The 72,089-nt window shown below is 40.2% G+C and overlaps 1 non-coding gene across 1 annotated transcript; it reads right to left on the bottom strand.

Moving 5' to 3' along the window:
- Positions 1–62,438: 62,438 nt before the first annotated feature.
- On the bottom strand, positions 62,439–62,545 carry LOC114235010 (U6 spliceosomal RNA). Its single transcript, XR_003621193.2, has one exon. It is a non-coding gene; the product is annotated as a U6 spliceosomal RNA (small nuclear RNA).
- Between the last annotated feature and the right edge of the window lie 9,544 nt (positions 62,546–72,089).

Genomic DNA, 72,089 nt, shown 5'->3' with positions numbered 1-72,089 from the left:
TGGTTGTCTCTGGACCAAAACTTATTTGCAGGCAAGAGAACACTGCTGAAAATTTTATGACATTCAGATTTTCAAAGCAATGGTAGTGGCTCAATAGGTTTGCTTACCTTGGATTAAAACCTATTAACGTTCCAGCACTTTCCTCTCCGTGAGATTCATTTCTGACTCGCGTGTGGTGACTTGCAGAGTGCTTCATTACAGCTCAGGGGCACAACTGATGCCACACAAGCCATTAAAAATGAGTTTGTGAAAGTGAAAAAAAGAAACCTTTGTAGATGAGGGCCAATTTGTTTTGAAGGCGATGACTGTAAGAGCATTCACAAAGCAGCAAGCATTAGCTCAGATTCGAGCTATGTCGTTTTCTCTCCTATTTTTAAATACCAACTAGAGAACTGGGAGAGTCCTTTCTTTGTGACAGCAGCTTTGGCTCCTGCCCTTACTTTCTGCCATGATAGCTCCAGTTAATCTGTATGAACAGCCCTGTGTTTTTTGCCTTGGATAAAAATCCATAAATCTATGTTTGGCTGGGATCCTAAGGAGAGTCATCTTATTTTCTATGTCTCAGTTTTTTTTTATATTCAAAATAGCTCCCATACAAAACTCACAGGATTTTGGGGACAAGTGGGGGGAGCTAATGAATATAATTTTCATAAGTAAAAATCAGCAGGCAGGTAGAGCACAAAGAATTAATTTTGTTGTTATGAAGGCAGCACATTTACTATTTGCCATCTCAAGATGCTCCCAACTGTTTTTCCTAATTGATTGCAATTTAATTTGGTTTTTATTAATCCTGTTATTATCTACATATTCACGATAGTTGTAAGCTCTAAGATGAATACTTCTGATCAGGGTTTTCAATCTCAGTAATTTTTTACATATTGACCGAATAATTTTTTTTTGGGGGGGGGGGCGGGGGAGTTGGGGGGACTGTCCTGTGCATTATAGAATGTTTTACAGAATACTTGACCTCCATCCATTAGATGCCAGTATACCACCCCATACCCAATTGTAACAACCAAAAATGTCTCCAAATAATGCCAAATGCCCCCTGGTAGACACAAGCTCCCAGTAGAGAACCACTACTTTGGAGTTAATCAAGCTGGTATTGTCACTGGTTGCATATATTGTAAGTGGAGAAGTGCGAGAACAATGTAGCTAGTGAAAGCCATAGAAACAAGTGGGCACACTCCAAGAACCTATCACAATTTGTACAGTGCAGATATTAACTAAGCCTGAAAGCTAATAGCAGCCACTAACATAAAGAAGGAGGTTGAAGCTGTCAACAGACATTTTACAGCAGGATTTGGGGCAGAGAGGAAGGTAAATACAATTAAAACACAAATGATAAAGAGAAAAGAAAGCACAAAAAGCAAACAAACATCAATTCACACAGTAAACAGCAAGAGGGAAGAAAGAAACTACAAAACAAGCAAAAACAAACAAACAAAGGGGGATCTGTAATACTTTCAACAATAAAGAAAAAAGGGAGAGAAAGCCATAAACAAAATAGTGATACTAAAATCCTTACCTAGAAATAATTATTCTAAATGTAAATGGTTAAATTCTTCAATGAAAGACTAGAGTACTAAATGAATAAAAGAAGAAAGAGAAGGAGGAGAAGGAGGAAGAGGAAGAAGAAAAGGAGGAGACTCAACTATATGTTGTTTGCAAGAGATTCATTTAAACTTTAGCTTACAAGTGATTCATTTAAGCTTTAATGACACTCATAGGCTATAAGTCAATGGATGGAAAAAGATACTCCATGCAAATGAAACCAAGAGAGCAGGGGTAGCTTCGCTTATATCTGAAAAAAACAGACTCTAAGTCAAAAGCTGTAATAAGAGACAAAGTCATTATGTAATAAGATAGGAGTCATTTTATTAAGAGGTTATAACAATTTAAAATATAAACACACACAATAGTGGAGCACCTAAATATATTAAATAATTACTAACAGATCTGAAGGCAGGAATAAACAGTAATGCAATAATAGTAAGAGGACTTCAGAACCCCACTCTCAACAATGGATAGCTAGTTCACCCATACAGAAAATCAATAAAGAAATAATGGACTATGGCTCAGCTGGTGCGGCTCAGTGGTTGAGCATCAACCTATGAACCAGGAGGTCACGGTTCAATTCCCAGTCAGGCCATATGCCCAGGTTGTGGGCTCAATCCCCAGTATGGGGCATGCAGGAAGCAGCCAATCAAAGATTCTCGCATCGTTGATGTTTCTATCTCTCTCTCCCTCTTCCTTCCTCTCTGAAATCAATAAAAATATATTTTTAAAGAGAAATAATGGACTAGAACTACAATTTAGATCAAATGGATCAAACAGACATCTACACAACATTTCATCCAACAACAGAAAAATGCACATTATTCTCAAGCACACATGGAACATTCTCCAGGATAAGATCATATGTTTGGTCATAAAACATGTCTTTATAAATTTAAGAAGATTGAAATTATATTAAATATTTTTTTACCACAATGGTATGGAACTAGAAATCAATAACAGAAGGAATTTTTTAAAATTCATAAATATGTGGAAATTAAACAACACACTTCTCAACAACCAGTAGGTAAAATAAAAAAATAAAAGAATATCTTCAGACAAAAGAAAATGAAAACACAACATACCAAAACTTGTGAGATGCTGCAAAGCAGTTCTAAGAGGGAAGTTACTGGAAGAAAAAAAACACTCTCAAATAAACAACCTAATCTTGTACCTCAATGAACTAGAAAAGAACAAACTAAGCCCAACGTTAGCAGGAGGAAGAAAATAAAGATTAGAGCAAAAATAAATAAAATTAGAAAGATAATAGAAAAGATTAATGAAACTTAGAGTTGGTTTTTTAAAGAGATAAACAAAATTGACAAACCTTTGGTTAGACTAAAAAAAGAGTTTAACTCAAATTAATAAAATTATAAACAAAAGAGGAGATACTACAACTGATACCACAGAAATACAAAGGATCATAAGAAACTACCATAAAAAAATTACCCAACAGCAAATTAAACAACTTAGAAGAAATAGATAAATTCCTAGAAACATACAACTTATCAAGACTGAATCATAAAGTAATAGAAAATCTGAACAAACCAATAATGAGCAAGGAAATTGAATCAGTAATGAAAATTTTCCCGACAAATGAAAGTCCAGAACCAGATGGCTTCACTGGTGAACATTACCACACATTAAAAGAATTACTAACAATCCTTCTCAAACTCTTCCAAAAAAATTAAAAAGGAAAAAACACTTCCAAACTCATCTTATGAGACTGGCATTACCCTGATACTGAAGCCAGATAAGAACACTACAAAAAAAATTACAGGCCAGATATATAGACTCAAATATATATGTGTGTATAATGTATACATATGTGTGTATAAATGTATATGCATGTATAGACATATATGTAGATATATGTTTATATATGTACTAGAGGTCCGGTGCACAAAATTCATGTACTGGGGGGGGAGGGGAAGGGGTCCCCCAGCCTGGCCTGTGCCCTCTCACAGTGCAGGAGCCCTGTAATCGATTGCCCCAAAGAGGTACGCCCCGCCCACCCATCCGGGGCTCCTCGATGGATTGCCCCAAAGAGGTAGGCCGGAGCCAGGGGCCCCGCCTTCGCGAAGCCCCTGCCCACCAGTGCATGCACGCAGCCCCGCCCACCTGCGAACGCCCACTGTGCACGCAGCCTCCTGGCGATCGCTCATTGCAGCATGAAGGTGTCACAGCATGAGGGCCTGATGACCACATAGGCTTTTATTAGTATAGATATGTATATATATGTACATATATAATTAAATTGGTAAAATATGACCTGGAATTATTAGGCCACACAATTATTATGTAGGTGGGCAATTGTATAGCAAGTCCCTCCCATGTCAATGAGATAGTAAGAAAAACTAAAAAATTATGAGATCTGAAATAATGTATATTAATGTTCTTTGGAAAAGCACAAATATTCCTCAATTTCATCATTCTTGGAAACCAAGTCATGTAGAAGATCATGTTTCCCACTAGAAAAATTAGATAATTGATAGTTACATTACTGACCAAATATTCAGAAGCAGGAAACCATAAAGATGAATGACAATATAACTTAAACATCAACTATAAACTCTCAAATTATTTCAAACACTAGGCTAATGCTTCAATCCCGGGGCAGGGGGCGGGGGGGGGGAGAATAGGTAGGTTGAAATGTGTGGCTTGTCCTAAATAAGAAAACTCTGTATTCAAAAACAACAGTACAGAATAGGTCAGTGGATCAAGAAATATTTGTTGTGTGAAGTATTATGATTGATGCTGAAAGGAATTTAAAAAAATGATTCATACCCTCAAGGAGACAGCTATCTCATTGGGGACATTTACATATTTACATATAATGCAATACAATATAGAAAGGATTTAGTACCAGAAGAAAGATGACAGTAGCAGCCAGCATTTATTGAACACTTACTATGTGCCAGGCACTATTCAAATTGCTTTATCTGAGTGACCTCACTTGATACTCAAATAAATTTGCAAGGTAGGTGCTGATATTAGTTTCTCTTTATAGATGAAAAAATAGAAGCAGAGAGTGGTTAAATCACACAGCTCACATGTGGTAGAGGCAAAGTTAATCCCACACAGTCTGGCTCCAGAACCCACATTCTTAAAATGATCCTCTACTACTTCTTAGAAGAAAAGAACTACATGAATCAACCCCTGAACAGATCACTTTTGGCTGATGGAGAATCTGAGAAGGCTTTCTGAAAAAGTTGGAATTTGTGTTAGACCTACACGGATAGCTCTGAATTTACAGGAGAATGGGAGGAATGGAGACATTCCCAGTGAAGAAAACAGCAAAAAAGTCTGGGAAATGGGAAATTGTGAAGCACAGGGCAAGCATTTCATCCAAAATCCTCTTATTGATCTTTATTCAGAGAACGGAGTATATTTAAGAAGGCCCCTCACTCTTACCTGCCTGTATTCTCTAAATTGGTGATAGGCATTCCCATCTACCTAATGCTGAAGAGAATTCAGAACATAACCTAAGATTCCCTTTCCTGTCCCCATCACCCATCATCATCACCAGCCACACACAGCCCAAGCCCTATCCCTCCCCCTTCTCTCCATTCCCACTACCACTGCCTCAGTTTAAGGTCTGTGACTCCCCACCAACACCATGAAGTAGCCTCCTACCTTGAGTCCCCGTCTTAGCCTCAACACCCTTCAAGCTGGTCTCTACGTCAGTGTTAGGCTAGGGCAGTAATCGGCAAACTGCGGCTCGTGAGCCACACGTGGCTCTTTGGCTCCTTGAGTGTGGCTCTTCCACAAAAAAACCACGTGCGGGCGCGCACGTACCGTGTGATTGAAACTTCGTGGCCCATGCGCAGAAGTCGGTTTTCAGCTCTCAAAAGAAATTTCAATCATTGTTCTGTTGATATTTGGCTCTGTTGACTAATGAGTTTGCCGACCACTGGGCTAGGGTATCTTTGTAAAACACCATCTGGTCAAACTGCTTTCCCCGATATAGGATAAACCCAAATTTGTTTTGAGGCAATCCACTTGTGACCTAGCCCCTGCCTAGCCACATCTTCTGCCATTTCCCCATAGGTACCTATCCTCCACATTGAATTACTTGATCTCTGAAGGTAATGTCCTCTCTACAGATAACTTTCTATCCTAAAAACCCCTTCCCCACTCACCCCACCTCTAAATCTACCCTGAAAATTCCTGTTCAGGTGAGTCAGCCTACATTCTTCCTCTGGAAGCCTTCAATGACCACCCAATGCAGGTTAGGCATTTTTTTCTGGATTCCCATAGCATGTTATCTGAGCTCCTAATTCCTACATCACATTATAATTGTTTTTACACGTTTCATTACTCACCAGACTGTAAACTCTTTACAGGCTGCGGTTTTGAGACTCATTCTCACCTGCATTTCCCAGTGCTCACCCATGTTTGATAAGTGAGTGAATGATTTATTAGGTTCTAGAATTCTGGGATCACAGACACACACCCTGTTCCAGCCTATCTTACCCACACTCTACTTTAATGAAAGAATTCATTACTTTCTCCCCTGGCTCTCTTCTTCAATCAAATTAAAATAGCTAGATAATTGCATATTACTGTCATTACTAATATCTTTGTGTTATCATTTTTAGAACTGCAAGACAGAGAGGCTAGTTTAAAAACTGGTTAATCCAGATTGAAGAAAGAGATTTATACATGTAATTTAAATCCAAGGTGTGCTAAACTCTCAAGTGCTGTCAATGACATCTGCATCTCAAAGGGAGGGTCATAGTTATAACAAAATTGTTCGACAGATTGTTTGCAATCTGGCAATATAAATTTGTACCACTGATTTTTTAAATATTTTTGTCATTTTAACTACTTACTTTTAACTTTTCATTGATTTTTCCTATAAAATCTGCTTAACTTAAGCCCAATCTACCCACACCCTCAGCTGAGCAGCTGCAGGGTTCCCTTCCCCTCTTTGTTTTAAACTGTTGCATTTTCTCCCCTGCTGCACCCCCCATAGCTTCCTGGGATCCCTCTATCCCCCAATACATAAGCCCTATGTTTCATCTTGCTCTCAAGCTGATTGATGGGTCCTGCTTTGGGGTTGGTGGTGGTGTTTAGTACTAATGAGACTACTTACTGATAACAGCAGTAGTGGTAGTAATATTATCTAAAATTTTACTATGTTCCAGAAACTCTGCTAAGCACTCATCATATGGATTACTACTATTAAGTTCTCATGGCACATCTATGAAAGCTAGGAAAATAACTCAAAGTCAAACCCATGGCTTTCTGATTGCAGGGTAAAGAAGCAGCTCCTTAGTAGGACCTATAAAGGCAAACGTAAGAAGTTGTACCTCCCCTTCCCCACCTGATTACAGGCTCTTGTCTTTTCACCACCTGTCTCCCTGCTGGAACATAGAGTGAAAAAAACTATTGTTTTGTTTCGTTTGTTAATCGGCACTGAATATATTTTTTCCATTGATTTTTAGAGAGAGTGGAAGGAAGGGAGGGAGAGGGAAAGGGAGAGAGGAAAATAGATGTGAGAGACACATATTGATTGGCTGCCTCCTGCACGTGCCCTATCGGGGCCTGGGATTGAACCTGCAACCCAGGTACGTGCCCTTGACGGGAACCAAACCTGAGACCCTTTTTGTGTGTGGGCCAATGCTCTAACCACTAAGTTACCGGCCAGGGCTGAAAAAACTATTATGGCTGCTGCTCTCTCCTCTTATCTCTACCTTTTCACTTTGCTAGGACCTCCTGACTCCTGTTGCCTTGTCTGCTGACCCTCTTTTCAGACTTTGGTTCCTGATTTTTGGTATATCTCTGCCAGACAGAGGGATTTAAACAACACCTTTCATCATTATCACGTGCCAAAAAAAAAATTTTTTTTGAATACCAAACTAGGCAGAGTCTCAGATTAAGCGGTGTTTCTTGAAGTGAAAAAGGTTTACCTGTATGAAAAATATAAGCTAGACTCATGCCCTAACAAACTCTTAATGCTAAAGCAATGCAGCCTTCCCAACCTCAACACCTAGATTTTAGAACTAAACTTAGAACCAACTCACCAGCTCTCCAGTGCCGACCAACCCTGCCACCCATCCTACCAGAGTGAGCTTACATATCAGTGAGCTTAAGACTCAGGAGAAATTTAAAGTAGCTCCTTTTCTCCAAAAGGTAGACATTCTTGCCTTGAGTCACTTCCCCATCATCTTTATGAGCTGATGGGTATATCTATCTGGTGCTCACTGGCCTCGGCTGAAATAAAGATAGCACTTGCAGCTTGTCTTATCCCTTCATGCAAGTTTCTCAAAGACATCCAGATTGACCAGAGGCGGTCAGCACTCAGCTGCCCAGAGTTGTACTTTCTCAAGCTGTAAGTCAAGAAACATGAAAGATAATGCAAATTATGAATTGTCTCTCTTTTGCATCTTCTCTTCTTCCTGACTTCTATCTTCTCTGTTTATCCTAGTGACTTAACATATTTATTCTTCATTCAAGTTCTAAAATTAAATTGTGTCTGAAATACCACTGGATGCATTTTGAAGTTCCAACCTCGTGCCAGGCACTAGTCTCAGCACTGAGTACACTATGATGAAGAAAACAAAGGTCACCTCTAATTTCATGGAGTTTGTCTTCTGGTGGGCAAGACAGATGATGAGCAAGAAATCAATTACATGCACAAACCTTCAGATGAACACTATAAAGATAGTAAAACACCGTATGGCATAAAGAGTCACCAAAAAGGTAGAGTTCAGCCACCTTATAAATATGATGACCAGGGATGATGTTTTTGAGGAAGCTCTGATGATTCCTCCCCACCTGAGCTAACTTACTCAAAGACACTTGTTCATCGAATAAGTGTTATAATCCCGTGCAGGGAAGGGCGTATGTCAAAGCGCAGGGACATATGTAGAAGATGCTATGTGAGTGACCATTCCCAAACTAATTTTCCTCTTATGTTCACCTAGAAGCCTGTTAACTAGAAAAGCCCTTGGGTTGCTCCAATGAATCTCTGCGAGCTGCACAAGAAACGTATTCCTCATCAAAGATTTACCCAAAGTGCCAACGACCACCTGACAGTGTGGTTCACTTTCTTTCACCCTAAATGCTCTCTATCCCTGGGGTATTATCTGTTGACATCCAACATCTGTTGTTCATTTTTGAACACTAATCCCTGTGGTGTGTCCTTTGGGTGATCAAGCTTACTCTAAAGCTCACTATAAAATATTCAAGAAGATTGGGACTCTCCTCTTTTTCCATTGACATTTTACTCCCCTTCCCGCCCCCCCCCCTTTGATTTCAACTTGCTTTTATTTTCCCTTTGCTTCCCTTTCCACTACTTCACTTCCTTTTTCCTTTCACCTATGCACGCCACACAGCCTGGGCCATGTGCTTTCAAACTTATAAAACTCACAGAATTCAAGCCATTTTTTAAAACTAAAAGGCTATGTCCTAGCATTATTTTAATAGAAAATAAAATTTTTAAAAGGTCAACTCTATTTTCCTTGGCAAGACATGTTTTTTCTATTTAGGGTCTATCAAAAGTTGTACTTCAGAGGCCTGTCATAAACTCCTAGGTGTTAGGAACCCCTCCTTCATCAATGCCCTTTGAAGTTAGGAATTTAAACAAAGGATAACAAAAAATAATTATGCTTATATTTATACTTGTCCAATACCCTTCATTCTGAGACATAAAAAACAACTTTCAAACAAATTAAACTCTACAACCACTTTTTCTCACAGATAAATATTATGATGAATAAGTTTCAGCAGGGGTATGTTAATCTGCCAGGTATGCTGTAAAAGTCGTGCTAAAACTGAAAAAAAAATTTTAAAAAAACAAAAATGAAAACGTCTACTTCTATTATACTTTCCCTTCTACTGCTTCTAACAGCCCCCATGCCATCTTCCAATTTGCTCTGAAGTGGCTAATTGGAATGTGAAAGGCTCTTCAAATCATTTCTGTGACAATGCACTGAGATTGTTAACCAATGTGTTAAAAGCCTACAACAAAATGATTTCATTGGGAGTATAATTTGCTTGTCATTTTCATCTTTCCAGATGTTATGGACATTTCCTTTATTCACCCAGCCAAAGAACTGGCTTTGAAATTGGTGGGTAATTAAGAAATACTTTATAAGAATAAAATCATGGGATAACAGTGAACGTTTTCTTTCTCTGAATCTTTCCCCGTGTTCATTGTTTTGTTCATATCTTCCAAATCTCTTGAGAATTCCAGGAGAATTTCCTCTTAGCCAAGTTCTCCAAAGGTAACTTGTTCACCTCTGGAGTATTTCTTTATCCCAAAGGACATAATAAGACTATTCCTAAATCTTCAAAAGCCCTACTCTTATGATCAACAAATCAGAAGCCAGATGCTACCTAGTGACTCTCCCTAGGACACCTCAATTAGACTTCCATTTGCTCTAAAATCTAAATATTGGGCAGCTCAGAGATTCCATATAGGGAGGTAGGCTGGACTGAGCTTCATAGGCCCAGTCACACTCTAGCTCCACTCAAGTGGATCCTGGTCACTTGGGTCAAAATCAAATCTCCTCTCATTCCCTATTTGTAAAAAAACTTTTGACCCCATATCTAACTTCCTCTTCTGCTCTAAGATTATGCTCATTTCTTGTATAAATCACCACTGGAAAGCAACAGGTAAAATGACAGAGGATAAATTGGCCATCCCATGTGTGATCCAGTCCCATTTTCACTTCAGATGGACCAACCAGTCCTCCTCACACAAATCAAGACAATAGGGAAACTCACATCTCGTGGGTGTTAAAAGATAAACTGAGGCATTTGAGGGGAAAAAAATCAGTTGGAATTGAGCAGTGCTAAACCTGAAGCGGTTAGGAGCATTCTACCAACAGGAGCCAGGAAAAAGATGTATCAGAAAGTGCAAAAGCCGATAAAGGAAATTATTTGATTGGCTAGAGCTTAAAGCCTAGTTGGCTGTCTGTAATTGGTTGTCCGTAGCATTTTGATAATAACTTTGAGGCATTTACGGGCTTACAGTTTGGGTTGCTTTTATAGGCCACTATAGGATGAGAGTCGACTCAGTCTAATGGGCTTCTTGTTTAATTAATTTAACATGGCCAAAGCATTTTTATCACCAGAGGAAAGGAAGTCAGTACACAACCTCTACTAATTCCATAAAAATGGGTTCATGAACCAGAGAGAGCAAGTGAAGATGTTCCTAATACAGAGAGCAAGCTTTTCAGACCATTGGAGAATGCTTCCAACTGGAGGAAGATGTAGGTTGTTTCTCCTTCAGTAGAGGAACAGCTCTAGCAGCCTTGAGATGGGCTAGGGCCGTGGTCAGCAAACTGCGGCTCACGAGCCACATGCGGCTCTTTGGCCCCTTGAGTGTGGCTCTTCCGCAAAATACCACGGCCTGGGCGAGTCTATTTTGAAGAAGTGGCGTTAGAAGTTTAAGTTTGAAAAACTTGGCTCTCAAAAGAAATTTCAATCGTTGTGCTGTTGATATTTGGCTCTGTTGACTCATGAGTTTGCCGACCACGGGGCTATGGGAATTCATTCAGGTGGCCAGAGCAAGGGGTTTCCATCTGTGTGCGCAGCGAAGCCTGTTCATGAAACACTTCCCAACAGCCCGCCCCATAAGGAAGGGCTGCCTCCAGGTTTGTTTGAGCAGTGCTCCATTCTGGTTTCCTCCTCAGTGTGGAAAACCTATGTTTCTGATTATTTCCCCAAATTTGGCATGAGCAAAAAGTGAGCAACACATTGCAAAAGAGCTCTGTGTTGGGCAGCCAGGCAGCTGCGGCCCTTCAGATCCAGCGTGGCAACCCCAGGAAAGGGTTTGGCCCCCTGGGTCCCTAGGCCCCCACCCTCCGCACAGCCTCTCCGTAGAGCAGTGTCAGCGGGCCAGCTCACACAAGGCCTCCCCACCTGCTCGGCCCTTGCTGGCCTTTCTAAGGTGCCCTCTCTCTTTGCAACATCTCCCAGGTTCTTCCACACTTCAAATTTCGTTCCATTAGCATGGTGAAGCCTCCTCCCAGATTATTCATCGAGATGTGAAATAAGATAAGACCTAATCCACAGTCCCTCAGCTATGAATGCTCAAAGCCAGGCTCATTAAACATATCTGTCAGCGATGGATTACTCCAGCCTTAGGCCCCAAATTGATTGGAAGGCAGGGGGAGGGGTACAAAGCATCTGGTTGCACAATATATTCCACCGAAGGAACTCCTTTTAAGGTGTGGCCAATTAACTCTGTTTAGAGATAACTATAGCCTGTTACATCATTTTATAGATTCTTTTCTCTTGTTGTTAATGGCAGCCGAAGAGATGGAGAAACAGGTGTAGAGCTGGGAAACAATCATTTGTGGACCGTGTGTGAAAAGCTGAAAATCATTATGAATGGGAGTAGAGCAATATGCCCTATTGGAAGTAAACCTAGTGAATTCCTGCGTGGATTCAAACACTATTTCCTTGTGTCAAAAGAAGAAGAAAAAATACCGAATTCTGTTAAAGTGCTTAAAGTCACATTTCGCTAAGGTTCTGATCTATCATCCTGTCATTAGCATCCTCAGCACCATCTCCATCATGATATACTTTGTATTTACATTAGGCTTTTCAAGTTCAAAGCACAAGGCAGACACATCAGGCAATTAATCACCTTGAGGGATCTGTGTTGGGTGGAATGCTTTCCCAGCAAATGCATTCCTAACATGTCACTGGAGGATCCACGCGGCAGGAGTATTCCTGGCCTGCAATTTGATGTCATATGTTGGCATTTTGTCAGATTTCAAAATATACATTTTCACCTACCAAACTGACAGTCCTGTTTTCTGAATCAAAGGAAAAGTGATTTTACTGATCTTTCAGCATTAAGAATCACTCCTCTCCATTTGGGTGTTTCTGGGTAGTAGCCACATTTTATACACATTTAAAAGGGGGGAGTGGGGGGAGGGAAGGGCCAGAGGAAGTAAAGTTAAATAAATATATTAACTGTTTTTTCAGTGAGAAAGTGAACAATAGGAAAAAAGTAATTAAACCTAAGGACATTCATAATGGGAAGCAGATGTGGACGGGAAAGTGATCTGAAATTACCAAAGGGTTCCAGACATCTTCCAAGAATACGTTTTAATACATCAACATTTAACAGCACAAAAGCTAGGCCAAAATTGCCCAACTTCTTTTCTTTTTTAATGTATCATTACTGTTGAAAGTATTACAGATGTCCCCCTTGTTTGCTTCACCTGCGTTCTTAAGAAAGTTTGCTTGTTACTCCTGGAGATTAAAACAGAAAAGAAGGGTTTGCCATATTTGAGCTGCTTATTAACGATTCCTCATTTATGATGGACAGTGAAACGAGGTGTATCTGTTTCGCTTTTCTGTCCTGGTAGGTTTCACATTCTGCTTCCAATTCCCATGCCCCGTGCTGTTCTATTTGAATTTCCAATGCAGCGGAGGAAATGGCTTCTAAAATATTAAAATCCTGTTTTCATTGACTTTCTGTACGCTTCGTGACCACATTTCTATTCAGATCAGGTTGCACGGTTTTTAACTTTTGCAAGTCTAAATTTAAAGTCAGAGCAGCTGCATGGTCCCCCTTCAGTGGATAGCTCTTATGCAAGGGAGAAACAGTCAGAAACTGCAGAGAAGCCAGACTCTTTTGTGGGGGTTTTTTAATTTTTTACTCCTCTTTTCAGGCTTTTTGAAACTGTTTCAAGTTACAACTAGCCTTTAAACAGGGCTTCCTTGGAGCAAGACACGAATCCGGGGACATCTCTAAGAAGCAAGTCTGCCTGGGTTCCCTTTACATGGAAAATAGTCTCCGCCACATCTCAGCCCTCACTCCGGGACTTTTCTCTTTACCACCAATCCTGCTTTCCCCAAATCCGATTCTACATATGAACCTTTTTTATGTGCCCAATACTAGGCCTTTATTGCTCCCTCCCTGAAGGGGAAGCAGTATGGAGGGAAGTTGGCCCTTTTCTTTGAGGGAATTGGGTTCTAAAGCCCCAGCTCAACCCCCAAGAAAAATCCTCTGAGAAACTGAACCTGGGGACTCTGAGTCTGCCTCAGGGAACTTGCTTGCCCCTCCCTAAGTAACAACTCTCACTGAAATATTATGGTTCTAATAATTAATGCCTATAGAGTATACTGCAGTTCATAAAATCTGTTCTCATCTTCAGAAGAGCTCTATAACAGAGGGTGGGCAGGTTTTGTTTTAATCTACATCTTATAGAGGTGGAGGCTTTCATTCAGAGAAATTGTGTGAATTGTCTAAGATCATAAAGATGATTAGGAGAGAAGCCAGGGCTCCAGCCCAGGCCTCCTAAGTCCCAATCCTATTTTTCTTCACCCCACAAGTATGGGTGTTTCTATAATTCCCAGTCCCAAAAGCGAGGTCATGCCCAGAAGTTTTTATTTTCCTGGTGCTCCAGGTTAAGCAGACCAGAAAAGGTTTGGAGAATTTATTCGGGCCCCAGGCCCACAGCGTGTGTGCCAAGGTGGCCCATCTGAACTTCACTCCAACTCACTTCACTTTGATCTACGTCAGTCTTAGTCATGTTAAAGATGGTCTTCAATTCTATCAATACTTGTGGAGCACATAAGTATCCAGGCACTGTACTGAGCTCTGAGGAGACAACAATAAATAAAAAGACCAACCCCTAGCCAGCCATTGAGGAGCTTATAGTCTAAATTAAACAGACAATTATTGTCCTACTAGAGGCCTGGTGCATGAAAATTTGTGCACTGGAGGGGGTCCCTCAGCCTGGCCTGCCCCCTCTCATAGTCTGGGAGCCCTCAGAGGATGTCCTACTGATGGCTTATGGGGAGTGGGCCTAAGCCACAGTCTGGCCTCCCTCTGCAGGAGGTGACCGGGCCAATCAAGGGAAGGCGCCGCCCCCATCACCCCACTGCTGCTGCCACTGCCGGCTGCCACAGCTGCCTGCCCTCAGCCCTCACAGCCATTGAGGCTTTGTCCGGAATGACATCTGGAAGGATGTCTGGAAGATGTCCAGTCTATCTGGTCTAATTAGTATATTATCCTTTTATTAGTATAGATGTAACACAATGGTAACGGTAGGCTTTCTGGGAAAAGGGACATCTAAATTAAGCTTGAAAAATGAGTTAGCTATGAAGAGGTGGAAAAAAATATTTCACGTTAAAAAGTTTATATACACACACACTCATATTATTATAATTTGGGGGGGGGAATTGTTGTTTAATGGGCATAGAGTTTTAGTTTTGCAAGATGAGGTTGATTACATGACCATGTGAATATACTTAATACTACTCAACTATACACTGAAAAATAATTAGGGCCCTAGCCAGTTTGGCTCAGTGGATAGAGCATTGGCTGCTGACTAAAGGGTCCTGGGTTCAATTCCGGTCAAGGGCATGGGTGTGGGCTCAATCCCCAGTAGTGGATGTGCAGGAGGCAGCCGACCAATGGTTCTTTCATCATTGATGTTTCTATCTCTCTCTCCCTCTTCCTTCCTCTCTGAAATCAATTTAAAAAATATTTTAAAATAATTAGGATGGTAAATTTTATGACATGTGTATTTTACAAAAACTAAAAATTAAATATTTAGGGGTGTGTGTTTTTTTTCAGCATGTCAAAGTCCACCATTCCTGAACCTTTGAGCACTGAAATGTGACATCTGGAATCAGCTTTTACTGATTTTACATTATTTCCTGGTGGGACGTTTCAGTCCCTCTATTGGTCAACTCTGATAAGGGACAACCCTAAGTAAAAGGAGTATTAATTGTGACTTCCTCCATCTTCAGCCTCCTGGAGGGTTCACCCACTCACAGCCCTGAGCTACTCCAGACCTGACTAGATCAACATGCTAAAGTGCAAACAATAAAACTTTCCCCAGCTGAGGCCATGCTGAGGCAAGGAAGAGAATCCAGGCATGGTGAATTAAAATTGTGACAACCAAAACATCTGTGTAAACAATTTTTAAATTATTTTAAGATAAAAAGCCCATGCCTTGCCTTGGCCATTGTGGTTCAGTCGGTTGAACATCATCCCAAGCACCAAGAGGTCATAGTTTGATTCCCAGTCAAGGCACATGCCAAGGTTGTGGGCTCAATCCCCCGTAGGGGGCGTGTAGGAGCAGTCAATCGACGTTTCTCTCTTCCCCTCTCCTTTCCTTATTCTCTAAAAATAAATACAAAAAAAAAATTTTTTTTAAAGAAATCCATGCCTTGTAAGCTCACCTATTCTTAATATTCTGGGGCAGGGTAGGGAGGGTGAGTTATATATTTGTTTTTTCCTTGGGTTTTTTAAAAAATAAAGTTCCTTCTGAGCACCTCCAGTTTGGATTAACAAGGGGAATACGATATGGTCCGTTTGTAGTGACAGCAGCCACTGGAACTCGCCTGGAGCCCTGGGAAACCCTGGCAGAGCTGAAACCGTGAGGAAGGTGACCCGGGCCTCATGTGGTTGCTGGCCCTTTCCCACACGGGGTTAAGTTAGACTAGCCCAGCACCCCAAGCATGTTCCCCTTTTCCCAGAACACTGGGCAGAATTGCCAGCATTGGGACTTTCAGAAGTTGGAAACCCTCAGAGGAAAATATTAGCAGCAGAAGGGAAGTGTTACCTAAGAGCCATTACAGCTCGTCTCTCCCTAGCCCCCTCCTTCCTTACCTTTTCCCACGTACTCACTCCAGAACACTGTGTGCTCCTCCTAGGCCAATAAACAGCTAGCGTAACAAGAGGGGTTCTAGGGGAGACCGAACTTGAAACAGCAAGACAAGCAACACTAAAAACCCATATCCAAGATTCTTCAATTCTTTGCAATTTTATCTCAGAAAAAAAAAGAAAAGAAAAGAAAATCATAATCAGCTGTGAGCTCCAGCAAGACCCAGGATCTTTCCAAGGGTTTCCTTCCACTGGCTTCTGGATGACCATCCAACCAGCGAGCATGACACACAGGACCTTCCGTGATCTGGCCCCTGTTTCCTTTTTCTAGCCATACATACATCACCACTCTTCTCTCACACTGAACTCCAGCCGTACTTCCTTGAACCTACCACATTAGTTACAGTTAAGCCGCTATAACACAAACAAAAATATTGTGATTCATGGAAGACAGATGTTGCTTTCTTATCTAAATTCCAGAAGGAGCCTGGCAACGCACATCCCTTTTGCTGCTCGGATCGCTTAAGCCAGAAGTTGTCCTAACAATAGGCTGGGAAATGCAGTCTCTAGATGGGTGTCCATGTGCTCAATTAAAACTGGGAAGGTTAAGTTCTAAAACGAAGGGAGTACAGATGTTGGGAGATAACCGTCTGCATTGTCTCCCACTTCTGTGATTTGTACACCTGCTTTCCTTAGTCAGAATGCCCCTTGCCTGGATCATTCCCCTCATCCTTAGGACTTAGCTCCAACATCACCTTCTCTGAGGCCCAGATTTGCATTCTCAGAGCATCTGTGCTTCTTTGCACCAGCACTTACCCCTCTCTTGTTATAACTGCCTCCTTGTCAGCTTTCCTGCCAGACCATTGGTTCACAATATCAGGGACTATGTCTTTCATTTTTACACTCACAGAACTCAGGCCAGTGTGTGGTTCATGGTGGGCTCCCAGGAACTGATTGTGGAGTGAAGAAGTAACATCAGAGAAGAGCAAAAATTATCTGGAAATTCTAATCAGAGTTCTGTTCCAGTTAATCTGGAACTTGTCATCATAAGTCTTTGTTTTTCTTTTTTCTTTTTTTGCATTTTCTCAAAAGTACTCATTTTAATTTTTTTACCTGTCTCAATATGACTGTGCTCTCTAGTCTTGTCTATATTCCACATTAATTCTGATGCTTTGAAAAAGTAAAGATTAAAAAAAAAAACAACATTATTTAAACAATACAGGGAGCTAAGTATACGCATTAGATTAATCTGGAAGTGGGTTATTTGGAATTTGGAACAGATTTGCCATAAAAATGTTTTATACATTGTAGTTAGGAATTCAACCAGGCCAGAAAACAATGATAATTCATAATATAACCAAACTCAGATTCTTACAATACTGTAGGTCCTACCCGATGTAGAATGAAGGCAGTTCTCTGGAGAACTTAGAGCTCCAATTTTGGCCCCCACCCAACTTTACCTTTCAAAGTAAGTTTAGAGGCATATTAATTTACGTTCTCCCTGAAACAGGCCCTGAGAAAAAGATTTTAGTGCTAGTAGTGTACGGGGAAGGTGCAGAGAACGTAGGTAGAGAAGTGGAAAGAAGTACAGGGAAGAAAAATAGCCAACATAAGGTGTGCTATTGAACCAGTTATGTTGGAGAGCAACTACCTGAAGTTTCATCCTACAGGGAAACTCTGGAAACGGGGTAAAATGTGTGCTTCTGAATAATCCACCCCAAGGGCAAAGAAACTAGGGTGTTTACTTATCAACACCTGAGAGCCATTATTAGAGGGCTGGTGCGGTGGGGTGGGGACACATGCTGATTCCCTAATTTTTCATCCTCAGTTCCTGAAAAATAAAGTCCGCAGGACAGAAATACAGTTACCCACCCGTCGAAATCACTGGACACACACATAAAGGTCTGAAGAAAATGCCAAACACAGTGGAGCAAAGGAAAGGAAACTGTCCCTATTGTACAGTTATGACACTGAAGACAAAGACAAGTGAACAAGTGACTCTGCCCAACCATTCCAAAACAGAAATCTCTCAAAACTCAGCCGAGAAATCTGAAGGTCTATCTCCAGGCTGAGCTCCCAGCCAGCTTGACATTTGCTCCACGTCTGAGTCTAGGCCTCTCCTGGCCTGCATTGCTCTCAAGTGAGGTTGAGGTAAGGGAACTGGCTGTTATAATTAGGAACACCAGCCTACAGTAAGAGTAAACTTGGGTGTAAAATAACAGCTCAATGGGCAATGAAAGGCAAGTTCCTCCCTTTTCTTTTGTCAAAGTGGTTCCATTTCTGTGCTTTCCAGGTGGCAGTTGACACCTCCAGAAAGCTGAGATGCCAGTTCATTAAGGGGCCCAGGAATTAGGGGATCACTTACCCTCCCGTCCTTTCACAGCAACAGTAAAATCAATCTCTGCTGTTCACCTTGGGATCTCCTATTACAGTAGAGTGCAGCATTCAAAGTCACAGTGGGGGAAACACCAATGTTTGCAGAGCAAAGGAAATCCTATAGTGGGGCAAATGGAAACTGGGAAGGCATGGGTTGGGGGGCAGTGGGGGCAGCCCCACCTTGGGTAACTCGAGCCTCCCACAGTGCCTCAGAAGAAGAGAGCCTCAGCTGGGTTTCGCGTGCCTTCTGCCCTGCCTGGACCCTTGACTGTTGTTCCTTCTCTGTTTCACCAACAGAGGCCAGGACAACTTGTCCTATCGATGAACAAGCTAACAACTCAAAAGGCTTTTTTTATTTTTTCTAAAATACTAACTTCACTTTTAATAGAACTAAAAAACTATCAAGCAAAGAGAGTTTTTCACACTTGAAGAAAACCATTTCCCGGGGGAAATCACCACTGGAAGTCTCACAGGCTGGGAAGTGCTGGGGACATGCAACCCAAATCAGAGGATGCTCCTTCCCAGCATACAGCCAGGGCTGTGTTCTGAAAACCGACAATAGGGTCATAATAGGTGCTGAAATTCACAGCACAGCAGGGGCCTCACAGGAATTTCACATTAAATGAAACCTCAAATAATTGTTCTATCACAGAAGTTATATTTTTGAACTATCGTAGACTCATTTTTTCTTAAAGAATTATTTAATGCATCTAAATGAAAAAGCAAGTTTTCTCTGTTATAAAACAAGAAAACATATGGTTTTGCTGTCACATGCACAACACCTGCTTTTTGTATATATTCTTTTTATATGTTACTTTTACATTATCGTACTATGTGGATTTTTACTGATCCAATGCCATTATGGTTTTTTAAAACTGCATTAAACTACATACCATAAAATTGACCTATTTTAAGTGTACATTTGAATGATTTGTTTAGTAAGTATGCCAAGTTGTGCAACCATCACAATAACCCAGTTTTAGAACATTTCCATCTCTCCAGTGAAATCCCTCATTCCCGTTTCCAGTTACTTCCCATTCCCACCCCCGGGTTCTAGCAACCACTAATCTACTTTCTGCCTCCAAAGACTTGCCTTTCCTGGATATTTCATGTAAAGAGAATCATATAACAAGTGGTCTTTTGCTTCTGACTTCTTTCACTCAGCATAATGTTTTTGAGGTTCATCCATGTTGTAGCCTGTATCAGCACTTCATTTATTTTTATTTCTGAGTAATATTCCATTATACAGATATACCACATTTTGTTTAATACATTCACCAATTAATAAATATTTGGATTGTTTCCACTTTGGGGCTAAGAAAAATAACTGCTATGAACATTCGGATGTAAGTCTTTATTAACAATACTGCTATGAATATTGTGTGCAATTCTATAAATAATACTATTTTGAATGTATGCAGACGTATGTTCAAAATACTATTGATGGACTATTAGTTCTCTTCAACTCATTTTAAAGCAGAGTAAACAAAGAACTCAACATATAGTCAAGAGAAAAGAACCTTGCTGTTTAGACTTGGAAAAAGTTTTCACTCTTCTCAATAGCTTGAGGAAAAAGCTGCACTTTAATGGGAAAAAAAACTTTTTAATATAAAATAAGATGTACATTAGAGAAAATTTGGGAAATAAAGTAATATAGCACCTATTAAACCACTATTCAGACAGGATCACTCTTGACATTTTATGACTTTTCATCCAATCTTAATTTTATATATATATATATATATATATATTTTTTTACAGAGTTTATATCATACTGTATATACAGTGTTTCATCTTTGTTTTTTTAAATAAGCATTTTATATGTAATTAAAACTCCTCATAAACACATTTTTAATTGCTGCATATATTCCATCATGTGTGATTCACCACCTTTTATTGAACGATTTTCCTACTGCTGAACATTTAGGTTCATTTATTCAGTAAATATTTACTAAGTATCTAGCATCTACCAGAAATTGTACTAGTCAGTAGTGATGTGACAATGAGCGCAAATAAGCATAATCACTACCCTCGTGAAATTTACAATCTAACATATCACTGTGATAAGAATATCATTAAAATCCTCAAAAAAATCTGTGTTCTCATTTATATTAATTCCTTATGACAGAACCTTAAAAGTAGAATAAGTGGATCAAAGAATATTAATATCTTTAAGACTCTTAAGAAATACTGATAAGTCGCTTACCAGAAAGGTCATACAAATTTGCACTCCTATTGGCAGTGTGTATGAGTAGCCATCTCACCATTTCTTTGTCAACACTGAATTTTTAACAAAGCTCCCAGCTACTTTAAAATCTTTTCCTAATGGATAGAAATTTGTCCATATTAATAAAGATCAACTCTCTTATCTTCTATTTTCAAATTTCTATATATTCATTTCTACAAAATCACATTCATACCCTAAAGCTAATAATACAGCTAAAGAAAATTTTGATGACTAACAAATCTTGTATAATAGATGTTTTCCCAAATGCCTATCCATGTAGCAATTTACCTTCTCAATAAAGATCCTTTCCCTTTGGTGATACTACTTACATTTGATACCTTTGGCATGTTAAATAATCCTATATAATAAAAGCCTAATATGTTAAGTGTCAAGTCATCCAGTCGGCAGTTCAACCAATCAAAGCGTAATATGCTAATGAATGCTAGGGCTGCTCAACAGCTCGCTATGACGTGCACTGACCACCAGGGGGCAGATTCTCAATACAGGAGCTGCCCCCCTGGTAGTCAGTGAGTTCCCACATGGGGAGCGCTGCTCAGCCAGAAGCCCTGAGCCGGGCTCACGACTGGCAAGTGCAGCGGCGGTGGCAGGAGCCTCTCCCACCTCCATGGCAGCGCTAAGGATGTCCGACTGCTGGCTTAGGCCCGCTCCCTGTCAGTCAGACATCCCCCGAGGGGTCCCAGACTGTAAGAGGGTATAGGCCAGGCTGAGGGACCACCCCGAGTGCATGAATTTCATGCACCGGGCCTCCAGTTTAATATAATTTCCAAAATGCACTGGTAGTTCAGATTACAGTATTTGAGGGATGCCTTTTCTCTAAGATTGAAAATCAGGGGTAAGTTCTGGACAATTACACAAGCAACAGGGGGAGTATTCTGAATGATTTTTATAAGGTATAACTAGTGGCCCAGTGCATGAAATTCATGCACATTAAAAGGGGATTAATTAGAGGAAAATATTTTAATATTGCAATTTGCCCTTTCTCTATAATAGAAGTGTCAGAGATTAAAGAAAATTAGTAAAATGTATATGAAAATCTTCTTTCTGTCAGAGTCTGGGGCATGCCACGGGACCCAGAGTCAAGTCCCCATCCACCCACAATGCCTCAAAATTGCACAAGACCCAAACCCAGCCAGACCCACCCCCATTGGGCAAGATCCAGACCTGGTGCAGCCTGACGTCCCCTGTCAAGCCCCGCCAGGCAGGGGGCGTGGCCTCAGGTCCCCCGGCCCGGCGCCAGGGTGGGGGGCACAGCCTGAGGTTCAAGTTGAAAGAAAGCTCATAAATCTCTAGCCCAAACCATCTCTTATTTTATAAATAAAACCCATGAAAATGAGATGAAATGCTGATCCCACATCAATATATGGAAGAGACAGAACTTCAACCAAGGACTTAGTCACAGACAAATTTTGGCTTCTGAGCAGGCTCTTAAAATGATATTCTACCTGTAAAGGCAATAGTAAATACCAGCGGCTACCATTTACTTCAGAATATACGTTCAGTGTGCCAGGCTCTTTGCATACATTTTCTCACTTAGTCCTCACAGCCTCCTGATGGTATGTGGCAAATGAGAAAATTGAACTAAAAAGCAATTAAGTGACTTGCTCAGAGTCACACAGTTAGGAAGTAATATACATAAGGACTATAATCTACTCAAAGTGTGGTCCACAGACTGACCTTTAGAAATGCAGAATTTCAGGCCCCACCCGGACTTACTGCTCATACTGCCATTGATTAAAATCTGCCATTTTAAAATATCTTCCCATGATTCATATTCACATAGAAGTTTGAAAGGCAATGGTAAAACTCAAAGCCTATTTTCTTAGCCATTTCACAATACTGCCTCAGACCTCTGAAAAAGTCAAGGAGACCATCCTAGCTAATAAAGAAGGAATATGCTAACTGACCCTCACATTGTCGCAAAGATGGCGGCGCCCACAGCCAATAAGGAGGGAATATGCTAATTGACTGCCCTGCCATCAAAAATGTCGGTGCCCACAGCCAATAAGGAGGGAATATGCTATTTGACTGCCCCGCCCTCAAAGATGGCGGTGCCCACAGACACAAGATGGCAGCACCCAGTCCCCTCAGCCCCCTTGCCACACTCCTGCCTCCAGAGTCCCCCAGTCCCCTCAGCCCCCCAGCCGCCCAGGGCTGGCCTGAGGCACAGGCAAGCCTCGGATGGTGGCTGCCCAGCCAATACCCAAGGAGCAGGCAAGCCTCAGATGGCGGCTGCCCAGCAGCCCAGGGCCGCCTAAGGCTCAGGTAACCAGGGCCAGACAAGGCTTGCGCTGCCGGCAATGGCAGCAGTAGAGGTGTGATGAGGAGTCACCTTCCCCTGATCTCCAGGTTGCCTCCCACCCCTGAGGGCTCCCAGACTGTGAGAGGGGGCTGGCCGGGCTGAGGGACCCCCACTCCAGTGCATGAATTTTTATGCACCGGGACTTTAATGATAAATAATTGTGTAGACATCACATAACCAAGAATTAAAGACACCCTACAGCTTTAAGAACTTTCAAATATCAGCATTCAAATCTAACAGGAAAACTGCAGCACAGACAACGCTCGGCGCCACCAAATGGTATATGTCCATTAATGCTGACAAAAATGTAATCTATGAAACAAAAGAAACGAAACTGTAATCTCCAAAAGCATAGATATTCTGATACTTTTATTAATGGGAGTCCCACAAATATGGGAAAACATGGTGGGTCTATGGGGAAAGCCTCAAATCTCAGTTTTCTATCTTGGTTTCCTCCCTCCACACTGTAGGAAGAAGAGCAACTCCCATTTGAAAAAGAATTGGAAAATCATAAAATGTTACCTCTGAGAAAAATTACCACAACTATATTGAGATGATGCTCTCATTAGATAATAAAAAGTAAAACGTCTAAAAACTGACAGCAAGTTGAATACAAAAGTTCCATCATTGCCCATAGGAACACACTCTAGTCTTCTTGCAATAATTCCTCCAAAAAAAAAAAAAAAAAAAAAAAAACACAACTTGACATCTTTGAATCCACAAACAACACATGAAATCTGTACAGTACAGCACAAATAATAAGCAAAAATTTCTTACAGCGAAAAAGCTATGAGGGGGAGAAAAAGGGGCCATTAAACAGTGCAATTAGTGTAACAAAGTTACATTAACACATAAATAATTTCACTGGCAGGTCATAGGATTTGCATGCATATTTTATCAAACTGTAAGAAATAATTTTTCAATCTGACCCTGATCCTTCTGTGTACTTTGAAGTCTGCAAATCAGCAGTATAGCCTATAAGTTTAAAGAAATTTAGAAAGAATTGTGAAGTTAAAAGGTACTTTTGATGTTTGTTCTTTTTCTCCCATCACAAGGGCATTTGATACAACTGAAGGAAAGTGGAAAATGTTAATGGCCAAGAAATTTCCATAGCAGGCATATTCATTTAACCCTTTATGAACACTGCTAGTCATGGGCCAAAGGTTAACAACACCTCAGAGTTCTAATAAGTTCCCAGGACCTGTAAGCCACCCCCCTTTTAATAACTCTCTCATTACTGTTACTGAGCCTCCTTCCCACCTATTGTCACAATCAGCCCCTGACTTCTCTTCCTGCCTGTTGCCCCTCATTTTACACAGTGGTTCAGGCTGAATCTTCTGAAGCACAGCTCAGATCACAGTACTCCCTGCTCAAAAACCCTCAGTGGCTCCCCTTTATCTGCAAAAGGAAATTCATACTCACAATCTGACTCTCGGGGTCTTTTATAATATGCCCCCAATTACCTTGCCAATTTATTTCCCACACTTCCCTCCACACCAACCTTAATCTCAGGTCAAACTGAACTCCTTGCAATTTTCCACTTCAAAACCTTTCCCTTCCTTGACTTTGCTTATGGCAAGGTTATAGCAAGTTGGACCGCCTGAGTTTGGATTCCAAATTGACCTCTTACTAACTGTGTGGCTTTGGGCAAGTCATTTAACCTCTCTGTGCCTCAATCTCCTCATATGCAAAATGGTAACAGTATCCCAGTTACAGCGATGTTATAAGGAATGCTTAAGTAAAAAAGATATGCCAAGCCTTTAGAACAGTACCTGGCACAGATTAAATATTACATAAGGTTAGCTATTGTTATTATTACTATTAATATTTTCCTCCTAAAATCTCAAACGTTTACCATCACTCTTCCTTTTCTCAAATGTGAATTATTTTCTCCCCTGATCTCTGTGTTCAAACCCATCCTTCCAGATCCAGCTCAAAGGAGACCTTGTCCACAAATGCATCTCAGCATCTCTTAAAGAATGTCCAGCATTTAATAGACAATGAAAATTATTTGTTGAAAGAATGAGATTTAGCACTGATAATTCCCATTGTAAATGCCTGATTACAGGTCTGTGTCCTCCTCTGATCCTTAAACTCTGTGAGGGCAACTACAGCCATAACCCCAACACTGGCCCAATGCCTGGTCCCCATGTCCTTAACAAATATCCATTATATAAATACATAAATAAAAGTTGGACTCTTCTAGCATCTTTTTTGCACTTACTCTATGTTCTATTATGCATATTATATTAACTAGAGGCCCAGTGCACGAAATTCGTGCATGAGTGGGGTCCCTAGCGGCTGCCAGCTGCCGACTGCTGGCCCAGGCCTCCCTTCACACCTGCCTTGACCTGGTGCCACCTGCTCACCTGCTCCACCATCCCACTGCGGTCCCACTCTCCTCGGGGCCCATTGGGGCTGGCAGTGCCTCCAGTGCCGCCCGCTGCCAGCATCACATCACTGATGCCCACCATGTTCTGCGCCGCCCCCTGGTGGTCAGCACATGTCTAACTCCTGGTTGGTCGAACTCCCACCCATGGGGACAATTTGTATATTAGCCTTTTATTATATAAGAAGATTATGGCACAGTATTTATGTATGTAATATTAATAACTATATTACTTGGGGTAAGATCTACACCTGATTTGCCTCTATAGCCCCAGAGATTGGCATAGAATCATGTAATACTAGGTGCTTATTTTTTTAAAAGGAGAGAAAGAAAGGAACTGAGGGAGGGAAGAAAGGAAGGATGGACGGAGGGAATATGTCAAACACTAGTGCTAATGTATTGCATGAAGAATTTTTCTTCTGCTGACTTACTGTCAGAATGCTTCTATCTAAACCAATAGAAAATTCACTATGCCATAAAATTAATTTTGTTATGCAAGATTTCTCCAGATTCTAAAAGCTTTTGCTAGCCACATTGTCAAGGATGTTTTTTACAAACTTTTCTATCCCTATTTAATGTCTCCCTATAAAAAGAAAAAAGGGGGTGTGGGGTACATTTCCACCAAGCAGCAGAACTGTCAGCGTTTTCTCTGTCCTTTTCCCTATAAACAATCCTTACGGTTTGTGCTGGTCCCATGGCTCAAGGTTAGAGCAGGGATTTCCGCCTTAACCCCATCCCACCCTGAAAGTCAAGCATCCTGCTCACTCCTTCCTCTGGAATGCTTCTGGGTGTCAGCTAAACAAGGTTGTTCTGGAGTCTCCAGGTCTCAGTCAAGACTGTGCTAATCAGCAAGGAAAAGAGCATGGAAGGGAAGGCTCCAAATGCCTACTCTGCCCGGAATCCCTCTCGCAGGCATGGATGACCCTTCTGGTCACTATCAGTGAGTCAGAAGGCAGAGGCTAAGGATACACTCAAGAGCTTTTAAGCAGAGTTCTCCTATCACCGCCTCCTCAGGGACTCCAAGAACAGTTGGTTCTGTCTGACTTAGCCAAGAGGATGTCCAAGGAAAGCAAGAAGGAAATGAGTTGCTTGTTTTAGCATTAGTACCTGACCTATAGCCAAATTTCCAAAAAAAATTTTTTCTAAAAAAATGTGTATAATGAAAATTACTAGACAGGGAATACTATAATGGTAACATGCATAGACTATGAAGCCAGGATGACCTGGACACAAACCCAGCTCCTCCTCTTTCTCACTATATGACTCTGGCATTGGGCCTAAGCTCTGTGAGCCTCTGCCAATTATAATGCTTTAATAAAATAACGTTTACAGTATACCTGGCACTTAGTAAAGCTTAACAAATGATAGCGACAAATGAGAAGATCAATGTAAAACAACAATTCTTGCAAGATAGCTGTCCACAAATCATGAAATTGTGTCTTTGCCATGAGGACTTGCTATCATTGTTATTGTTATCCATTTTGCCCAATTTTTAAGTAGGATATTTTGACACCGATCAAGCATTCAATCATGTGAATTAATATCATACTAAATATTCCCGGGCAGTGTGTTCAGCAGTCCTGGATCTGTCTCTTGCTTCAACAGTGTTTGGACAGAACAGACCCAGGGACACCCCTTCTTCCAGCCTCCAACCTTTTTTCCAGTCACCACCTCTGGAACCACCTCAGCCATCCTCAGCCTCCGAGACCAGCCAATACCATGTTTTGATCATAACTTCTTATTGCTGAAAAAGCATGAGCTCCCAAATCCGTCAGAATTATTCCACAGAGGTGGAGTGTGCCGTCAACCGCCTGGCCAGCCTGCACTGCGGGCGTCCTACACCTACCTCTCTCTGGGCTTCTATTTCCACCTTGATGATGTGGCTGTGGAGGGCGGGGGCCCCTTCTTCCACAAGTAGATGAGAAAAGCGCGAGGCCGCTGAGCCATGTTCTCTTCCAGGACGTGCTGAAGCCTCTCCAAGGTGAGTGGGGGAAACTCAGGACACCAGAGAAGCCGCCCTGGTCTTGGAGAAGAACCTGAACCAGGCCCTTTTGGATCCACACGCACTGCGTTCTACCCATGCAGACCCTTATCTCTGTGGCTTCCTGGAGAACCACTTCCGGGGTGAGGAGGTGAAACTCATCAAGAAGATGGGCAACCACCTGACTAACATCTGCAGGCTGGCCAGCCCCCAGGCTGAGCTGAGCGAGTATTTCTTCGAAAGGCTCAGCCTCAAGCACAACTAGGATCCTTTGGAGCCCAGAGGCCTTTAAGGGGCCCTCTGCATTCCCCCGGGGTCTGGCTCTTTGCCTGAGCCCTTTCCCTGAAACCACTAGCCATTCTTTTAACCAACCTGGAGTCCTCTCCCAGGCATTGGACCAAATGGAAACAATAAAGCTCTTTGCAGAAAAAAAAAAATTTCTAAACCACAGAACATAGTACATAAATTCGAATAAAATCTGATATTTAAATGGGTATTTCCAAGGATTGTGCATGTGTATCTTTCTTTATGGGAAAAAATAAATTATTAATAAAGTTATTTCTAAAATTATTTTCTAATTGCCCATTGTTCTCTGTTACAAATGAAGTGTAGGAGAAATAATATGCCAGCTTGAAGTTTTTTTGTCTAAGGCCATCAAAATGCTGATCATTGAAATCAAACCATTGAATACTAAATGATGATTCTTCACACTTCATGTGTCCCATGCAGCAGCAACCTGAGCATCTTTTGTCTACTACTGACTACCCATTTTCCTTCCTAAATCATAGAATTTCCATAATCCACTACTTCTATCTTTGTGGCTTTGCCCTCCTTCATTGTTTAATAAAGCTGGACAACACTTTCACTCCTCACTGTTTAATACATGGGACTTCAATTTTGAGGATGCAGAATACATACATAAATCATTTCCCTGCTTTGTTAGGCTGAGTACTGCATTGTGTGTTTACTTTTAAAAAGGACTACTCATGCAATATGTAGCATCCAAAAATGCTGTATAACGGCCCTTATTAAATTCATAAAGCTTTCCTTATACCGCCAGGATCATCATAAAATGTATTGTGAAGTGTGAATGGAAGAACATTTACTTTGTCTAGTCAGTAGTGTTCCCAATCTCTGCCAGGCTTTTTTTTTTTAATTTAATTTCTCTATTAAACACACACACACAAGAATCAATGTTCCTCATTAGCAAATAATTCTTTGTTCACCAGCGAACGATGCTACCAAAATGACAAGCAAAGGGCTGTGGATTTTTTCAGGCTTTCCATTTTAGCAAATGCATCAAGTTAACTAGTTTAACTTGAAGGGCTAACACACCAAGTAGCCTGAGTTCCCCAAAGTTAAAAAAAAAAAAAAAAAGTGCAGATTCAATCGCCTTAATATATTGCCAACACAGAGGAAAGAGCCATGTTCATGATAAAATAAAATTCTCCTTTTCAAAGGGAGGGTGTTGATAATCACCAAGTTATAAAAGTAATTTAGAGAATTTTGGATTATCTAAGAAGGTCCTCTAAGACCATTCAGGAAAGGAACACTGTGTGATTTCAACCATTTCTCAGGTGTGTTTTACTGTGAGCGTTCCATTATAGGCTGTATCTAACGTCCTGCATAGGGTTCCCGTACATTCCCAATAAAACAAAAGCAACTCTGCTACTGCTGCTGCTCTAATCGGCACTTCAGTCTTTCTGCTTAGTTAGCACAGCTTCCCACAGAAGATATTGAACTTCCTTGAAGTTGTCAAAAATCCTCTAGAAAATAGGGGTTTTGGTGGAAGCAACCTGCCAATAATATCGAGTGAGCTAAATAAGGAAAAGCGGCTAAGCCAGGCTGGCCCATACCCAAGCTCTGGACGCACTGTCAGTGTGGCAGGGCATTCGTTCAAAAGATCATCTCCTTGGTAGCAGGAAAGCAAAGTTCAAAGCGAATGTTTCAAGGAAGCTAATTTCATGTTTGCGTTTAATCTCCGTATTAAAGAAACATCAGACAAGTGGTATTTAGAGAAACTCTAAGCTAAATCCAAATTCTGGGACGCAAACTACATTTTCCATTTGAGACAGCAGCCACTAGGCAGAATAACCAATAAAGAAATATTTTTACAAAGGACATTAGATTCCTATATACTTTGTACTCCCAGAAAAAGAAAATGAGAGTATTCTGTTTCCTGGTATACTAACTGTATTCATTAGTCATTGGCAATGATTCTATTCGATATATCTTTCCTTAAGGGCTGCCTGGCTCTCTTTCCCTTCTGGGTTTCCAAATGCACTAGTGACTGGGCTGACACATCTTCTCATCAAAGTATAAAATATTCCCGGACAGGTAAAATAGTCTCTGTCACCTGCCTTTGACTTTGGATATTTATATTTCCTATGTAATTTTAATGTACCTGTGAATCAAAAGCATCTAACTGGAAGCAAAAAGTGAATCTGGAGTTTGCTGATATTTTGTGCCAGGATTGGGAGCTGTTTATTGCAGGTGTAAGAATTTTACATCTTTCAGATGGCTCGTATGCCATCTGAATCTTACTAAACTGCTACTGGCCACCATTCGGATTTTTTATGCAGAAAACTTTGATACTGACAACAAAATGAATTCTACTGAAGCAGGTCTTCAAATTGAAATAATGGGGATTGCACTAGGAAAAGTGACTGAGCAAAGCTTTCTAACACACACAATTAATTGAGTCAATTAAGCCCACTGAAAAACCTGCCTTCTAATCTCTAGGTTCACCCACTGACCAGGCCCAGCCAACTTCAAACACCGGAAAGCTGGTCTAATGATCCTGCCCAGGGTTGGCCCTGCTGGATATAACTAAGGAGGAAGCCATAACTATAGTAGCATATACCATATTCATCTACAGGCCAGAGAAAGGGAAACAGATTTTGTTTAATGGTTTTTCTCGAGACTTTAGGAAGAGGGCAAAAGTGAATATAATTTTTATTCAGCTAGAGAGTAAAGGGAAACACTCAACCTAAAATCAAAGGTGGGGGGAATCGGGGAGTGGACCTCAGCTTTTTATAGCTTGTCCTTTTTTCACAAGGAATGGAGACAACTTACAGATAAGAGTAAAGAAAACGATGGAGGGAAATTTAAGTGAAGTGCTAAGTTGTAACCAAGAAGAAAGAATATAAATTAACCCATGGTGGCTGAGCTCCATGCTTCTTCCCAACCAAACCAAAAGTGGGGTAGGACAATGGAGTCATTCTCACTTTCAGAGAATAGCCAACAAACCTGTGTTACTTCTGGGAGCGCCTCCGATGCGAATCCCGTGGAACTCTGTGAATCAGAAGGAATTTAGTGACGGGCCTCACTCCTCCCTCCACCTGTGCCAGGGTTTGGATGACAGGAGTAAAATGCAAACCGTATTCCTTGGGCATTGTGCCCTCGTGGAAGGTCTGGCCCCCCAGAAGGAAGGAACTCAGGTGAAAGTGACTTGAAGTACCTTAACATGAAGTATCGTGTGCTAGGGAGGGTGTTTTTAAGCAAATTAGATTCTTAATTTAAAATAGATTATAGCTTTGTCCAAGAAAAAAATGAGCTTTAAATCCACTTTCTTGCCATAGCTGGTTTGGCTCAGTGGATAGAGCATTGGCCTACGGACTGAAAGGTCCCTGGTTCAATTCCAGTCAAAGGCACATGCCCGGGTTGCAGGCTCTATCCCCAGTTGGGGGCGAGCAGGAGACAGCCAATCAATGATTCTCTCTCATCATTGATGTTTCTATCTCTATCTCCCTTGCTCTTCCTCTCTGAAATCAATAAAAACATATATTTTTTTAAAGTTCCACTTTCTTTTTTTCTCAAATAAGAATCCAAAAACTAGGTGGTCTTTTAAGGTTCACAAATACATAATGCTGCTTATTTCTTTCCCACAGGACAACACTTTGGCAACAGGCCCCCTGGACATGCCACATTTGGTGGATAACCCCTGCATGACGGATAGTGAGAGGGTGCACTCTTCCCTGCCCAAGGCTCTGGATTATCCTGCCTAATTGGCTACCATGTGTGGACCTCGTTAGGAGGACATGCAAGGGCTATCCATGGTAAGAATGTATTTCTGATAACATTTCCGTGAGGTTTGGACCAAGGCCAAGAGTCTCTCTGGCAGACTAAAGCCACTTTAGCCACACTTTACTTTTAGCAGGAAGACTCATGATAAGAAAACATAAACAAGACATCTAGGATCACAAGGTCACTCCACCCACTTCCTCACCCCACTCTTCCACCTCTTTTCAAGGGTGAGGAAATGCTCCCAGGCAATTAGTCATGACCTCTTTTCTACCTCAGTCTCTCTCCTGCTAGTTTTTGCTAAGAAAGTTTGCTTCAAGAATTTTAGAAATTCAAGGCCAACTTTTGAAAGATTTTTTTTTTTTTAAATATGTGACTACCAGCAAAACTTCATCTGGTCTAACACAACAGTTCCTCCCCAGATATAAAATACTATCATTTTTAAAGAAAAATTTACTATTTTAAAAATTGCTTTATTAATGAAAGGAAAGCCTTCATAATATAAACTAGAGGCCCAGTGCATGACATTCATGCACTGGGGGGGTGGGGAGAGGGAGGTTCCTCAGTCAGGCCTGCACCCTTTCGCAGTCTGGGACCCCTCCGGGGATGTCCAACTGCCGGGTTAGGGGAGCGGGCCTAAGCCAGCAGTCGGACATCCCCCAGGGGGTCCTTAGCACTGCCACAGAGGCGGGAGAGGCTCCCACCACTGCCGCTGTGCTCACCAGCCTCGCCAGCCATCAGCCCAGCTTCTGGCTGAGCGGCGCTCCCCCTTGGGAGTGCACTGACCACCAGGGGCAGCTCCTGCGTTGCTCCACCAATTGCTCCACCATTCGGTCAATTTGCATATTAGGGTTTTATTATATAGGATGATAACAATGCTTGATTTTAAGTGGTTTCTGGGAAATGAATAAAAATGCAGTTTTCTGTGTATTAGTTTGTTTTGTTGCTTAATATGTTCAAGGTTTGTGATTTACCAAAGCCAATGAGAGACAAAATTTTTAAGCCTGGTTTGAAATTCTACTTTTTTTTTCTTTATTGATTAAGTATAACATATGTGTCCTTATCGCCCCATTGCTCCCCAACCCCCCCCCCCCAATTCATGCCCTCACCCCCACTGTTGTCTGTGTCCATTGGTTAGGCTTATATGCATGCATACAAGCCCTTTGGTTGATCTCTCCCCCTTACCCCCACCCTCCTCTACCTACCCTCTGAGGTTTAATGGTCTGATCGATGCTTCTCTGACTCTGGATCTGTTTTTGTTCACCAGTTTATGTTGTTCATTATATTCCATAAATGAGTGAGATCATGTGATATTTATCTTTCTCTGACTGGCTTATTTCACTTAGCATAATGCTCTCCAGTTCCATCCATGCTGTTGCAAATGATAAGAATTCCTTCTTTTTTAGCGCAGCATAGTATTCCATTGTGCAGATGTACCATAGTTTTCTGATCCAGTCATCTGCTGATGAGCACTTAGGCTGTTTCCAAATCTTAGCTACGGTAAATTGTGCCACTATGAACATAGTGGTGCATATGTCCTTTCTGATTGGTGTTTCTAGTTTCTTGGGATATATTCCTAGAAGTGGGATCACTGGGTCAAATGGGAGTTCCATTTTTAGTTTTTTGAGGAAACTCCATACTGTTCTCCACAGTGGCTGCACCAGTCTGTGCAAGAGGGTTCCACCAGCAGTGCAAGAGGGTTCCTTTTTCTCCACCAGCAGTGCAAGAGGGTTCCTTTTTCTCCACCAGCAGTGCAAGAGGGTTCCTTTTTCTCCACATCCTTGCCAGCACTTGTTGTTTGTTGATTTGTTGATGATAGCCAGTCTGACAGGTGTGAGATGGTACCGCATTGTCGTTTTGATTTGCCTCTCTCAGATGATTAATGACTTTGAGCATGTTTTCATATGTCTCTTGGCCTTCCTTATGTCTTCTTTCGAAAAGTATCTATTTAGATCCATTGCCCATTTTTTGATTGGGTTGTTTATCTTCCTTTTGTTAAGTTGTATGAGTTCCCTGTAAATGTTGGAGATTAAACCCTTATAGTGATAACATTGGCAAATATGTTCTCCTATGCAGTGGGCTTTCTTGTTGTTTTGTTGATGGTTTCTTTTGCTGTGCAGAAGCTTTTTATTTTGATGTAGTCCCATTTGTTTATTTTCTCTTTAGTTTCCATTGCCCTAGGAGTGGTATCGGTGAAGAAATTGCTTTGGCATATGTCTGAGAATTCACTGCCTGTGGATTCCTCTAGTATTTTAATGGTTTTCCGTCTTATGTTTAAGTCCTTTATCCATTTTGAGTTTATTTTTGTGTATGGTGTATGTTGGTGGTCTAGTTTCATTTTTTTTGCATGTATCTGTCCAATTTTCCCAACACCATTTATTGAAGAGATTCTCTTGACTCCATGAAATTCTACTTTAGCCAGTACTAAGTGGGGAACCATGGCCATTAGAAGTAATAAACTCATCATAAAGAAGTAATGTTGGCTATTATCTTATAAGACATCTGAGCACCTATCTTACTTTAGAAATGGAAAAACCCAAGCCCATGAATGTTAAGCATCCTTAAAAGCAATGCTGCAAGACCCAGCTGGTGCAGCCCAGAGATTGAGCATAGGACCATGAACCAAGAAGTCATGGGTTCCAGGAGGTCATGGTTCAATTCCTAGTCAATCCCCACTAGGGGGTGTGCGCAGCTGATCAATGTTTCTATTTCTCTATTCCTCTCTCTAAAATCAGTAAAAATATTTTTTAATATATTTTATTGATTTTTTACAGAGAGGAAGAGAGAGGGATAGAGAGTTAGAAACATCGATCAGCTGCCTCTTGCACAACCCCCACTGGGGATGGGCCCACAACCAAGGTACATGCCCTTGACCGGAATCGAACCTGGGACCTTTCAGTCCAAAGGCCGACGCTCTATCCACTGAGCCAAACCGGTTTCGGCAATAAAAATATTTTTTTAAAAAAAGCAATCCTGCAAGGGCTGAGCACTGATGCTAGAGGCTGCTCCTTGGATGCTCACTGGATGTATGACCACATGCAAACTACAAATCCCCATAAGCTTCAGCTTCTCAGCAGTAAGATGGGGCTAATAATCATGCAAACCTCATATGGGCCATGAGGAATAAACAAGTTAATAAACACAAAGCACTTAGTGTGGTACAGAGGAGGAACTGAATAAATATTACATACATTATTGTTGTAAGAGGCAGGATTGAAGGAAAAACCTGAGTAAGGGAGCCAAGCCAATGGTGTTTTTTCTGATTATTTTTCTCCAGAAATTGACTATTGGTAGAGTAATGGAAACATTATTCAAAACATACAGTTCAGAAAAATCTCTAGTATAGTAACAAAATGTAGCGTAAATTGGAAGTTCACTACACTATATATTGGAGAGATAGTAAACCTACTGATTAAAAGCATGGACTCTTGAGCTAAGCAGTCTGGGTTCAAATCTCATCTCTCCAACTTTCTAGCTGTGAAACTAAGCAATTTATTTAACTTCTCTGTGACTCATTTTCCCCCTACATAAAAGGACATAATAATAGTACCTATGTTACAGATTTGTAAAAATGAACTGAATTAACGTTTGGAAAGTACTTAGCATAGTGTCTGTGCAAAGGTTATAAAGTATTTATTACTATTATTAGTATTGTATTATTATTCATTATTATATTGCAGGGCCATCTTGCACACCATCCAAATTACCTTTATACTAGAAGCACCCAAAGAAACTTGTACTAATAATTTTACTTCTAAAATCATCTAGAATCATGGACTCTGATAACAGGATTATACTAAGGCAGCAGCATATAATTCTATTCTTAATAATTCACTGGAATTTTAGAAATACCTGATTCTGAAAAACAGTGGATGACTCAAAGATAACAGTGTGGATTTAAAATTTAACTTACCCGGACCTTTAAAATTAGTGCTTGTCAATTTCTCATGGCCCTAAGGTAACCCCTGATAGGCTATGAATAACACAGCAGGGATGACTTCCTATTCAGTAGAATTTTAATTATCTTTTTTGGTTTTGTTATTGTGAAATCATAGCACTTTTAGGTAGCAATAAACGAGTCCAATCACTTTCCAGATGAGGAAACCCAGATCTAGAAAGGTCAAGTGCTAGCCAACATGCAGCTAGTGAATAATGCAGACCATACAGGATAATATTTTAAGAACATTAGACTACCTTCTCTAGTCATCAGAGAGTTCTGACTTCACACTATAAATCAGATTAACTGGATCCTTACTTTATAAATAAGGAGCTTAAATAGTAGCGGCATTTCACCCAGTTGAACTTCAAATTACTTCAGATGAAAGTAATGTATCTTTTTGGATATCAGACTCTTGCTTAAAAATTTATGTACTTTAAAATTCCTGTTACAGAGAACATAAACAGTACATTGAGTTTGATCAGTCAGTGAAAAATTAATCTCAAGGGGTGAATGTTTCATCTTCCAGGGCATCAGAGAACTAAATAAGAAGCAGTTTTCTAAATTCCATCCTAGTCCTAAAATCATCTGTTCATGTGATGTGGATGAGTAGCTTACTTATAGAGGGTGGTCACTTCCTGCAGGACCACTTCTCCTGAATATAATCATCACAGTCCACCACCACCATCTGTATTCAGCACAATTCAGAAATACAAACTGCAGCTTCTTCTTTTTAACCTACGGTTCAGAGTTGTGTTACTCATACCTCTTATTCATGTCACACCATCATCCAACCTCACAAGGCCTATATCATATTTTATTAATTTTATTGTTTCCCCTTACCTTCTCATCCTAACTTCCATTCCCCTCTTTGCTAAAGGCATCCATACTAATGTTTATCAAACATAAATGTATTTAGGTATGTTTGTATCTTTGAGAAATATGTTGTTGTATGTGTTTAATTTATATGCATGTAATTGTGCTATAAAATATTTTTTTCTCTTTTCATTCAACGTATGTTTTTAAGTTCTATCCATGTTGCTTTATGTACATCTAGATAATTAACTCTAAGTGGTGCATAGAATTCTGCTATGTATGGCTATCCCACAATTGATTAATTTATCCTCCTAGCAATGCACATCTCAATTGCTTCCAACTTTCTGCCTTCCAAATAGAGCATCAATAAACATACTCATACATGTTCCCTTACAGTCCTGTGTCAGGGTGGCTCTATAGGATATACGCAGGAGTGGGGGTCTTAGTGTATGTGACCAGATTTCTCTAAGCACCGCCAGATAACTCCCCAGAATAGGTGTACCAGGTTAGCCTTCCATTAACAATCCGAGAGGGTTTTCCCAACTCCCTCACCAATAGTTGGTATTATCTAGCTTTATAAGGTCATCTGTCTAATGAGTGGCCGAGTATTTTGGACCTATGCTAGTCTACCAGTGCTCTCAAATGTTTGACCTTTCTCCCTTTGGTTCATGAGGACTTCTGGATCCTGTATATACCTTTCACAGGCCCTGGACAACTAGAACTACCATCTCAGGACCATTTTTTAGACTCTCTCCTCACAATCCTGCTCTACTCTTTGTACATCATGGAGGGTCATGCATATCTCAAAAGTTCTCTCATAGGCTTTCATTTTCTCAAGAGAGAGGGGAATCCCAGGTTCTCCTAAAACCTTTCTGGATGTTTCTACTCACCCTACGGGAGTTTTCATGCATGGAGTCAGTTCACAGCACTGAGTTCTTGCCCTTCTCCCTATTTCTCTGTCTTTCTTTGTTCCTTCCTTCTTCTCATCTTCCTCTGCCTCCTAGATGTGAAGTACTTTCAACTTCCTTTTTCCTGACAGGATGCAACCAGATTGCTTCCTTATTCTCTCTGTCCCCCAGGTGGCATTCTCCTGTTCCTCCCTGGGGTGGCAATGGAGAGAAGGCAATACAGGAGAAACCAACCGTATTACTACAGCGGGGGAAATATATTGGAGAATTTTGAAAAAAATATTGTCTGCATGCACTTATTATTCCATATGAATAACACTTGAACCATTCCAAGTGTTTTTACATATCATTTGACCTTCTCAAAAACCTAGAGAAGTTGTTACCATTTGCAGACAAAAATAGAAACCAAGACTGAGAAAAGTGAAAGAATTTTATGCAGTAATAAGATAGATAACCCACAGATAACCTGTTTTAGAAGAATCCATATGTCTTTTACAACTTTTTCCCTAAGTATATCAGGAAACCTTTTTAGAATAGCAAATCTCCCTGTTTTCTCTTTTGCAGATCTGGTCATCTGAGCCAAAAGGAAATTCTGGCACAAATATGAGGACTGTTTTGTATCTGCTTTGCAGCAAGAACTTATGGTTGCTCTTAAGCATTTGCAAGAACCACTGAGTTCTTATTCCTTTGTTGGCAATTTTTCTATAATTAAAAAAATATTCTAAAATATGATCATTGCTGTTATACTGAAAACCAAACAGGCAGCTATTCATTTTTTCAGTCTGCATTGTACTTATTAAATTATATCATACTCTGACAAAGATTGTGGATTTGATTCATTTTGTGGAATTATCATTTTAAATGTCATTCTCTGAGTATGGACCTACCGTATATGCACAGTTTATTTTAGTCATGTGATTATACTTTAATTATGTAATTTACTTTTGTTTCCTGGGAAGGCAGCATACTTTTCCACCTATTTTTGAAACATTTTGAAGTTAAATATATTTGGAGGACACTTTTCTACATCCCAAGTGAGCATTTTCTACCAGGCAGTTAACAAAAACCATCTCTACTTAAAGGGAGGCAGTCTGGGCTAGTGAACAGAGACAGACCTGGTTATGAATCCTAGCTTCCTGCAACCTACCGGCTATGTGGCTTTAGGCAAGTGACTTAATCCCCAAACCTCAGTTTTCTCAGTAATAATAAGGGAATAAGAGTACTTATGCTGAAGGGTTCATGCAAAGATTCAGTAAAGTCATGTATGTACAATGCCTAGCATGTAGTAAGCACTAAAAATGCTACTTTTCTTCTTTCTCCTTTCCTTACAAAAAAAAAAAAAAAGAATTATGAAGACACCACTATGGTACGCCAGAAAATCTACACTAAAAATATTGCAGAGAATATTTCACCTTTGAAATAAACAACAGAAACAGGCATTTGCATGCCTTGTTGTCCAAATATGTGGTCTGATTTCACCCTTTGCACACAGTAGGAACCTGGTATGCTAGAGAAAGATGCATCAATAAATGAATGTAAACTCTACGTGATCCTAGAGCATAAGCGATGAACACAATAGCCAATGTCATTCGGATGAATGGCTTCAATCAAATAAAACTATATTTAGGGCACAGTCTCATTCCCTACTACTCTCTGGGTATTTCTTGAATATATGAAGTTCCCTTTGAAGTCAAGGAGAGTGTCTCATATGGACGAGCTAGATACCTAGGGAGGAAAGAAATATGGGGGGCGAGGGGAGACTAGGCCTATGTTGTATGTTTTTAAGGAATAAGCAGGTATTTTAATGTGGATATTTTTTCTTATAGAACTGAGAAATACTTTCTCAGAGTCAACCAAAAGAGCAAACAAACCCATGTAACCCTTATGCAACATGGCCTTTCCTATGCAAACACATCAAAACGTTTCAGAATTGCTTTTGTCCATAACTTATATAATGCATCATCTCTAGAAAAAGAAATTATACCTTCTGTATATCGAGTAGTCCAAAAAATTGGCATGTCACTTTTATTTCGAGAAAACAGGAATAGAAAAATTCAGGATAGTAATTAACCAAAATAAGAGCTTCTTTCAACCACTGTCCGTACTCACCCTGCTCCAGAGCACAGGCAGAGCAGGCCCAAGAGGAAAGATAACAGAGCTTAAGCCATACTTAAAATAGAGCACTGCACCCCAGACAGTTTTTCTCAGTGGTTAGAGCATCAGCCCGTGGACCAAAGGGTCATGGGTTTGATTTCCAGTCAAGGGCATGTACCAGAATTGCAGGTTTGATTCCGGCCCAGGGCTTGTGCGGGAGACAACCAATTGTGTCTCTCTCACATTGATGTTTCTCTCTCTCCCTCTCCCCTTCCACTCCCTAAAAATCAATGGGGAAAAAATATATATATATCTATCCTCGAGTGAGTATTTAAAGTATAATAATAAGTAGGGCACTGCTACAGTTAAGGTTTCTTCTCCCTCCAACCCAGAAAGCAATTGGCAGGAAAGGAAACCCAAGCCCAGTATTCAGGATGTCTCCCCAAAAAAAAATGTATACACACTTTAACAGCCGATAGCTCAATTTTGAAAAGGAAATGTATTTTAATAAGCACTGACTTTACAATTACTCAAAGTGTATATATACATTTTGGGGGAGACACCCTATATGCAGTAAAGCACGCAGTATTTATTGAAGGTCCTTAGAACACAGACAGTCAACTAGGTCTCTGGGGATCCTATTAAAGAATGATGAGACAGAAAGCCCATGCTCAGAAGACTACCAGTTTCCCCCAGTTTGGCTCTACCCCTTCAACTTCTCACCTGGAGGCACACAGTGAGCAGCTTACTATAAACCTGCTCTAAAAACCTGTAGATGTCCAACCAAATCCATGCATGGCAATATATTAGGTTACACCTGCTGAACTGAGCTTCCCTCTTATATACAAGCCAAGTACTTCTCAGTTTAGGCCCAGAAGATCACTGAGTGCATAGCCAAGTGCAGTGGGTGGGAAGAGAATAAAGGCCAAGATCCAAAATGGGCATTAGGGCAAAGTGGCTAAAAGGTGTAGATCCGTAGAATGAAGGAGAGGTAATGAATGAGAAAAAAAAAATGTAAGAGGTTAAAGGATATTATCATGCCCCTTTTTCAGAGGAGGAAAATGAGACACAGAGAAAGTCACACAGCTAAGTAAATGGCTGTGCCAGGATAAAGACTCAGATAGTCAAGCTCAGAACCCACTTGCTTCTCCACTCCACACACTGCATTTCAATAGAGAAAGCAAGGGGCCTAGCCTGTGTATTAATAGCACATGCTTGTGTCTGGGTCTCTTGGTTACCACTAGGAAGCAAGCACCCCAGGGTAGCACGGTGGTCCTCTCTAACCTCCCAACATCTGAACATCACCCCATCACCACACACAGGAGGAAACAAGCTCTCTTTCAGGCCAGGGTGGATGTAAGGTATGGTTTATGAAAGGGTCCTATTGGGTCCTTTCTGTTTGACCCACTATTAAGCCCCCATAAAGCTTCCTGGTAAAAGAAAAGCTTCCTTAATGAGAAATTCCCCCATGAGGGCAAACCTGTCATTCTCTCGGGCCAGATTGTCATGGAAACTTTTATAAAGAGGAGCTCAACACTCAAGTCTTTGGGCAGCAAAAGCATCCACGCAGTTGGTCTTTTGTAAAATTATACAGATTTATTCACTGCCACAGCGAGGCAATGACACAGTGCCTTTGACCGGTGAATGGGACTGGAAAGTAACGAGAAGAACACAGTCAGAATTTAATTTGGCAAACCTTGTGCCACTCAGCTAGCCCTTATACTTCAGTCCCAAACAGCTCAGTGTGTTTTAAAAAATAATAATCATTGGAACAAAATTATAAAATAATTATGGGTTGAAAAAAAATGCATTACTCCTTAAAATAATGCTCAGACATCTGAGTGTGAGTCATAACAGGGTCTTGTCCTCTAAACCAGGAGTTAGCAAACTACAGCTCCTAGACCAAATTGGACTTGTTGCCTGTTTCTTATACAACCCAGAGCTAAAATTTTTTTTTTTCATTTTTCAATGGTTACCAAAAAAATCAAATGTAAGGGTTACATTCATTTACTTATTGTCTGTGGCTGCTTTCACACTACAAAGGCACAACGCCTAAAATATCCACTATCTGGTTCTTTACAAAAAAGTTTGCCGACCCCTTCCTAAAATGATAAACATATTGCACTGGCAAATTTTTTCACCGCCTAATTGTTCAATTGTAGTTTCTAACCATTAGAAAACTGTGAAGCATTTCGTGACCTATCCCAGTAATTGATTTCTAAAAAAAAAAAAAAACCATTCTAAATACACATTGCAACCTATTCTTCACTCTAATGATACGTTGCAATCCCTTAATTGTTTCAAGGGGCATGTTTTCTCTTACCCTAAAATGATGCCTGACTGATACAAACCAGGGCCTTTCTTCAAACGCCTGAGTGAAGCAAAGCAGAAAACATCTCATGCACTGGGACGTTCGTTTGGCAGGAACATTTTGCTGCTAAGCTTGAAACCAAAACAATTAAAGCCAGTAAAGACAGAGCACATGGGCTTCTGTTCCTGCCTCTTGCTTATTCCAAAATCCTCAAATCCACGGAAATGGTTTGTGCAGCTTTGCATTAAGCATTTCAAAAGGAAAACAGGGTACCAGCCTTCTTAGGATCTGTAGGGTTTGTTGTTATTGTTGTTGATGATTATCCTTTGATGGTGGCTGACCCATGAGCACAAACCTGCCATTTGTATTTCTCTTAAAAACAAGTGAACTGTCACGGGATTCAACTGCCTTGCTGTCGTTATACATACATATATGTAATGTTCTACCGTCTGCAGCTCTGATTCTCACCCACGCTGCTCCCCAAACACATGCCTCTAGAATGGTTCCAAATCTGGCATTGCCGTGGACTTCAAAAGTTGCTCCCTAAGCAGAGGCTTTGGAGAAAGACACAAAACAGGCTCCCCGATTATTATAATGCAGGCATCTCCTAGGACTTCATAAATGTGCTGTCATAAATTATGTTATCTCCCTACGTTACATGAAAGTTTTATTTGTATTCAAATGATAACTAAGCAGTAACTTCTTCATGGGAGGTACTGGCAAGAAAGAAGTCCCCCAATTAAGGGACCGGGGAGTCTGTGATCCAGTCCCAGGCCCTCTGTACCCACTCGATAAACCAGGACACTGGAGAAAACGTTCTAGTCTTATGTCCATTTCACATTACTCAAGTATGTTTGAAAGTTTTGCAGAACTCTATGGAGACATCTATCTGGTGATCTTAATCAGAAGACCATTCATGACTCAGATCCCAAAGACTCCTTTAAACCAGTCTGGGAAACTGCTGAAGCTCATTCAACATCTTTAAAAGCTATTCTAAAACATCGTTATAATCAAATGCAAAATCTGCCCCTAACAAAATGAAATTTTTTGTCTCTGACTTGCATTCAACCACTTCAAGAGATATTTAGTCTGGAAATATAATTATAAAAAATAGTGTAATTTTCATATGCAGTATTAAAAAGAAATAGGCCAGCAAGAAAATCTATTTAGCCAACCAAAATTTTCATTGGTTCTACTCAATAACTAATGCCACTGTTTGCCTTTGCTAGTCATTACCAACTCTATCTGAATCAAAGAAGGCAAATATCTCTCTACCACAAAACCAGATTTTTTTGTTAAAAAATGAGCCAAAGGGAGTTTTTGTTTTTGTTTTTTTTAAGTAGGGGGAGGCAGCACATATTTAATTAGACCTAGGCTTGCTGCCTGATTTTCATTAGGCGCCTGCCTGATTCTGATTTGGCCCACTCTAAGTACTTGTAGGCCACTGGGCACGAAGGCCAGTGCTTATTTTCATGGCTGTTTCAATTCATCAAAAAAAAAAAAATCCTTTGAAAGATGAAAGAAAATCTACATTTTTTCACCTGTTGTTCTTTCTTGTGTGCCTGTCACTTCACTAGCCAAACTTGCTTCAAGCCAAACCAAATGCTTTCCAAACCTCCACAGCATTCCTTTGAAGATCTTAAGTTAAGTATTTTCTTATGCTGACCAGTATAGCTTCCAAATAAGGAATAAAAAAAAAAATAACGTCGTTCTAAAGTTATGTTTTTTAAATACCAGAAATGTAAAAACACATTCCAATATGTGCAAAAAAAAAAAGCCAAATTCCTCTTCTCCGAGTTTAGAAGTCCTGGGCCAAATACACCTGATGTTCATTACCACACCCACAGCACATTGCTTATGTATGACAAAGTTCCTGCAAAGACCATATGCTGTTTTTATTATTACCACTTCCCCAGTTTTCCCAGGCTCACTAGAAAAAGTATGTTATAAGACCAGCCCACTGAGTGGGCTCATCTTACTACACTGATGAAATTTGGTTTGCTCTTTACTTGATTAACAATAAACATCTCTCCTTATTTCTAACAGCACGGCAATTAGGACCCTGCCCTGTCACCACTAGCTTCAAGTTTTGGCTTTCATCAAAGAAAAGGAGTTTGCCAAGAAGGAAAAATACAGCTCTACCTTCCAGCGAAACATAGTTCTGTCTTCTAGAAACTATGCACTTTCACACGGCTCCAGCAAATGCTCTTCAAGCAGCTTACAGGAGATACCAAAAGAAAGACATGGCAGACCCTTGTGTGAGGTATTGGTTTAGCTTGAAAGAGACACAAACTAGCAAAGGCTAATACCAAAAAGCAGAAAAGACAATCCAGTTGATATAAGAGGAAATGAGGCCTCACTAATCTGCTGATACTCTTTGAAGGAGTCAACAATAGATAAGACAACACCAAAACCTGGACAAACAGAACGTATCTAAACTTCTTGACGCTTTATACAAGAGTCTGTATCAAGGCTTAAAAAAAAAAGTTAAGTTATGAAGGTTACCATAAAGATGTATTCTTAGAAAACCAACACTAAAAAAAAGTAGAGGCAATTCCCTGGATGGATCTTATCAGCATAGCCATAGATTATGTTATTATTGTTGTTGTTATTATTATTATATTGTAGATAACCTATCATTATTATTAAACTAGAGGCCTAATGCACGAAGATTCGTGCAAGAATGGGCCTTCCTTCCCCTGGCTGCCAGCACCACCTTTGCTCTGACCAGAGCGCCTTTCCGCCTTCCCATGCTGCCCAGAGGCCTGGAGCGGCTAGGGTGGTGCAGAATGCCTGTGTCATCGCCATGGCCTCACCCCCAGCTGCTCCACACCTGTGTATGCAAATTAAACCCACCATCTTTGTTGGGTTAATTTGCATGCTCACTCCTGATTGGCTGGTGAGTGTCTCGAAGGTACAGTCAATTAGCATGTTACTCTTTTATTAGGTAGATGCTTGTCATATTCCAGGCACTGTACTAAGCACTTTATGTAAATTATCTTCTTTAATACTTTCAAGAGCATCATTAGGCAGGTAATATTATCTCAGTTTTACAGAATAACAAGGCTCAGAGATATTAAATAGTGTGCTCAAGAAATACTGCTAGCAAATGATGCTAAACTAAGAGTGATTGATTAAAGTACTTTTCAGTAGTAACTTAATTTCACTGAAGTTTTTATAGTGACAAAGTCATCCTATCTAATAAAGAGGGAATATGCTAATTGACTCTCATGCCATCGCAAAGATGACAGCAACCACAGCCAATAAGGAGGGAATATGCCATTTGACTACCCCACCCTCAAAGATGGTGGCACCCACAGCCAATATGGAGGGAATATGCCAATTGACTACCCCGCCCTCAAAGATGGTGGCACCCACAGCCAATAAGGAGGGAATATGCTAATTGACTGCCCCACCCTCAAAGATGGTGGCGTCCACAGCCAATAAGGAGGGAATATGCCATTGACTACCCCGCCCTCAAAGATGGCAGCACCCACAGCCACAAGATAGTGGCGCCCAGTCCCCTCAGCCCCACCAGGTGGCAGGCGCACGGCAAGGCCGGGCCCTTCCCTAGGTGGGCCCGGCCACTCTGCGCGCCTACCTCTGGAATCCCCCAGTTCCCTCAGCCCCCCAGCCACCCAGGGCTGCCCAAGGTTCAGGTAACTAGGGCAGGCCGAGGCTTGTACTGCCGGCAGTGGCAGCAGCAGAGATGTAATGGGGCGTTGCCTTCCCCTGATCACTGGGTTGCTTCCCGCCCCTGAGGGCCTCCAGACTGTGAGAGGGGGCAGGCTGGGCTGAGGGACCCCCCCTCCAGTGCATGAATTTTATGCACCAGGCCTCTAGTTAGATATAATGTTTTCTTTTCTTTTTTTAAGCCTGTAATAAGTGTTTTTATTACTATTAATTATTTAGGATTCTGCTTTATGGGCAAGTTTTGTGTTTGTTTTTTAATATATTTTTATTGATTTCAGAGAGGAAGGGAGAGGGAGAGAGATAGAAACATCCATTATGAGAGAGAATCATGGATTGGTTCCCTCCTGCACACTCCACACTGGGGATCGAGCCAGCAACCCGGGCATGTGCCCTGACCAGGAATCAAACCTGTGACCTCCTGGTTCTTAGGTCGACCGATGTTCAACCACTGAGCCATGCCGGCTAGCCGAGCAAGATTTTTTAAAATTTATTTTTATTGTTGAAAATATTACAGATGTCCCTTTTCTTTTCCCATTGACCTCCTCCCCCCCACATCCACCCCTCCCAGGCCTTTACCACACTATTGTCTGTGTGTATATATGCATATAAGTTCCCCGATTAATCTATCTCTGCCCACCAACCAACCCCACCTTCCGTTTGAGATTCGTCAGTCTGGTCCATGCCTCTATGTCTCTGGATCTATTTTGTTCATCAGTTTATTTTGTTCATTATATTCCACATATGAGTGAGATCATGTTTTCTTATTGCATGCTTTTATTTCTGTATGACATTAATAAATAATCAATGGATTCCACACCACCCGCCAAGGGATTTGGATTTCACCATGCATCAGTTCTCCAATTCTTACTCATTCTTGATGTTTATCAAAGATGAGTAAAGCTATTTTAGTCCATAGAAATTATTGAGCACCTATGCAGTATATAATTCTCCTAAATTTGATTGTGGAAAGAAATGAAATAATTTACCAGTATCAAGGAGGATGTTTCTCCTGCAGCTAGAGTTTGCTCAGTCCTCACAAGCCTATGGGAACCAATGAGGTTGCATTGATCGGGACACAACCATCAATCAAGCACTGCCCAAGCAACTCTAGTAAGTCCCTGGGGCATCTTACCTGTGGTAAGGAGCAAGCCTTGTCAGATACCATGTGCCTTCTAACTTCTTCCTGCCCTTTTCCAATCCTTCCATGGATACTGTTGGAGCTGAAAGAGAAGTTCTCTCTCTCTCTCTCTCTCTCTCTCTCTCTCTCTCTCTCTCTCTCTCTCTCTCGATTACATTATATTCTGTTAGAGGGGTCCCTAAGTGATCTTGTTTGTACCTCCCGTGTCCAATAGAGTTCTAGCAAAACAACTCTTTTCATTTTCATTTATAGCTTTCACCCCAATTCTCTGAAGGGCTGAGACATGATCTAAAGGGAGGCCAGGACTAGAGACAAATTTGAGTCATAGACACCATACCATTCTCAGAATAGCCCCTCTCCTCTGATGACTAAGGCTTGTTACCAGAGCAAGCCATCACCACTGGCTTCCTCATCCCTTATAATAATCTCCCAGGAGGATCTCCAGTCCTTTTACAAAAAGACTTCAGACATGCCACCAGTAATTATAACATGCCCAGGACATGGCTGAGCCTCAATGGAAGCCACCAGATGGCCTTATGATCATGTTTAAACATTCATCCTCACCCCCACCACAGACACACATCCCTCACTAGAAAATAAGTACCTTGGGCTAAGGGTGAGAATGCTACAGGTGGAACTAAATTATCCCTATGTTCTGATATGGCTTATTGGGAGATTTGGGGGGGGGGGGGGCGGGCAGGAAGGATAGAGCATACTTTCAGGTATGTTCCTAATAGACCACCAAAAGACAGTGGTAAGGGTCATCCAAGAGCAGCTGCTGTAGAATTGTAAGAATAAGTTAAGTTCTGGCTGGATGGCTCTAAGATGAGAATTTGGAGGATAAGCAGGAATTGGCCACAAAACACTAAAGATCTGTTTTCATGATACCTAACAGAGTTACAATGTTAGAGAACTTGAGTCCAGCTTCCTCAAAACTGAACACCACATCTTCTCAGCAGATACTTGGTGCCCCACTGACATCCTCTCAACCCACTCCTGTAGCTTTGGCTGCCTGCCTCAGTAGTGGACAGTTCACAAACCAATGAGTTCCTACTTCAAGCATCTGTGTCTCTTTGCCTGTGGACTTCTCTGCCTGCAGAAGCATGTTCTGCCCACTCCTGGGGTAAGCTAGAAGTGGTGGAGAGTGCATTCCTCCAGGGCTAACCCTGCACCCATGAGCTGCACAGGATGTGGGTAAATGCCCCAGCTTCCTGGCCTCTTGCTGGGACTATGCAGTCTCTTAGAGGGTGCCTGGCAGGATTGAGTCCCAGCTACCCACAGGGTAACCCCTTCTGAAAGCACTCTCTAATGACTTTACTCCCATCTCTTTCTCATAGCCCTTCTCCCGCAATGTGCTTCCTGGAACCACTTCAAAAATAAACTACCTGCTCCAAAGTCCTTTTCTCAGGATCTGATTTAGAAAAAAAAAAAAAAAATTAGATCATTTCTTTCAGGTAAGAAATCTCTAAAATACAAATTAACCCACGATATCTATGCACAACAAAACAATGAGTTTTAAAGAAAAAAGGTACTGGTTTCAGAGGCTTAAGGGCCTTTCCTTATCTCAGCTTCATCACTGGGGAAGGGACTCCCGTCCAAAGCTAATAAGAGAAAGAGAAGCTTCCGGGCAAGATCCCCTTGCACAGAATCGAGCTTAAGTTTGTCAGGGGAGATACAGGGAAAGAAGGAGGAATATCTCCTTGCTTCTCAATTTCACCTTGGTTTCAGGAAGCATGATCCCTGGCTTCAGGGAACTCAGTCTCTGCAGGAAAAACAATAATACATAATAATGAAAATGTATTGTGTCACTAGTGAGTGCTATTGCCATGGAAGGGGAAACATTTCAGTGAATATTTGTTGAGTAAATGAATGAGTAAACTCTGTCAATGGAAAGTACAGTCTTTGTAAAATTTTAAAGGTGAGTGGGTCTTCACCAAAGGAAGGGATGAAGGGCCATTCAGGCAGAGGGAATCCTATATAATAAAGAGGTAGTATGCAAATTGACCATCACTCCAACACACAAGATGGCTGCCCCGATGTGGTCAAAGATGGCCACCCCCATGTGGACACAAGATGGCCACCACAAGATGGTCAGCAGGGGAGGGCAGTTGGGAGGGATCAGGCCTGTAAGAAAGGGCAGTTGAGGGCAATCAAGCCTGCATGGTAAGGCAGTTAGGGGTGACCAAGCCAGCATAAGAGGGAAGTTAAGGGCGACTGAGCCTGCAGGGAAGGGCAGTTGCGGGGCACCCAGGCCTGCAGGGGAGGGCAGTTAGGGGCAACCAGGCTGGCAAGGGAGGGAAGTTAGGGGCAATTGGGCTGGCAGGGGAGCAGTTAGGCATCGATCAGGCTGGCAGGGAGTGTTTAGGGGGTGATCAGGCTGGCAGGCAGAAGCGGTTAGGGGCAATCAGGAAGGCAGGCAGGCAAGCAGTTGGGAGCCAGCAGTCCTGGATTGTGAGAGGGATGTCTAAGTACCCATTTAGGCCCAGTCCCACCTGGATCGAGCCTAAACGGGCAGTCGGACATCCCTCGAGGGGTCCTAGATTGGAGAGGGTGCAGGCTGGGCTGAGGGACACACACACACACACACACACACACACACACACACACACCCATGCACGAATTTCGTGTACCAGGCCTCTAGTAACATATAACTAGGAAAGATCTAGAGTATGTGATCAGTCTAGAAATCACTAGCTCTCAAATTGGGCTGCACATTGAAATTACCTAGGATTGTTTTTTAAGGAAGGCTTGGGTCCCTAGATACTTTAACTGAATTGGTATGGGGCAAGGCCTGGTACTTGGATTTTTTTAAACTTGCCCAGGTGATTCTAATGGGCAACAAAGTTTAAGAACCACTACTGGATCATCAAACTTCTTTAATTCTGCCTTGCTGCCTTTTCCCCCAAAACACCCACTAAATCTTCCAGTAAGTCTCAAAGACAGAGTAGGCCAAGTTTCAACAAATTCCCTGGAGGTCTTTTTGTCCTGTGTTGTCTATCCTCTCCTGAGTAAAAATTAGCCTCATAAAGATGAGAGGCAGATACAGAAACTGAACAAAAAGGATGACTGGGTCTTTCTAGGCCAGTCCCATAACCTGCCATGTGCCCCAGCTCCACCAGAGGACCTCACCATGGAATAAAAGCACAGGTTCCACCTTCCTTCTCTCACTTCCAGGCCATTCCCTCAGCCCCTGTATCTCTGAGGCTTTTATTGTAACAAGGTATTATAAACTGTGTGGAGGGAGAGCTTACAAAATGATTCCCCTGGGGACCATAGCAACGTTAATGTGACATACAGTTTCGGAACAGGAAGAACGAGGTTGCTTTGGGATAGTACAGAAATTATTAGCTGCCATGTCCACATGGCGGTCAGAATGCTGCTCTCAACACCACGTCTCCTCTGTGCCTTTACGAACAGGCTAAAGAAGAGGAGTGGTCCCTGGGGGGACCTATTATGGCAGGAAACACACAAAAAAGAATTCTTCCTAGTGGAGACTTAATTTATTTCTGTTTATAGAACTTAGCATGCATTCCTTTTTTAGGACATAGTCTTTTTGTGAGTATGTCACCATGACATTCCAACAAAGGACAATTGGGGAGGAGTATTATTCCATGTGACATTCAAAAACCTAACCTCTATCAGCTGCTTTGGAAGGTCACTCCTCCCATGACTGAGAGTTGGCTGTGCCAGGCCAGGAGCCCCGAAACACTACGCATGCAGCACAGGGAAGGGCTGAGGCTGCCTTTCAGGCATGCTCACTCCCCTTTCTTTCATTCATTCATCCCACCACTGAGAATGTGCTCTGTAACCTACATTTTGGACGGTGCGATAGAGAGCCACGTTTCCAAATCTGATGGGAAAATCGCCCTGCACTCTTTTTTTAAAATACAGGTTCCCAGGCCCCACCACCGTCTCCCTGAATCAGAATCTTCAGGGGAAAGGTCACGGGAATCTGTACGTGTAACAAGCACCTTGTCATATGAACGGTTAGTTAGGAATGATTGGTCCCTCTGCCTCGGTGAACCCTCAGGCCTCATTGCTCTGTGAATCTAGTTCACACAGATCCCTTCCAGTTGGATTTCTAGATGAAATCATGTTATCTCTACCAGCAATTTCCAGATCTTCACGTTCCATGAAATGCCAAGCCCACCCACAACTCCTTAAAAAGTCAGTTCAGAACAATGCCTATTTAGCATGTAAGTCACCATCTTTCTTTCTTACACTGTTTCCTTTTTTCCATAACCTAAGGTGACCAGACGTCCCGCTTTTGGCGGGACAGTCCCGATTTTTAACAATTTGTCCCGCGTCCCGCAGTGTTTTAAAAAAGTCCCAATTTTTGGAAAGAATGCACGACGAGCTAGGGAACGGCGGAAGAACAGGAAGGGAATATACGGTTTTCGGTGGCCATGTGGCTATTTAGCCAGGATATGAGTTTTATATTATTTTTGTTAATTTTATAATGTTAAACTTTAATAATAACAAATAATTGTTGAGAACTGATTATCGATAACTGCTTATCAAAGTTCGCATTGTTGATCAGTTGTTAGAATTCGACCACCATTGTTTGGACTTAATGAACAATGGCATTTTTTGGGATTGGCAACGACGAAAACATTTTGTAACTGTCTCTCAGACGATACACATCGTACTGCGTGCTAGTAAGTTAGTTAAACAAGTGATGTCATTACAAATCAGCTATTCAGATAATTTAGGTAAGTATTATTTATTTATTTCATAAATACATAAATTTTCTTGAATTAGCAGACAGTACTCGTATTATTTATATTTTATAGTGGCGGCAAAAAGTCTAGCGCCGGCCTTGAAAGTGACACTTACGACTTATGTTACGGCAAATTCAGAGGAAAAATAATACAAGTTAGTATTGTTATTATTTAGAAAGAAATATAGGATTAAAATAATTTTTAAAATATAGTTACTTTATAACAATCAAATTAATTTAATTTATAAACTAACAATAAAATATGTTCATGTAATTATGTACCTACTTACTGTGTTTTTAAGCAATATGTATATAATAATTTATAATATAATTTTAAATTTTTTTTTTAGATTTTTAACATAATGAGTAAGAAAAGAGGATGCAAATTCAACGATGATCTAAGAGGTGAATTTCCTTTTATTAAAAAAACCAAAAGCGATTACAATATAGACCAAATTTTTAATCAAGAACACCCCCACCCCCCCGGGCCGAAACCGGTTTTGCTCAGTGGATAGAGCGTCGGCCTGCAGACTCAAGGGTCTCAGGTTCGATTCCAGGTCAAGGGCATGTACCTTGGTTGCGGGCACATCCCCAGTAGGGGGTGTGCAAGAGGCAGCTGATCGATGTTTCTCTCTCATCGATGTTTCTAACTCTCTATCCCTCTCTCTTCCTCTCTGTAAAAAATCAATAAAATATATTAAAAAAAAAAAAAAAAAACCCCTCCCCCCCCCCCCCCCCCGTCAATGGTGTCCTGCTTTACCAAAGTTAAAATCTGGTCACCTTACCATAACCGAATGTTTCAATGATGACAGACAAGTTCAACCATCTCATTAAATGTGAGTATCATTACAGGTGTTTTTTTTTCAATGTAACCTTGTTGTTGTTGTTTTTTAACAAAATACAACTTTCAACAGCAATTACATGGGTGAGGTCAGCTGGCGTCCTGTGGTGTTAGATGGGATTCTGAAAGGGTTCTGAGGTTCTGAAATATCTGGGAACCTCTGTTCTACACATTAACTGGCCATAGCTTCAGTGGAACTCCTGTCCTGCAGACCCCCAGCCCATCTAGTCATGCTTGATGTGTCTACACCCAGCCATGGCAGATTTAGGATGCAAACAATTTGTGTAAATTGTCTTGGGTGGCAACAAATTATGATTTAATTCAGCAAGCTGCTGTATCTTCAAGGCTGCCTGCTGGGGGTAATAAGCAAGTGCCAGCATCACACAGGAGGGAAGGTGACCAAGGAGACGGGCTAGGAAAGATGAGCATGCATCTCCTGCGACCATTTGCCTCTCATAAACCGTCTCCACAGCTGCAAGTGCTGTCACTTTTTTCCCCAAAGGTCGTTTTGTCTTATCTGATGTTCAAACTCTGCCACAGCTTTGAACACCAGAGCATCGGAAGGAGAAATCAGTTGGAAATTTGTTTGTGTCTCTCCCTCGGCTTGACATTTCCACCCTGATAAGGTACACGTAAATATTGACTTTTTTGGTTACGTTCGGATTAGGTGTCTGGTCCATGCGCATTGATTGTGAACCATTTTCTTTCTTCTCCTTTAGGGCACTGACTTCTCTTACAAAAATAGAAGACACGAAAGGGGGAAAAGTCGTTGCCTGCGGCGCTGTCATTAATTACCTGAAGGTCTTTTCTGAGCTGTGATAAAAAGTGTCATTGACTTTTGAGATATGGGGGCATTTTTAGTGAAGATGGTGTTGGTGGACAAAAATCTGATTTGTATACTTATAGGTTATTCACATATGTCTTCAAATTAGTCCATTGAGGAAAATGCCACCCTGTTATCAATATAAGTGCACAAACCAGGTAACTGGATGACTTTAATTATTTATCACCCAAAGGCATGTCGCTGTCATACTAAAATCAATAGGTGAAGATCTCTGTGCTCATTTAGCCAACACAGACCCGTTAGCCTGGAATAAAACAGTTAAGAGAATCTAAAATACAGATGAGTTTGCCTCACTAAACCCTTTCTGAGTTTCTGCCTTGTCTCCCAAAGGAGACTGTAAATTCCTTGAAAGCAGGACGATTCTTGATTGATTGCCCAAGATGCAACATTCCTACTCCTCTGAAAGTATGTCCTTCTTACTCCACCAACTTAAATTATTAAAACCTATTCAGAATGCTCTTCAAATCACATGCTCAGACAAATCAACAAATACCATGTGGTCAGAGAGTCAAAGAGTTCCCAAGGAGTTTACAATGTATTTAGAAAGGAGGCAATACAGAATTATTTACTGATCTATGTAGCAAAGGACAAATCACTGTTCAGAGGAAAGCACCTTCACTGCGGGCTAGAATGGTGATTGCCACCTATATGGCTAAGCGAACCCTGAGCCCTGGAGGAGTTTAGCTACATGAAGGACAAAGGCACCCCAGGTTTCTGTAAGTTAGGACATTTGGATTGCAGTGTATTGCCCACCTTGCCTCCCAAGATTAAAATATTTTATGTAAAGAAATTTTGTTTTAGGACCCAGGTGGACTGCATTGATGCTTGTTTTTTAAGCAAAGAAAACTAGACATTAAAATCTTTGTTACTGCTTTGGAAAGGCAGCTGAAATCTGAAGTATATATAAATACACAAATGAGCCATATGATAGTGCTTATATTTGTCCATTTTGACCTATAGAAGCTGAAATTTCACATGATTCAACCATATACATACACATGTACATGAGCACAGACACACACATGCACACACACACACACTCATATACATTCAATGTAAAACTTCTCATCTTTATTTGAGCAAAATTCCCTAATTGTGCTAATTTTTAGTTGTATTAACATTTAATAGGCAAGTAATATATTCCCAATAAAGCTATTTCTATCAACACTATTAATATGTATTACTATAAAGTCTGCTCTCAGTATCTATATAATGAACCTGACTTGGAAAAAAGAATATTTGATTATTCAAGTCCTGAATAATGAAACAAAAATGTTGATTCCTATTCAGATGGGCAGTTGCATTAGCCCTTAACCCCTAGGAATCCACATCCAAATCTACCAGCAATCAGGAATGAAAGAAACTGATGATCTTAAGTCATCTTTCCACTGAATATGTCATCCACATGACAAAAGCACAAACAAGTAGATATAAGAGTTTCAGCAAAACATCTATATATATATATAAAAGCCAAGCGACCGGAATGACCAAAATGACCAGTCACTATGACACGCACTGCGGCCAGCCAACCTCCCACAACCCCACCCCCTGGCCAACCTGGCCCCCAATTGCCCCCCTGCCACCCCTATCAGGGCAGGCTGGCTAGACCCCACCTGTGCACGCATTCGTGCACCGGGCCTCTAGTATAAAATAAAATAAAATGGACTATTGTTGCACAGCTGGACCTTGGAGGAAAGGAAAACACAAGAAAGTCTTGTAATGAGGTGAGAATCATGGAATGAAGGACAGCACAGCAAATTTTGCTAGTCTTCTAGAACAAAGGGGAGCCCATTTGACCTTCACACAGGGTACAATTCCAAACTAGGCAAACCAAGGGTAAAGATTCCAAATATTAAACATGGAGTTTATTCTTTTATTCTTTATTAATTATTGTAGTATTTATTTGTATTACAACTATGAACCTAGTTTTGCCCACCCCTGTACATGTGCCTCATCTGGGTAACTATATACTCCAAAAAAAAATCATTTTATTTCATGTTAGTGTTCCATTTGGAGAGATCTGCATATTCTCAGTTGGAATATATTATTGAGAATTTATTAACTTGAGGTATTGATTTCACTGATAATGTACAGTAAGCATATTCTGATTTATCTGGGAGACCACCTGAAAATCAAATGCCAGCCCCACAGATCCTGTTTGTCTTGGTGTTTGCAACCAGATCGGTGCCAAGTAGTCTCACTTTAATTGTCTCCAGCTAATTAGTACTGAACAGAGGTAGACGTAAGAGGTAAATGAGGCTTTGCACGAAGTGTGGGCCAGGTGACTTTACAGTAGCCGGAGGAACAAAGGTGTTTCGGTGCTTCAGAGAGAAAAGAGTGGTGAGAGGATTGCATCATCTCATGGCGCCCAGTGGGAAAGGCAGACCAAACCCAAGAGGACCTAAGCCATAGTCGCTAACATTGCGTACCACATTAAATTACTTAGGATAATTTAAAGTTTCTTGTAGGTAATTTGTACATTTGTTTTGATAAGAACTACAAGCTAGAACAGCTAAGCATAAGTTTATGCCTAGTTTTTACTTGTACATATTTAAGGAGCATTTTAATTTAAAGGATTTAAATCAACAATGGGTAATACAAGAATTCTTTAAGTTTTAAACATATGAAAGGCTGCTCCTCATTACTCATGGTATGAGATCTGAAAATTAAAACCATAATGAGATCACCTTTGCCATCTTATATAAAGTTGCAAACTTCACATATATACTTCTTATCACCTGCTCTGTTTGTATTTCTCCAGAGCATTTGTCACTATCTAACATACCTGTATTTTGTTGATTTATTGTGTTTATTGTCTATCTTTTCACCCACTGCAACCTCAGATTATAAGCTTCATGAAAACAAGAATTTTGACCATCTTATTCAACGCAGCACCTTCAATTGCCTAGAAAGGAATGTGGTCCATAGTAGGCACTGGATTATTTGCTGGATAAATCGATTAATTAATGAAGACCTATGACTCAGCAATTCACCTCCTAAGCACATACCCTACAGAAACTCTCTCACTTGTGTACATAGAAACATGAGCAAGGCAGCATTGTTTGCCATAGAAGGAAAATTGGAAAAAACCTAAATGTTCCCAGTAAAGAAAATAAATACATTGTGGTGTAATCATACAAAAGACTTTAGCAATTAATGTAAGTTGATTTACATGGGAAAAAAGTTAAAAACCTTATTGGAAGAAAAGAAACGAATTGCAGACTGATACACGCAGTAATATTTAAGTGCCCAGATAGAAAAGAAGACAAGAAATAGGAAGGCTAAAAGGAGGGATTTGGTTATATCTATACCTTTTATCACTTTAAAATGTATACCTAAAGAAAATATGGGAAATATTAATATTTATGAAATTTGGGTGGTGGGCACATTGGTGCATGTTATATTTTCCTATATATTTCTATGATGTTTAAAATGTTTTATAATTTTTAAAAAACATTTTAATACAAGTAAAAATAACTATTAATTTCTTTTCCTACATTAAAACTAATTTTAGCCCTAGCTGATTTGGCTCAGTGGATAGAGCATCGGCCTGCAGACTGAAGGGTGCCATGTTTGATTCTGGTCAAGGGCACATGCCCAGGTTACAGGCTCAATCCCCAGTAGGGGGCATGCAGGAGGCAGCCCATCAATTATTCTCTCTCATCATTGATGTTTTTATCTCTCTCTTCCTCTCCTTCCTCTCTTATATCAATACAAATATATTTTTTTAAAGGAATTATAGCACCTATGATAATGGTAATAAGGATGATGGTCCTTTTCCCTTTTCCTCTTCTCCTTTTCTTCTTTAAGTCCTATTATTATTAATAGCTACTATTTTATTTCTCTTTATAAGCATGCTTCTTTCCAAAAATCATTTGAAATAGCATAGCTTACAACAACAAAAATTTGAATAACATTTGACAAAGAAGGCAAGAGCATACAATAGAGTCAAGACAGTATTTTCAATAAATGATGTTGGGAAAATTGGACAGATACATGCAAAAAAATGTAACTAGACCACCAACTTACATCATACACAAAAATAAACTCAAAATGGACAAAGAACTTAAACATAAGTCAGGAAACCATAAAAATCTTAGAAGAATCCACAGGCACCAAAATATCAGACGTATGTTGTAACAATATCTTTACCAATACAGCTCCCAGGGCAATGGAAACTAAGGATAAAACAAACAAATAGGACTACATCAAAATAAAAAGCTTCTGCACAGCAAAAGAAACCATCAACAAAACAACAAGAAAGCCCACTGTATGGGAGAACATATTCGCCAATGTCATATCCGATAAGGATTTAATCTCCAACATTTACAGGGAACTCATACATTTTAACAAAAGGAAGACAAACAATCCAATCAAAAAATGAGCAAAGGACCTAAATAGACACTTTTTGAAAGTGGACATACAGAAGGCCAAGAGACATATGAAAACATGCTCAAAGTCACTAATCATCCAAGAGATGCAAATTAAAACAACAATGAGATACTATCTCACATCTGTCAGAATGGCTATCATCAACAAATCAACAAACAACAAGTGTTGGTGAGTATGCAGAGAAAAAGGAACGCTCTTGCACTGCTGGTGGGAATGCAGACTGGTGCAGCCACTGTGGAGAACAGTATGGAGTTTCCTCAAAAAATTAAAAATGGAACTCCCATTTGACTCAATGATCCCACTTCTAGGAATATATCCCAATAAATCAGAAACACCAATCAGAAAGGATATATGCACCCCTATGTTCATAGCAGCACAATTCACCATAGCTAAGATTTGGGAACAGCCTAAGCGCTCATCAGCAGATGAGTGGATTTAAAAATAGTGGTACATCTACATAATGGAATACTGTATTACGCTGCTGTAAAAAAGAAAGAACTCTTACCATTCAAAAGAGCAGCATGAATGGACATGGAAAGCATTATGCTAAGTGAAATAAGCCAATCAGAGAAAGATAAATATCACATGCTCTCACTCATTTGTGGAATATAATGAACAACATAAACTGATATACAAAAATAAATCCAGAGATAGAGAAGCATCGAACAGACCGTCAAACCTCAGAGGGGGGCGTGGCGGGGGGGGTGCTTTGGGGGGATTGTAAAAGATCAAGTAAAGGACTTGTATGTATGCATATAAGCATAACCAATGGACACAGACACTAGGAGGGTGAGGGCATGCGCCGGGGGATGGGAGTGGGCGGGAAGAGGTCAATGGGGGGGGGAGGGGGAGAGAGATATGTAATACTTTAAACAATAAAGAATTTTTTAAAATGTGAATAACAATCTAGCAAGGTTAAAAACATGTAAATAGACTACTATTAAAGTAAACTTTCATGCCTCCCCAGCCAGTGTGTTCAGTGGTTAGAGCATTAACCCATGCACCAAAGGGTCTCTGGTTTGAGTCCTGGTCAAGGACACATACCTGGGTTGCAGGTTCAATTTCCAGCATGGTCGGGCGTGTGCAAGAGGCAACCAATCAATGTGTATTGCTCACATCAATGTTTCAATGTCTCTCTCTCTCTCTCTCTCTCTCTCTCTCTCTCTCTCTCTCTCTCTCTTTCTTTTTCTCTCTCCCTCTCTCTTTCTTCCTCCCTCACACCCTCCCTCTCTCTCTCCCTTCCACTCTCTCTAAAAAATCAATGGGAAAAATATCCGCAGGTAAAGATTAACAAAAAAATAAAACATTAATGCCATACTTTTGCTCCAAGCTTCTCAAAACTAGAATGACAAGCAAGCACACCAAGCAATTATATAGGTCTCATTGTTTAAAAGGGTACCTGGGGAAAGACAAAGCTTTTCCTGTGATTGAAATCTCTCATGTGTGACTTTATACACTATTGGGGAAACTAACCTGGACAATATCCTCAGGAGCATTTTAACTAAAATAAAACCTTGGTTCCGTACGCCTTTTCTTGTAACAATTTTTAAAAGTAGCTGAGGACATAATGTATTAGTACTGTTCAGGGAAGGGCGTTCATTCTTTAGAAGCTAAAGTAGCATATGCCTTTAGTCATCTAACTAAATCCAAAGATAAAATACCCAAGTGGGTAGGCAGGGAACATGTCTCTTAGATAATTGTTCCTAAATATAATTTCCCTTAGACAAGCTACTGATAGATGGAAACCAAGCATCCATCAATTAAAGATTATAGTCACAGACCTGGACCAGTAGCTAAGTTATTGAGCAAAAGTGGGAAGCTTTATTAAGTTCCACTTGCCTCTTTTTAGACATAACTTGAAAAAGAAAATAATAAAATAAAAAACATTCATCATAGGCTCCAATTGAAAGGATTCTATTTTTTTTGTTGTTGTTTTTTTGTTTAGATTCATCTAATCTTTAAGTCTAAAATAAATGCTATTCAGATAAGTCCAGATTTGGCAGACCAGGGGTTGTGCATGCCAGGGATGCTGTGGTTTACTGGTAGGATTTTTTTTATATATTTTCTAATGCCTGTAGTGTAGAGATATATTGCAGGGATTTAGGTTTGGGTTAGTCCCAAGTAAAAACTGTAATTGAAGGCCCACTTATCTACTAAACTATTTCTGCTACCACCAGCAAAATAAAGATATCTTAAGATAAAAAAAATCAATTAAAGTTATAAAGAACTTGTAGTAATCATAATAACCACTTCCATTTGCATCTCCCTTTTATGCCTGGTCTCATCTAATTCTCACAACCTTGAGATGGTTAATGGTAAAATATAATAATAATAATAATAATAATAACAACAGTAATGACCTTGCAACTTAAGGCAACTTGGTGACTTGACCCAAATCACTGAGCTGGTCAACAGCACATTACGGACTTGAATGAGTCGTGGCTGCAAACCCAGCGGACTTGCTATAGTTCCAGGATAGCCATGCACTCTTTGGTAAGAGATCCAAGGTGCAGGACTACTTCCCCTTCTTTTCCAAGGACAAGGCTGTGTGCTCTTCATTCCATCAGTCACGTGATTGTGAGGATCATGCATGGACATCTCTCTATAGATCTTCCTTGCCCCAACTCTCACTAACAGAACAACAAAGCCTTCCTCAGGATTACATCATCTCTTAAAGATGAAAAGCAGTTACAAAGAGGGAGTTTCTGTTGCTAAGATTTTTTTAAGGAAGAAACCAGAGGGATGGCTGCCTTGCTAAAGCAAGGTGGGAAGGCTCTGGGACACATGGACAATGTAAGCAAGACATTCTTTCCACAAGTGTCAGGATCACTTACCTTCAAATACCTGATCAACCCAGCTAGGGGATTGGGGGAGCCTGAAGCCCAGAAATGCATTAAGTAACTTGCCTAATTTTAAACCAATGCTGACTTCCATTTATCCAAATGCATAAGGCATACATATTTTGTGACCCTCAAAAAAATTCACTTTGTTTTCTTTCATTCATTGAAACTAACAGGTATCATACCTAATACCGACCAGATTTCAATAGTATCTAAACCTGTCCTAAGTAAACAAGGGTCTGTGTTAAATTAGTCATCATAAATATGACTCCTGAAGGTAATATTGTTCTAAAAAAAAAAAAAGAAATGAAAGAAGAAGAAAGAAAAAAAGAATGCCCTGGTATTAGCAAAATACATGTTTCCATGGAGATTAAAACAACTACCTAACTGTAATCACTTATGTGGAGTCTTCAGTTATAAAAGAAAAAAAAAAAAGCAAGGAGATTGACTCACCAACCTAAGAGTCAGGTACCACACTGTATACTTAGTGGGCCTTCTCTAGAAGTGTCTGCTTGATGAGAGTGGAGGGCTGGTGAGGTGTGAAACTCAGGCACAGCAGGAGGAAGACGCCTCTGCTGGAAGAGCGCTTCTCTGCCCACATCTCATAGCCTGAGGCTGACATTAGGAGGACTCATAGAAGAAACACCATATTTCTCAGTGATGATTTCTATTTTCCATAGCAAGAGAATCAGTGCTAAAATCAATGAAACAAGTTGCCTGAACAACGGTAACAGACAGCTGATTTAATGCTAACAATGTTGATTGATAACAACCAGAAAAATGTTATTGGTCAAATTTAGATTTTAAGAGAGAAAGCATTATTTTAATCAATATATTGTTTTTATCTTAACCTGCTAAAAGTCCTTTATTGTAGCATTAGGGTGAGCCAAATCAAGGAGTTGGGGAGAGGAGTCAGTTCCTACAGAGCAAAGAATCACAGTAAATGGGAGGTAAACACATTATTGTCCCACAGCTCCAGTGAGAAGGGGAGCCTTTGGTATCACAAATTCTCCCAAGTAGAGGAATTTGCCTAATTCTTACTGGAGTTTATCACTTCTCTGCCTAGGACAAGCAATGTCTTAGACCATTTGGGAAACCTCTTTTCTGCCAAGGGCCATTTGGATATTTATAACATCATTTGCGGGCCATACAAAATTATCAACTTGAAAATTAGCCTGCCATATTTGGTCAAACATTTCATTAATTCACCCTAATGCCTTGGCAGGGCCAGACCAAATGACTTTGTGGACCTTATATGGCCCACAGGCTGGACATTCCCCACACCTGGAAGAGAAACTAGAATTAGGGAGACCAATTAGAACTCTATTGGAAAATAAAGTAAGGACTCAAATTTGGGGTGTCACAACAGGATTAGAAAGAAGGAAGCAAATTAAAGAAATGTTGATAAATAAGAATCGTTTGTGGAATATAACGAACAACATAAACAGATGTACAAAAATAGAACCAGAATCATAGAAGCATTTAACACACTGTCCAACCTATGAGGAAAGGCGGGGGGTGAGGGGGTAAGAGATCAACCAAAGGACTTGTATGCATGCATATGAGCAAAACCAATGGACACAGACGGGGGGTGGGGTTGGGGTGAGGGCATGTGCTGGGGGGTGGGGATGGCTGGGGAATGGTCAAGGGGGGGGGGGTGCTTATGTAATACTTTAAACAATAAAGAATTTAATTTTTTTTAAAAAAAGAATCTATCTGATTTAAGAACTCTTTGGATGTGGATAAGCAAGAGAAAAGGGCCAATGAAAATGGCTTCAGACTTCAAAGCCAGTAACTAATTTGACTGTACTACTAGTAACACAAGTAGAAGTTAAAAGGAAAATCAGGGGCTAGCAAGGGAAATACTGTATATCATGTTTCAGGAGCTTGGATATTTAGGACAACAGAAAGTTTCAGAGAGATTAGAAATAAAAATGTAGATCTGTGAGACGTTCACTAGAGGCACTAACTGAAAACACGGCTAAAATGGGATCTAAGAGTGGAAAGGAGTATCTAGAGCAGTTGTGCCCCTCTCTTCTCATTGCCTCTCCACTCCACCAATTCTGCTTCCACAGACTCTGCTCCAGTGCACCAGCTAATAGTCCCTACCTGCCACGCCAGGCAGAAGCAGGCTTGGGCAGGGATAATTGCAACAATTAAGTCTGTGACTTTAGGTAGAAAGTGAAGAAAGAAGATAACAGAAAGAAGGGCAACTTAAGTATTAGTAGAGGAAAAAGCATATTCTATGTTCCCAGGGCCACCCAATGGAAGTGGCCATACCTAGGTTAAAATATATACGTAATTCATAATTTGAGCTAAGTGAGAGATTGTCCATATATTTCAAATAATTTTGTCTAATAGAAATCTAGTTATGCACAAGTCTTAGAAGTGAGAGTTGTTTTCTTATTCATACTTTTTTATCTTTTTTTTTTCTTTTTTTAAAAAATATGGAACGCTTCATGAATTTGCGTGTCATCCTTGTGCAGGGGCCATGCTAATCTTCTCTGTATCGTTCCAATTTTAGTATATGTGCTGCCGAAGCGAGCACATACTTTTTTTTATCTTTTAGAAGTCTATATGCATTACATTTTCAATTAGAAAAACTTACACCTTTTTTGGCTCACTTTCCTTTCCACTCTGAACCTCCCTTCCAAAAAAGTTTTTTTGGTTTTTTTTTTACAATATTAGATAGAACACTCTGGCGTATGTCATTGTCTGAAACCAGGGTACCAGCAGGGAATTCAGCAATGGGAATAGCAGTTCCACTTAACACAATCCAGAAACAGAATAATCAGGAAAGTGGATAAAACATTTCAGGGCTAGGGAGAACCTGAGTGTTGTTGAGCAATAAAATAATATTTTAGTTAATTTTGTTAACTTTTCTTATCGCTGAAGAATAGCTTCATGAGTAATGTTAACATCATAGCACAAGAAAGAATCTCTAGAGATTGTCTGCTTTTAAGGAATTGATCCAAGTCATCTAAGTTGTCTAAGCTCTTGAACTTCTCCGCAATCTCCCTTGACAACCCATTCCAATGTTGTGAGGTTATGATAGGTGATGAAATTTCTATCATATATTTGATTGCAAAATAGATTCTATATGAGTAGGAGGGAGAGAATAAACACTTTGAGTTAAGTTTGAAGTTTCATTTATGTCCCAATGGCTCTCTTGCTGAGAAGGTAAGACCATTTCCAAATAGTATCATGTACTCCTAACTTCTGAGAAAGCTTGATTTAGAAGCATGGTAGAAATTTCTTATGACAAGATTCCACCTGGAAGTATCCAAATTCTCATAAAGAAGATAAATGTAAAGATGAACAGTCCTTTGGGGTATCCAGTGATTGTCAATTATCCAGTTATTTGAGAGGAGGCCATTTGCTTTTTACGACTAAATTGAAGTCACTCCTCTGAAGAGACCTACTTCCAAAGAGTAATACATACCAAGTGAAATACACAAGCTGCCTATCCATCTCTTTCTGTTGTGGAATAAAATTTTTAACTATAAGAATGTACTTGATAACCAAATTCCATTCCCATAAAGTAAAGCCAAACAACTAATCCTTACTATGTGAGTTGACATATCCGCCTTCACTTAAAAATTTAAGACTAGAATTTGCAAAAACCTGCATCCAAAATGGCACTGCATAATGGGTATGTTTGCTTTTCCTTGGGAACCCAGAGTTTATCTCTGCTGCTGACAAAGGGTAACAGTGATCCAACATTAAGTAATGAAGCAACATTTCAATGTCATTCATAATTTAAGGCTGGAAATTCTACTTCTGTTCGTGAGTTGCAAGTAACTAACTATATCATAATAGCTGAATAAAAGCAAAACCATTTGACTGTTACCCGTTCATTATTAATTAAGGATTAAGATTACTTATGACACATCATTTTGTGTTCTCCAATAGTCCTGATGAAATCACCATTGCTTTTATTCAAGATATTAAATATATGATTGGTCCTTGGAAAACTTTCTAAGCTTAGTTTATAACTGACATGTGGTTCTCTGGAGATTTGCCCTCTAAAATCTGAGAATGAATCTTGTCCAGGCAAGCATTTCCTTTTTAATGGGCATTAATTAAATGTTCATTAATGCTAACAATTAATCCTTTTATATCCTTTCTTAATATTGCTATTGACTGCAGACTGGGAATGTCACAGGTTTCATAATGGCTTACAGAGGAACACATCAAATTAAAGCAGTTATGATTTCAATTACTTAGGTAACCATCCGGGAAATAGTAGAAAGATCTTCAGCTATTAGGAATGGTGGCTTAGTTCCCAATAGTATTTTCATAGCAAACATCTAGATCCTTCATATTTTTTACATTAGCAAGTCAGAGGATACAGAGGTCCTTTTCAAAGTGTCTCCACATATCATTTTCATTCCTCGTGGTGTTCAAAGGGCCGGTTCTAAGGCTTTCTCTCCAAACTGTTGAGAGACTGGCTTATTTTCAATCCAAGAATGCACAATGATATGAGTTACATGGAACTGCCTTATCTAACATTCCTAATAATATACCACAAACAATTTAGCTACAATTTGTTGACTTGTCCCCCTGACAAGTCAACACAGCTCAAAGCCCAAGTCACCTAAACAGTACCAGGCATTCATTTCAGAGCAGGACTCAACACTCCCAGGTGTAATGTATGACCAGACTACTCCGTATTTATTACAGTCTGACTAACCTCATTTGGGGCTGCCAATCTGGAAGAGGCAGGCAGGAGCCTGTGAAGGATCTTAAGTGAACTCTCAGCCACACTCCCCATAAGTCTGCTCTTATTTAGATAGCCGTGCAGATGAACATATCACAAAATGTGCTCACGATATGAAAATGTGCCAAGAGGAACAAGCAAGTCCTGACTTTGGTTTAGAGTCAAAGGTAGGAATGTGGATATGATCCAGGGCAACACAGCGGTGAGCAGACTGAGTGGAGAGACATTGAATGATTCATCGAACTAGTTGGCTTTCAGAATGGGTTCCAAAGGCACCGGCCTTTGGCACACTTGAACAGGTTTGTGTTTTTTCTCCCAGCACTGCAGGCACTGAGACAAAAAGCATAGAGCAGGGAGTGAGCTAGTAATACAAGAGGATAATTGTGATGTCGTTTGGGCACTACCTTATTCTGTTCCCCTGAGATTAGAGAAATTATTTCCTTGGACTACATGAACTCATCTCTTTAAATCATAGCAAGGATAAGATATTGCATTCTTTTGAAGTCAAGTAAAGTTCCTTTTCACAAATCTTCATGTCAAGTTCTATCCCCGGCTTTAATTGTAAAATTGGGAAAAGATCTTTTGTATGAAAATGCTTTTTAATAAATCATCTTCCAATAAAAATATGTGTATTTTTTTTCTGAGCACTTTACCACTAGTGGAAACACCAAGGAATTATTTGAGAGCTCCCTCCCTATAACAGCCAATAGCCACTTCCAGGCCACCCCAAATAAAGATACAATCCTAAGTAAAACAACCAGATTGATTACTCAAATACTACAGAACATCTCCTTTTTCCCCTTTCCTGACAGTCACTTCAAGCATGTCCTCTCTGGAAGTTATGGAACTATACTGTCCTCTTTCTTTTTCTTCTTTCTCTCCTCTCGCTATCTCCATCTTTCTTAAAACTTTCTCATTCCAAATAGAAAACTGTAACTAGTTTCCTTCAAAGTCTCTACTATAAAGAAGTAGACATCAATAGAGAAAGAAAAATTTTAATTTCATTTGTTGAGTGGCCATATCCTTAAACCTCAATTAACATCTCCTTTCTTTTCTCTTTTTTTTCCTTAGGGATCAGGACTGAGCGAGATGGGCCGGACACACCCTGGAGCGCTCCCACAGTCCCTCCCCGGCTGGCCAACCTCCTGCATCCCTCCCTGGCCCTGATTGTGCACCAGTGGGGCCCCTCAGTCTGGCCTGCACCCTTTCACAATCCGAGCTGAGGGACCCCCACCCCTAGTGCACAAATTTCATGTACCGGGCCTCTAGTACAAATATAAAATACAATATTTTTATTACTGTTATGATATAATGTCACATAGTGACTCTGTTGCAATTAATAGATAGAAATAAAAATATACTTACCAGGGTGAGTCATGATGATTGGACTAACCCTCAGTCTTTCAAAGCTCAGACTATAATTACTATAGTAACATACCAGAATCTGTATATGCTTCATATGTTGTCTCTTTTTTTTAATATTTTTATTGATTTCAGAGAGGAAGGGGGAGGGAGAGAGAGATAGAAACATCAATGATGAGAGAGAATCATTGATTGGCTGCTTCCTGCACGCCCCCCACTGGGGATCAAGCCTGCAACCCGGGCATGTGCCCTGATCAGCAACTGAACCGTGACCTCCTGGTTCATAGGTTGATGCTCAATCACTAAACCACACTAGCCAGGTTCATAATCTTCCTTTTTATCTGTAAATTCTGACTGATTAGTACTTTTTATTTGAGGATTGAATTGACCTGAAATTTATGTGTCTTAGTTCAGGTTGCTACAACAAAATACCACAGACTAGGTGGCTTAAAATAAATACTTAGTTCTCCTGGTCTTAGAGGCTGGGAAGTTCATGATCAAGGTGCCAGCAGATTCGTTGTCTGGTTTGCAGATAGCTGTCTTCTTGCTGAATCTTCACATGATGGAGAGAGACCATCTCTCTGCTGTCTCTTCTGATAAAGGCACTAATCCCATTATGGGACTTCATTCTCATGACCTAATTGCCTACCAAAGACCACCTCCAAATAACATCATATTGAGGATTCAGTCTTCAACTTTTGAATTCTGGGGAGACACAAACATTCAGTCCATTGCAATATGTAACTAAATTAAAGGCTATTCCATACTTAGTTGTCAAGAGAGAAGGGCCTCAGAAAGGTCTTTACTGGTCAAAATTGGTCCTTCAGGATCTGGAAACCAGTTTTCTAGAAGAGATAACCTAAGTCCTACTTTTGAAACCAAAGGTGTAGAACATACACCTCCCCCTGGTTCCTACTCAAGAGATCCCACTACAGAGAGCTAATGCTCTCTCCTTGGTCTCCAAAATGAGAATCCCAATAACCATTCACAAAACCAACAGAATAATAGGCAATTTACCTATGGACACAATGCCTTATCAAAGACAAGTCTCATCTCTCCTGAACAAGACAGGAAACATGTAGATTGCAATGTTTTCAATCTTTTGTTCCTACATGTTCAATGAATTCTCCAGGGGAACTAATCCAATGAGTCATTTCAAGCCAACAGCCAGACATAATGCTGGTCAAGAATAATACCTATATCCCTGTCTAAAGTACTAAGACAGGGGTTAAGAAATTAAAAATAATTTTCTAAGAAACTCTAGAGGAGAAGATGCAAGGGAAATGCAAGCTTGAGCACATTTTTCTTTAACTCTTTCCCAGAAATAATTTTATTGGAAAAAAAAATAACTTTCAAGGGCTTACCTAGAGTCAGAGATAACTAAACTCCACTCCTGAGAATTACCCCTAGTGGCAAAATTACTGTAGGGATTTGAGGAGCCAGACAAGTTTATTTTGCATCTTTCAATGCCAGCAAACTGAACATGAACACATAAAGTGTGAAAGAAAATTCTTAAGCTGATTTCAAATCACAGGCATATGTTTGGCTGGAAAAACATATTGAGGAACAAACACTTCAAAGGAAAATCCTTTAGAAATGGAATCACTGGCACCAGAACCGCTGTTAAATTGTTTGACCAAAAAGACTGCTTCAAGAATCCTCAGCTCTTTACCCTATAACCAAAGCAAAAAATATTTGGAAGCAGTCCTGAAACCATAACTTCACTTGTGACACAATCCCTTTTCCATAACTCTGGCCAAACAGTCTAACTCTCTAAGGAACCATGAATCAAGCAATCTCTTGCTCTTGATGTATTCCCCAAGTAAAAAGGAGTTCCCAAAGGTAATTAATTAATTACCTGTGATACTAATAAAATGCAAAACCACTCCACAGATACAACACTATTTTGATAGTCATAATGTTATCACTTCTGAGTTATTCTCTTATAGGCTCATTTCCATCTCATCTTTCAGATTAGTGTATATTTGTACATGTGTGTGGGTATATACATAGCACTTCAACTCAGGACTTAAAAATAAATGACAATTTTTAAACTATTTGATGGAAAATTTGAGAGAACTTTTGTCGGTAAATTATTTTGTTCCACAAATCAAATATATATTTAATTCTCTGTGTTTATCTAATACATTTAGATGGAAAAACACAAATAGTAGAGGATGAAAATAAATTCTCTGAAAAATATTTTAAAGAATTTTCACACATATCAAATCACAAATAAGCCATTCAGACAAACACTCTTTGATGGGATAGAAATTATGCATGTGAATATAAATTATACATAGAAAAGCCATTATATATATCTATGCATATTTCTGGGTGTTTATGTTCCTCAGATATATAAAAGGGGAAAAGTACCTTATCTTTAGGTGCCAGCAGCATTGAAATCATTTAGTAATAGATAAATACTTTTCAGAAGTTTTTCAGCACCAATCCTTTCCCTAGTATTTATGGGCATAAATTTCACTTTTCATTTAGTTATAAATTAGGAAACTTATACCCACACCAAGAAAAGTTCTCTGTGATGCTACATGCATAAAAGCACACAGCATTTTCTCTGGGTTGTTTGTGTGTGTGTGTGTGTGTGTGTGTGTGTGTGTGTGTGTGTGTGTGTTTCTTTATTGATTAAGGTATTACATATGTGTCCTTATCCCCCTCATTGCCCCCACCCACCCACCACCCACCCCCGCTCATGCCCTCACCGCCCTGGTATCTGTGTCCATTTGTTATGCTTATATGCATGCATACAAGTGCTTTGGTTGATTTGTCCCCCTTACCCCCACCCTCCCCTACCTTCCCTCTAGTGGTAGAGCATTTGACTGCATTTTCTGTTCTAATCTCCACCAGATTTTGAAACAGTTTTCTCTTTCTGAAGCTCACATGAGTATTCATTCATCCCGGCTGCTTTCTGCCCTGCTCTCTGGCAGGCCTCAGGCCTGAAGAATTTCAAGGCATCAAAAACTTTAGCAGAGAACCTCTAGGAGCCAAATAGCTTCATTCCTAGTGCTCAGAAGCTACAAATGCCTTAGGTGCCAAAAGCAGCAGAGAAAAGGGGATTGCAGCAGCGGTTGCATTGCATGCTAAAAGAGAAAAGCTACATCAAAAAAGGGCAACTATTTACATGAAGCTCAGTGAGAGACCCCCACTACTACCACCATCACCTTCCAAACACTGTCTCTTGATATTTGCTTATAGCTCAAAAATGCAATCGCTGTCCTGGAATTCATCATCTGTTTCCTTGCTTAGATAACTCCTAAGGGGCCATCATGACAGGAGCTCTTTCTAAACCCAGTTAGATAACAGGGGGAGTTAGGTCTACTTTTGCCAAGAGGAGTGGAAACCAAAGGCAACAGGGGATTACATAAGACATTCCCAAGCCAGGCTTGCTCTGATTCACCATTCTCACTGCAATGCAAAGTGATATACACATACCCCACTCTCATTACACTCGTAGGTTATCACCTCCAGGTCACCAGTTCCATGTCTCAGCAATTAGTTGTAAAAATATAAACCTCTCTGACCCCTGGTTTTCAGGACTTTTAAAACTAAGAAGAAACTTAGTCTCGAAAGAATGAAGATATAGACCAATTGGAAAAAGAATTGAGTTGTCTGGCAGACATCTTCAGGTTTACATTCAGGTTAACATTTGTTCTTGTTTGGTAAACCTCGAAGATCTAACATGCCCCACACACACACACCGCCTTGCCCTATTCCTCTCCATCACCCTACCCCACTCTTAAGTTGGAATAAAACTCATCCTTCTTTATGTTTTCCATAACATTTTGTTCAAATACATATCACATCCTGTTATCACTATGTCATAATCCCATTGTCTGTTTTAATCCCATTTTCTCTGTTTTAATCTCCACCAGATTTTGAGAGGCAGTTTTCTCTTTCTGAAGCTCACATGAGTGTTCATTCATCCAGGCTGCTTTCTGCCCTGCTCTCTGGAAAAGCAAGTTAACTGACACCAGAAAATACATCTCGTTCTCTCCAATGTGCTGAAAACAGTTGAATCCCTACTGTCTGTATAGGATATTTATCACGAATAGTCTTTGAAGTTGAAAAATGTCCATATTAAAGCATATGTAGCAAAAATTGTGAGAGAGTGGCAAATGAACCTGGGTTTGACTGATTAGGAATTGCTTTTTTTTTTTTTTAAAGATGGACATAGTATCATATTCAGAAGCCAAAATAAGCCTCCAATTACCCCTGTACATAAGAACCTATTGAAACAGGATCGCCTGGGGCCTTTCTGAAGTAAACGGGTACAACTATAGAGAAGGAACTTACAGTAGTGGTTAAGAATGTGGGCTCTGAACTTAAAAGGTCTCCCAATGGCCAATTTGGGGTATTTTCGAGCAACAAAATAAAGAATTATAGTAATATACTATAACCCATAGACTAAAATAAGAATTCGTGCCATTTTTACTGGTATAAATAATGACAACTCTTCCTGGCAGTGGAATTCCTATAATAATTGTAGAAGAAATGAAGAAAACAGAAAATGATCATACAGCCAATACCACAATTATAACTATTTGCAGATAAGAATCATTAATAGATGCTAAAATTCAGGCAAAAGTTTGAAGAGAAACAGAAAGTTGATATCATCTCAAAATGGCATTTAACAGCCAATAAATGAGACATTTCCAAAAAAAATATTTTTATTGATTTCAGCAAGGAAAGGAGGAGAGATAGAAATGATGAGTATCATTAATCGGCTGCCTCCTGCAGGCCCCCTGCTGGAGAACGAGCTGGGCATGTGCCCTGACTGGAATCAAACCTCTGCCTCCTGGTTCATTGGCTGATGCTTAATTGCTGAGCCACACAGGGTGAGTGAAATGAGACTTTTTTAACAAATAAAACTCTAACATACAGTGGATGGTCCTGCAACAGTGCCTTGAATGACTATGAATTTACCCTCATTCAGTACATTTTTTAAACAATATTTTCAAATGTCAAAGGCAAAAATATTATATTTGCAGTAAAGAAACTTGACAGACACTACCTAAATGAAATAATGAAGGTTAACATCACTATTAATGAACAAATAAAAATTATGTGTCTCTGATATGATGTGCTAAGGAGAATACATCAAGTCTATGGTATTTTGGCAAAAAAAAAAAAAAAAGGAAAAACCTGAATTTAATTATGAGGAAATATCTGACCAACCCAAATTAAAAGACATTCAATGAAATAACTGGCCAATACTTTAATATAAAGAACTTTCTAGATTAAAAGACACTACAATTATTGATTGATTGATTGATCCTCACACCAGGATATGTTTTTATTGATTTGAGAGAAAGAGAGAAAAACATTGATGTGAGAGAGAAACATCAATCGGTTGCCTCCCTTATACGCTGGACTGATGATCAAACCTGCAACCTAGGTATGTGCCCTGACCGGGATCAAACATGCAAACTTTTGATCTATGGAACAACACTCCAACCAACTGAGCCACACCGGCCAGAGCAGAAGATACAACAATTAAATGCTTCTATGAGATTGACTATGTTAGATTCCACATATAAGTGGTATCTTGTAGTATTTAACCTTCTAGCTTATTTCACTTAGCATAACATCCTCCAGGTTTAACCATTTTATGGCAAGTGTCAGGATTTCCTTCTTTCTCATGGCTGAATAATACTCATATATATGTCATTCATCAATGGACATTTAAATTGTTTTTATGTCTTGGCTATTGTGAATAATGTTGCAATGAATGGGATTGCAAATATTAGTACAAGATCTTGATTTTAATTCTTTCAGATATATACCCAGAGGTGGAATTGCTGAGTCATGGTTCTATTTTTAATTTTTTTAGTAGCCTCCATATTGTTTTCCACAGTGGTTACACCAATTTACATTCCCATCAAGAGTGTACAAGGGCTCTCTTTTCTTCACATCCTCACCAACACTTAGCTCTTGTTTTTTGATAAAGCCATTCTAACAAGTGTAAAGTGGTATTTCATTGTGGATTCGATTT

The sequence above is a fragment of the Eptesicus fuscus genome, chromosome 14 (assembly GCF_027574615.1).
Source record: "Eptesicus fuscus isolate TK198812 chromosome 14, DD_ASM_mEF_20220401, whole genome shotgun sequence".
NCBI classification, from domain to species: Eukaryota; Metazoa; Chordata; class Mammalia; order Chiroptera; family Vespertilionidae; genus Eptesicus; species Eptesicus fuscus.
Note: the sequence above shows the minus strand (reverse complement) of the source record. Positions and strands in the feature narration are given on the sequence as shown.